General features: G+C 47.2%; 2 protein-coding genes across 7 annotated transcripts; both read right to left on the bottom strand.

Moving 5' to 3' along the window:
• Positions 1–6,943: 6,943 nt before the first annotated feature.
• CYP4F57 (cytochrome P450 family 4 subfamily F member 57) lies at positions 6,944–24,378 on the bottom strand. Its single transcript, XM_071087519.1, is given in 14 exon segments — positions 6,944–7,163; positions 7,554–7,636; positions 7,855–7,919; positions 8,011–8,144; positions 14,906–15,035; positions 15,233–15,299; positions 16,382–16,574; positions 16,576–16,644; positions 17,615–17,736; positions 19,605–19,732; positions 19,825–19,878; positions 21,787–21,931; positions 23,629–23,827; positions 24,224–24,378. Coding segments are annotated over 13 exon segments (1,566 nt in total). The 5' UTR covers position 23,827; positions 24,224–24,378; the 3' UTR covers positions 6,944–6,985.
• Positions 24,379–31,553: 7,175 nt separating this feature from the next.
• Positions 31,554–51,371, bottom strand: CYP4F3 (cytochrome P450 family 4 subfamily F member 3). 6 transcript variants are annotated; one of them, XM_071087963.1, is made up of 13 exons: positions 51,304–51,371; positions 50,641–50,839; positions 48,167–48,311; positions 45,169–45,222; positions 44,950–45,077; positions 42,701–42,822; positions 41,807–42,077; positions 39,866–39,932; positions 39,549–39,678; positions 33,290–33,423; positions 33,131–33,195; positions 32,866–32,948; positions 31,554–32,461 (listed from the first exon to the last, which is right to left on the bottom strand). In XM_071087963.1, the coding sequence occupies exons 2-13, from the start codon at positions 50,836–50,838 to the stop codon at positions 32,296–32,298; spliced, it is 1,563 nt and encodes a 520-aa protein (XP_070944064.1). In that variant the 5' UTR covers position 50,839; positions 51,304–51,371; the 3' UTR covers positions 31,554–32,295. The 6 variants fall into 6 exon arrangements, with proteins under 6 accessions (XP_070944064.1, XP_070944065.1, XP_070944067.1 ...); XM_071087964.1 differs by lacking the exon at positions 48,167–48,311 and adding an exon at positions 46,379–46,523; XM_071087966.1 differs by lacking the exons at positions 50,641–50,839; positions 51,304–51,371 and adding exons at positions 46,379–46,523; positions 46,609–46,699 and having other exon boundaries at positions 48,167–48,254.
• Between the last annotated feature and the right edge of the window lie 5,514 nt (positions 51,372–56,885).

The following is a 56,885-nucleotide window of genomic DNA, read 5'->3' as shown; positions in this document are numbered from 1 at the left end:
AAAGAATCCAGCTGGAGGAGCAAACCTACAGGCCTACAGGCTGGGTCGGCTTAGGAGGACAGAGTGGAGGCATAGGGGATGAGGCTGAGCGTGACTGTGAGTGGACGGGGTCCAGGCAGGGGAGGGCAGAGCGAGAGGACCCTGAGTGGAGTCCTTGTTCTGCCCTGTCCTTTCTCTGACTGTGGGCAATGTGGCCCTCCTGGGCTCATGCTTCCCATCTGGGAAATGGGATATCAGATGAGGCCTTAGAGGGTGACAGGGGAAGGCTCCTAAGAAGAAAGAGCTCCAAAAAGAGGGACCGAAGGGAAGGGGATGGCAACTAGCACTTCAGCTGCTGTGTGCCTGTCTCTACTCTGTGCAAAAGACTGTATGGAAGGTACTACTGTGTGCACTTAGTGTGTGCCAGCCTCACTATATAAAGTGCACCTACTGTGTATCAGCTACTCTACATAAATTCTGTCTACTATGTGCCAGGTGTGCCACATAAAGCTCACCTACTGTGTGCAGCATGCTCTATATAATGTAAGCTTACTTTGTGCAGAGTACTTCATATAAAGCGTGCCTACTCTGTGCCACATGCCATATATAAAGCATACCTACTGTGTGTCAGGTGCTCCACTTTGAACATGTCTACTATGTACCTTGTGACCTACCTAAAGTGCACCTACTCTGTGTCAAGTATTCTACATAAATCTTGTCTATTATGTGCTGGCTACTCCACATATAGTGCACCTACTGTGTGCCAGGTGCTCCACATAAAGAGTGTCTACTGTATGCTGAGTGCCCTTCACAAAACCTGTATCTTGAGTCCCTAGCCCTTTATATAAACCACGCTTGCTGTGTGCCAGGTGCTTTAAATAAAGCACACCTACTGTGTGCTAGATGTTCCACATAAAATGCTTCTCCTGTGTGTTAGATCCCATACATAAAGTAAAAGTACTCTGTGCAACATATTTGACATAAAGCAGACATACTGTGTGCCAGGTGCACTATATAAAGTGTGCCTTACTGTGTGCCAGATATGCTACATAAAGAGCACCTGCTGTGTGCCAATTATGCCACATAAAGTGTACCTACTATGTGCTAGATGCACCACATAAAGTACACCCACTGTGTGCCAGGTGCTCTACATAACATGCACCCGACTGTATCAGATGCTCACCTGGCTCACAGTGCCCAAAGCTGTCCCACCACCCTCCCATCAGCTCTCTAGACCAGAGCCCTGGGCATTGTTGGAGAGACCTGAGTGATGGCACCCAGAGGAGGGAAGGTGTCCATTTAACATAAAAGCAAACTGAGGCTCGGAGAGGGCAGTCCTCTAGTCCAAGTTGCAGAGCTCACAGGAACTCAGGTCTCTGAGACCCTCAAGTCCAAATCCATCCTCTCTGCCATGCTGCACCACCCCCATTCATTAGCGTCAATACCATGTTAATATAGGGACATTTATAATGGAGGAATCTCAGGCAATGTGGAGGCCCCAAAGGAGAAATACCTTGAGGCCCTTGGATCAGTACCTGGCTCCTTCTCCCACACACAGGATCCTTCGCCCAACAGATCCAGGGCTCCCCTCCCGGCCCTCCCTAGATCTGTTCAGAATTTCCCTGTGGGGTGGACTTAGGTGAGGCGGGGCTTGAAGGAGGGGGCTCCTAGCAGAGCTGCTGAGCAGGAGGGTGGGAAAGTCAGTACTCCTGACACTGGCTGGGTGTTGGGGAGCCCCTAGACCACCCCCACCCCACTACCTCTGCCAACTCAAACAGCCAGGGCATTCAGGCACCTGGCCCTACGGCCTCAATTGGGTAGGGTGCATCCCCCAAAATTCCCACTCCCTCTGCAAGGACAGACCTCACCTGCTGGCGGTTCCATCCCTGTTAGGCTCAGGGAGCAAAGCCAGAGGTTGATGAACAGCCAGAGTCCTAGGGACAGAGAAGAAAGTGCCCCCAGTGGCTAGAGGGGCTCAGCTCACTGCAACCTCCTGTGTGCCTGGGATGGGCAGGCAGCCTAGAGCAGGAATGGTAGCCATCGACATTGCCAACATGAGTCATGGAGCCTGTTTTAAGTCTTTTAAGTATATTAACCATTTTGTTTTTCCATTTCACAAATGAGAAATCAAGTCTGGAAAATATTTAAGTGACTACTCACAGTCACACAGCTGATGGATCTGGGCTGTGCACCAGACCACCCACCCAGCCTCACATTGTACCCCCCTCACCACCAGGCTGTGCTCCTTCACGTTTGTAAATGGGTGTTTCAGTAGCACCATCTCACAAAGTTGTCATAATAACTAAAACAGACGATGCATGCAAAATAACGTTTTGGGATAAAAAGAAGGGAGTGAAGGGGAAGTTCATTTACTAAACATGTGTTAAGTGGCATCACCTCCCCTCATTCATTGTCACCAATTCTCTCAGTAGAGCAGATATTTTCTGTCCAAACAGCCTGCAACTTTTCCCCTAATAGCCAGACTGGGTATTGAGCCCTGCCTGTCATCCTCTGCTCCTATTCCCACAAAACGATAGTGGCAGAGTAGACAAAAACAACTGTTCCTCCCCTCCCTACCTGGGGAGCAGAGTCATCCACACTGCCAACATGAGTCATGGAGCTCAGGAAGAGCCACCAGCACCTGTACTCACCATTCAATCTCTTTAGGCTTGTGGTCCTTCACAAACTCTTGCACCTCCTGCCAGCAGCGCTCCTGGTATTCTGGGTGCCTTGCAATGTTGTACAGGACCCAGGAGAGACCACCCGCCATGATGTCATGGCCTGAGGGGCAGCCAGGCAGTCTTGGGTTTCTGGGCTGCTTCAGCACCAGAGGATGGACAGCACCCGTGCATTGAGAGCCTGGGGGAGGATGGGGGAAGGGGAATGGGAAGGGTGAAGCGATCCAGGGTCCACCCACAACATCCCTGGGGTGAGAGATCCTGACCCTCACTGTAATCCTACACTGGGACCCTCACCCTCAAACATGAAGTTGTCAGCTTCTGCTCTTATGTCCTCATCAGACAACTCCTTCCCATCTTCATCCTGGAGAGAAGGCAAGACACCCTTGAAAATCACACCAGCTCTGAGGACTCCTCAGTCTAACATGAAATAATCTCTGAAGATCCATCCTCCTTCCAGAAAACCAAGCCCAGCTTGCACTCCTAGATGTCTCTTGGTCACTATTTAGGATTGCTTTTCCTAGTTCTGTGAAAAATAATGGTATTTTGATAGACATTGCATTGAATCTGTAGATTGCTTTGGATAGTATGGTCATTTTCACAAATTGATTCTTCCAACTCATGAACATGGCATGTGTTTCCATTTGTTTGTGTCATCTATGATTTCTTACAGCAGTGTTTTGTAGTTCTCCTTGTAGAGATTTTTCACCTCTTTGGTCAGGTATATTTCTAGGCATTTTATTTTTTGCAGCTATTACAAAAGGGATTAAGTTCTTGATATGATTCTCAGCTTGGTCGTTGCTGATGTATAGCAGCGCTGCTGATTTGTGTACATTGATGGTGTAACCTGAGATTTTACTAAAATCATTTAACAAATCTAGGAGTCTTTTGGTGGAGTCTTTAGGGTTTTCTAGATATATGATCATATCATCAGTAAACAGTGATGCTTTGACCTCCTCTTTTCTAATTTGGATGACTTTTATTTCTTTCTCTTGCCTGATTGCTGTAGTTGGGACTTCCAGCCCTACATTGAATGGAAATGGTGAAAGTAGGCATCCTTGTCTTGTTTCAGTTCTCAGGGGGAATGCTTTCCAGTTTTTCCCATTCCATTTGATGTTGGCTGTGGTTTTGCCTTGTAAGACTTTTATTATTTTAAGGTATATTTATTCTATGCTTAGTTTGTTGAGACTTTTTTTATCATAAAAGGATGCTGGATTTTATAGAATGCTTTTTCTGTATCTATGGAGATAATCATATGATTTTTGCTTTTAATTCTGTTTATGTGATTAATCACAGTTATTGACTTGCATATGTTGAACCATCCCTGCATCCCTGGGATAAACCCCCACTTAACAATTGTGTATAATCCTTCTGATGTGCTGTTGGATTTGGTTAGCTAGCATTTTGTTGAGGATCTTTGCATCTATGTTCATCAAGCGTATTGGTCTGTAGTTTTCATATGTTGTTATGTCCTTTCCTGGTTTTGTTATCAGAGTGATACTGAATTCATAAACTGAGTCAGTTAGAGAATAGGCCCTCTTTCTCAATCTTTTGAACTACTTTCAGTAGGATTGGTGCCAATTATTTTCGGAATATCTGGTAGAATTTGACTGTGAATTGATCTGGCCCTGGACTCTTTGTTGTTGTTGTTGTTGTTGTTGCCAATTTATTTATTACTGATTCAATCTCACTGCTTGTTACTGGTCTGTTCAGGGTTTCTATTTCTTCCTGTTTCAAGCTAGGAGAGTTTATGTTTCCAAGAATATACCCATTTCCTCATTTCCTTAAGACCTTCTATGTGGCCTGGATTGCCAGATTCCCTGGTGGGACTGTATATCCTGGAGGCACTTTATCCCTCTCTCACGCTCTGGGGACTTACAGTTGTCCACCTGGCTCGTGATGTAGGCCGCAGCCTGATGCTTCTTTCAAAGCGTGATTTCTTTCAGTTTTCCTATGAAGTTCCTGTGTCACTTCTTGGAAAAAACTTCACAGTGTGAATCTTTACACACGAATTTGTTTTTCCAAGTGGGAGAAGCATGCTAACAATGCCTCTAATCCACCATCTCAGGAAAAATAAAATAAATAAACTGTCTTTTCTATAATCCCCATTTCAACAGGGGTGAGGTGTTATCTCACTATGCTTTTGATTTACATTTCCCAGATTGTTAGTAATGTTGAGCAACTCTTCATATACCTATTGGTATGTCTTCTTTTGAGGAATGCTATTCAAATCATTTGCCCATTTTTCTTTAAATTATTTATGGGCTTCCTTTACTATTAGTTGTTCGAGTTCCTCATATGGTCTGATTATTAATCCTCTCTCAGACTGAAAATGTGAAAATTTTTGTTCTCATTCCGTAGGTTGTCTCTTCACTTTGTTGATTGATTTATTTGCTCTGAAGAAGCTTTTTAGTTTGATTTAACTCCATCCATCTATTTTACCTTTGTTGCTTATGCTGTTGAGTTCTTATCAAAAAAACTTATTGCCTGTATCAGTTTCCTCAAGCATTTCCCCAATATTTTCTTCAAGTAATTCACAGTGTCAGGATTTTTCATTTAAGTCTTTAATCCATTTTGATTTGAGTTTTGAATATGGTAAGAGCTAAGACTCTAGTTTCATTTTCTGCATGTACACATCCAGTTCTCTCACCATCATTTATTGAAGTTGTGCAGATTCAATAAATTTATTGAAGTTGTGCATCATTTATTGAAGTTGTACAAATTCAAGACTTACTGTAAAGTTACAGTAATCAAGATATTGTGGTACTAGTAAAAGAAAAGACAAATAGGTCAACGGACCAGAATATAAATCCCAGAAAATAGACCCGATAATATAGGCAACTGATCTTTCACAAAAGTACAAAGGAAGTATAATGGCACTAAACAAGAAAACACAATGTATTTGTAGATAAGAATCAAGGACAAGGCGACTGAGTGTAACAAGGGAGGGATATGAGCTGGAGAGAAGATTTGACAAGTCAGCAGGGTGCAGTGGTGCAGGATTCCTTAGACTATGAACAGAGGTCAATGTTTGTAGCAGGACATCATTTTAAAACATTAACTGAAGCTTCTTTTCTTCTCCTACCACCTTGCACTTTCAGGTGCCCGCAACCAGTCTTGGAAAAAATTGCCTCCTAAGTGCACCGTCCTCTAAAAGGCAAGAGATTATTCAAGGAGCACAGATATCAGAATTTTTGCCTATGAGTTCCAAGACAGTCTTTAAAGTCATGGTAGAAAAAAACTATCTCAAAAGGCAACATGCTTTATTAGCCAGACTTTCTCAGAGAGGAGGTAATAATGGCCACATTTATTAAGCATCCAATGTACACCAGGCACAGTTCTGGGTTCCTCAGACTTTGTCTTCAGAACAACCCTGAGGTAGGTAGTGTTGTTGCCCGCATTATATGTTGGAGGAAACTGAAGTGCATAGAGGGGAATTAACTGGCTCAAGACACACAGCAAAGATGAGACTTCAAAACCACAGTCTGGCTCCAGATCCCATATGTTTGGGATGGTGTTTTGCTTCCAATCATCTGTTTTGAATCTCAAGGGTCAAACGGGAAGGTCCTGACTGCATTCCACCCCAAGACGGGTCAGTGATGGGAATGAAGGAGGAATCTAGAGGTGAAAGGGTGAGGACGTGCCCAACCTCCGACACTTGTGAGAGTGCCTGGCACATAACAGAAGACAGTACGGGGAGGATTCAGGTAGTACCTGATGGACGGGCTGCCTGGACAGAGTCAGAGGGTTCAAAAGAGGGAAAAAATGGCGCTACCTGAAGTTAGGAAAAGGGGATCAGAAAAGTGATCAACTGGAAAGGGGAGACATAGGGTGGGACGTTGGCAAGAAAGGAAACTGAGAATTCCTGAGAGTCTGCCAGGGTAAAAGCTGCACCCTTCTATCCCTATGTTCTGACCTGGCCAGGGATCTCGGTCTTGGGACACTCCCAGACCAGAAGAAAGGATCTGCCTCTACGGTTGCTTCTCACTAACCCAGCCTGGGTCTCACTTCTTAAATCCGTTCTTAATCCTGGTCCCTCTCCTGCTCAAAAACCTCCCATGACTCCATATTGTCCACAGGATAAAGTCCATACTTGGGCTCTGAGAGACCCTGCTATAGGCATGGAGGCCTTATGCTCAGCCAAAAAGGCAGTCAGGTTCCTGGGGTCAGGGACAACACCCCGCCCAACCCACCGAGGTTAGACCTCTTCCCTGAAGCCTCCCAATCCCCAAGAGCCCCTTGTTGGCAGTCAGTGAGGCCCAGGCAGAGGTGACAGCACCGTTTTATTCATTAGAATCTGCAAAAAAAGAGGTGGATGGGTCACAGAGTCACTGCAAGCCTGTGTTCAAGGGCTCCACCCACAGCCAAAGCCCGCCCTCGACGCGCATGGTCAGCTCTGGCTTCCGGCGGGGCTCAGTGTGATCCGGCAGGAACCGGAAGTGCAGCAGCAACAGCGCCAGGACAGTCTTCATCTCCGCCATGGGGAACGTCTGCCCGATGCAGTTCCTGCAGGCAGGAGAGTGGACTGTGACTGTGCCCAAGACCCGCATTTGGATCCCATCACTCTAGGAACCTGGTCCGGGACCCCAACCACACCCAGCTCAGCCTGAGAGATATAGAGAGGGGCTAAGCATGCCTGGGACCCCCATGTGGGCTTGCATGTCCTGGAGCCTGGGCCAGACTCCAGCTCCCAGCTCAGACCAGCAGATGGAGAAGGGGATTTTGAGCACTCTGGGGACCCCTCTAGGACCTACCCATCCCCATTCCATGGAAGTTTTCCCATAAACTGTGAAGGAATGGAGGCAAGAGCTGGAACTGGGACCATCTGCAACATCCTCCTTTTTCGACTCCCACACACATCACCCCATCCCTGCCTCAGACACAGGGTGCTCTTACCTGGGCCCTGCGGAGAAGGGAATAAAAGCCAGAGGTGACCTCTTCTGGCTGTTCTCTGGGTCGAAGCGGAAGGGGTTATAGACCTGTAGGTGAGACAAAGAAGGTTTGCTGGGTGGGGTCTCCTAGGTCCAGCACCCTTGGAGAGACAGTTGTGTGTGTGTTGCCGGGAGGTGATGTTGGATTTTCCTCATCAAAACCCTGACCCCTCCACTAGGAACCTTGAAATTCACCAAAGGAAAAAAAAAAAAAATAGGTAGAGGATGGGGGGGGGGGTGGTGGTGGTGAATGAGGAAGGCAGAACCTCAGGATCTGGCCACACGGTTGGGTTGTGATGGACCCCTATAATATTGATCATGCAGATAATGCCTGTGGGAGAGAAGGGGGCAGTCAGGACGAGGACTCCCTGAAGGGCCCATCTTCCTACCTGGGAGGCTCCTCCCCCTGAGGCTGTGGGCACCTTTTGGGATGACTCGGCCATCTGGGAGAACAGTGTCCTGTGTGCAGCGTCGGGAGATGAAGGGAGCTGGGGGATGTAACCGCAGGCTCTCCTTCAGGCACATGGTCAGGAAGGGCAGCTGGGCCAGGTCCTCCCTAAGGAAACACCCCAGCCCCAATCATTATCAAGGGAGCAAAGACACAACGTTCCAGCTTCTCTATTTGCAAGTGAGACCTTTTCTCCTTATTACGAAAATAAACTCTACGGGGATCAAACATTTGAGAATTTTAAAAAGCGGAAACTAATTAGAGAAGCAGAGAATTAGAAAAGCACCAGAGAAAATTTAGCCAAGTAGTTAAAAATATATACTCTGGCCCGGTGCGGTGGCTCACACCTATAATCCCAGCACTTTGGGAGGCCAAGATGGGCGGATCACAAGGTCAGGAGATCGAGACCATCCTGGCTAACAAGGTGAAACCCCGTCTCTACTAAAAAATACAAAAAAAATTAGCCGAGCGTGGTGGCGGGCGCCTGTAGTCCCAGCCACCTGGGAGGCTGAGGCAGGAGAATGGCGTGAACCCGGGAGGCAGAGCTTGCAGTGAGCCGAGATCGCACCACTGCACTTCAGCCTAGGCAACTGAGCGAGACTCCGTCTCAAAAAAAAAAAAAAAAAAAAAAAAAAAAATATATATATATATATATATATATATATATATATATATATATACACACACACACACACACACACACATACACACACTCTGAGGAAAACACCCAGAAGCCAGTGGTAAAAAGTTAACAGATTTGCATAAAAATAAATATTGTCTATGGCAAGAAAGCAAACTCAAATGCAAATGAATAACAAACAAAATACCCAGATCCAAAGTTTTGCTCTTATTTAGCATGGTACTAGAGATACAGCAAGTGCAATTAGGCAAGGGAAAAAAAGATTCATGCCATTTGAATGTGGGAGTAAATGTATCATTTTGGCAGAGAGTGATTTTATACTTAGGAAACACTAGAGGCCCCACTGGAAAACGTTGATAAACATTTAAGATCCAGCAAAGGAGCTGAATTCTCTGCTTAATCTTTCTTCTTTTGCAGTGGCTATTTAAAATTTTAATACCGTCTACAATTATCTGGTTCAGAATTTGAAAACTATAAAACATAATCCACTCCTATGGCCCAATGCCGCTTACTTCTCCCCACACGTTGCCAGGTTATTTTTTTAATGCGTGCTTTCTGGGCTGATTGTTAGCATCTTAAAAAATTAAGAGGAGATTGAGACCATCCTGGCTAACATGGTGAAACCCCATCTCTACTAAAACTACAAAAAAAATAAATAAATAAGCCAGGCATGGTGGCAGGTGCCTGTAGTCCCAGCTACTGGGGAGGCTGAGGCAGGAGAATGGCGTGAACCCAGGAGGTGGAGCTTGCAGTCAGCGGAGATCATGCCACTGCACTCCAGCCTGGGCAACAGAGCGAGACTCCCTCTCAAAAAAAAAAAAAAGAAAAAAAAGAAAAAAAAAAAAGAAGAAACATGAAATATCTGTATTTCCCTCATCTCAAGATGGAATACTATACAGCTACACAAAAGGAGAAAATAAGGATCACTAGTCCTGTCACACAATGCAGGCCGGAAGGTAAATCAGTATAGAGACTCTGGAAGGTAAATTGACCATATCTACAATGATTGGAAATGTTTACACAAGTGTCTTCAAGAAAGGGATGGGACAAATAAAACATGGAATGCTATTCAGCACTCAGAAAAAATAACTATTAGACACACTATTGAGTGGAAAAAAAGCATGTTTGCAAATGTCCATATATGTAAATACCATAGGACAAAAAATATATGGAATATAAAAGGAGATATATGATAGAAAGATATGTGGATAGATTGATAAACAGACAGGCAGATAGATGACAGATCAGTATCTCTGCAGGCCCCCTTGGAGAAAGGGAGATTAGGTGGGGTAGCAGGAATGTCAAGGATAACCCTTGTCTTATCTGTAATGTCTCATTGAGTGCAAGAAGAACCTGTTCTCATCATTGCTTTTGTTATTCAAAACTCATTTTCCATGTGGTATATATACAGAACGGAGTGCTATTCAGCCTTAAAAACAGAAGAAAATTCTTTCATTTGTGACAACATGGAAGAACCTGGAGGACATTACGCTAAGTGAAGTAAGCCAGGCACAAGAAGAAAAATAACACGCGATCTTTATTACCTGTGAGATCTAAAATGGTTAACATAGAAATCATAGAAACCGAGAAGAGAATGGTGGTTACCAGAGAAGAGAGGAAGAAAGAACGGAAAGACTTTGGTCAAAGGGTACAAGTTTCCATTAGACAGGAGGAATACGTTTGAGGTCTATTACATGCGTGATGACTACAGTTAATAATAATATATATCTCAAAATTGCTAAGAGAACAAATTTCAAATGTTCTCACCACAAAAATGATGAGTATATGAGATGATGGGAATGTTTATTAAATTGATTTAGTCATTACGCATTGTATACATATAACATCACATTGCACCCCATAAATATATAATTAAAATTTGTCAATTAAAAATAACAAATTTTCCGAAACTCATATTTTGAGAAAAAGAAAAGAAAAGCTCCCAAAGATAGATTTTAATGTGCAGATCTGTGTCTACTTTATTTCTTTTTATTTCAATAGCATTTGGGGTACAAGTGCTTTGGTTACATGGATGATTTCTATAGTGGTGAATTCTGAGGTTTTAGTGCACCCATCACCCATGCAGTGTGTACTGTCCCCAGTTGGTAGTCTTTTCTCCCTTACCCACCTCCCAACCTTGTCCTCCGAGTCTCCATAGCTCATTATATCACTCTGTATGTATTATGTCCTCATGGCTTAGCTTCCACTTGCAGGTGAAAACATATAGTATTTGGTCTTCTATTTTTGAGTTACTTCACTTAGAATAATGGCCTCCAGCTCCATCCAAGTTGCAACAAAAGACATTATTTCATTCCTTTTTATGGACAAGTAGTATTCCATGGTATATATATATGCCACATTACCCACTCGTTGGATGATGGGCACTTAGGTTGGTTCCATATCTTTACAATTGTGAATTGTACTACTATAAGCATGCATGTGCCTGTATCTTTTTCATATAATGACTTATTTTCCTTTGGGTGAATAGTAGTCGGATTGCTGGATGGATTTTATGCAGAAGCGTTTTCATTTAATTAAGTTCCACTGATTTATTTTTGGTTTTGTTGCATTTGCTTTTGTGGTCTTGGCCATGAATTCAAAGCCTAGGCCAATGTCCAGAAGAGTTTTTCCAAGGTTATCTTATAGAATTATTATGCTTTTAGGTCTTAGATTTAAGCCTTTGATTTTTGTACAAGGTGAGAGATGAGAATCCAGTTTTATTTTTCTACATATTGCTATCCAGTTCTCCTAGCACCATTTATTGAATAGGGGGTCCTTTCCCCTATTTATGTTTTTGCATGCTTTGTCAAAGATCAGTTGGCTGTAAGTATTTGGCTTTATTTCTGAGTCCTCCTTTCTGTTCCATCAGTCTAAATGCCTACTTTTATACCAGTACCATGCTGTTTTGGTAACTGTAGCCTTGTAATGTAATTTGAAGTCTGGTAATGTGATGCCTCCAAATTTTTTCCTTTTGCTTGGTATTGCTTTGACTACACAGGCTCTTTTTTGGTTCCATATGAATTTTAGAATTGCTTTTCCCAGTTGTGTGAAAAATGATGAAGATATTTTAATAGGCAGTGCATTAAATCTGTAGATTGCTTTGCACAGTATGATCATTTTCACAATATTGATTCTTCCAGTCCATGAACGTGGGATATGTTTTCATTGGTTTGTGTCATCTCTGGTTTTGTCCAGCACTGCTTTGTAGTTCTCCTTGTAGAGAGCTTTAACCTCCTTGGTTAAGTATATTCCTAGGTTTTTTGTTTTGTTTTGTTTTTTGTAACTTTTGTTTGTTTGTTTGTTTTGCCCTGTGAAAGTCAGAGGGCAGTTCTCAGGTCACTGAGGTAATGTTCCGGAGGTGAGTATACCTGCCTCTGCCACACAGAAGAGTTTGCCAAGGGAGTGGAGAGTAGCAGGTGGCAGTAAGCCTCATCCAGCTCCCATGCAGTTGGCACAAGGTGGGTGTCACACCTGCAGTGTTCCACTCATAGCACTGGATTTAGATCCAGGCAGTCTGTGAACAGAACTAAGACCTGCCACAGGCCATAAGCTTTTCCCACAGAAATAGCAATGCTTTCAGGGCACGCCCTTTTTTGTCCCTGTCCAAGGCCAGTCACCCAGCTCCTGAACTCCTGTCTGTAGCACACTTCCTGCTTGCCTTCCAGGTTCTGGTCAAGGGCGTTCATCCCCACTCGAGGTTATATCAAGAAATTCAGTTGGGCATTTCAACCTGTGACCTCACCTGAGCTAGTTCTATGACTTCCCCAAGGCCCCCTGTGAGATACAATAAGGAATGGCTTCCCTCAGTCAATGCTGGAGATTGGGAATGCCTGCAAGGCACTTCCTGCTGCTACTTCTACTTTTATATTTCTCACCACTCCTTAAATCAGTTCAAGCCCTGGGTAGAGTTAAGGCCTTCTCCTGGGTCTGGATTTTCAGATTCCTCAGTGAAGATGTGTACCCTGGAGGCAGTCTCTCCCCCTCTCACAGTCTGGGGATTTACAGTTTTTCACCTGTCTTACAGAGTAGGATGCAACCTGCAGCTCCTGTTGAAGGGTCTGTGGATTCTTTTGGTTTTCCTGTTAAGTTCCCGTGTTGTTTCTTGGGAAAAGAAAGTTCACAGTGTGAATCTCTACATACTATTCTGTCCTTCCACATGGGAGAGCACACTGACATTGCCTCCAATCCACTGTCTTGGGAAAAAATACTGTGTCTTTTTTATACACTCTTATTTGTATAGAAAAAGTGTGTGTTCATATAAAGTAGGCATCAGGATAGCCATTTTCTGGAGGGACACACACAAAACCATTCATGGTAGAAACCACTAGGGTGAGACTTAAGAAAGAAGCTCATTTTTATGAATGTTTTGGACACTTTTTGTTTACAAAGTGCACAATGTTACTTGATATTTTGATTTTTAAAAGCATAAAAATATGTTGCCACCTTTTAGGACTGCTGTGCTGAGCAAAGGCGTGGATGGGAGGACACTGCCTCCAAAACACCTGTCCAGTCCCTTGCCTCCTCTCCATCCCCAGCCCCTGGCCTGGCTCAGGTTCCAGAATATCTTCACTGGGACTTCATTCTACAGCTTGTCCTCTCTCCACAGTTGCCCTGAAAAGATCTTTCTGGTGCCCAGATCTGACCCAACCCTCCCCTGCTCAACCACTTGTTATGGCTCCCCATTGCCTTTGGGTTAAAATGGAAGCCATTACCACTTTCCCATGCCTTCCACAACCGGACTCTGCCTTCACCACCTTGGTTATTATCTCATCATAACTCAGTTCCTTCCTCTCTCATTCTCTCTGTCTCCTTCTTTCTTCCCTCCTCTATTTATCTTGCTCTCCCTCACTTTCCCTCCGTCTTACTTCTTTCTCCCTGTATAACCATCTCCTTCCCCCGATGCATAAACCACTCCTTCTCTCTTTCCCTCTTCTCCCTCTCTGCCCACCACCCCAGGCTGTCTACATCTTTGCCCAGGCTGTCTTTCTGACCTAGGGCACTACTGCCTCCAAACATCTACTGATCATCATTCAGGTTTTCAGTTGAGGCACTTTATTATTTTGTTTTTTTACTTTTTTAGTGATAGGTTCTTTACAGATTTAGATGGATTTTTTTTACGGATTTAGATATTGTCCAGGTTCATTTTAAACCTGACCTCAAGTGATCCTCCCACTTCAGCCTCCTTAGTATTTGGTATCACGGGCGCCAGCCACCTCGTTTAGCTTGAAGCACTTTCTGCACTCCCAGCCATGCTTCTCTTGCTCTCAACTCCATTCTTGCCCGTGTGGACTGGGAATGCCTTGCACTGGGACTGTTCCCACTAGGCTGGGAGTACCTGGAAAACACATTCATTGGCAGCATTCTTTCCAGGTCTCCAGAGCACAGAAAGGTGCTGGGAACAGAACTCATTGGAAAGGCATGTGGAAGACTTTGCTGAATGAAGACTGAATGGATGAATGATGCAGGTGTTCTAGACAAGAGATATATGACTTTTACCCCCAGATCTCTCTTACAACTCCCTGGACTGAACTGGAGGGTAGGAATTAGGGAACAGAAGGGCAAACATTCAGGAAGTAAAGATGTTTGAAAAAAATGATAATTCAGAGAAAACAAGAAAGGAGTGAAGGAGAAATTCATTCACTGAATATGTCTAGGTGTCATCATCTGCCTTCACATATTGTCACTGGTTCTCTCAGCAGGCTAAGACTCTCTGTCCCAAAAGCCTGGAAACTTTCCCCTGCTAGCCAGGCTGGATACCAAGTTCTGCCTCTGGGCTCTGCTCCTAGTACTACTAAGCAATAATGGAAGAATTGACAAAAACAACTTCCCCCTCGCCACCTGAGCAAACATTCAAGAAGTGAGAATGTTCAAAATATATATATACACACACATACACACACACACACACACACACACACACGTATATATATTTCCAGGAGAAAAGAAAGAGAGTGGAGGGGAAGTTCACTTGCTGAATATGTGCAATGTGGCATAATCTGTCCTCACATACTGTCACTAATTTTTTCAGCAGCCTGGGTCTTTCAATCCTAAAGGCCGGTAACCTTTACCCTGACAGCCAGGCTGAGTATCACGCCCCGCCTGTGGTGCTCTGCATTTATACCCACTAAGCAATAGTGGCAGAATCAACAAAACAGCTCCTCCTCCCCTCACCACCTGGGGATCAAAGAAATGACAGGCTTAGGAACAGTCCACAAGAACCTGCACTTACCATTCAATCTCTTTTGCTTCGCAATCCTTCAGAAGCTCTTTCTCCTCCTGTCGGCAGTGCTCCTGGTATTCTGGGTGTCTTGCGAGGTTGTACAGGACCCAGGAGAGACCGCTGGCCATAGTATCATGGCCTGAGGAGCAGCCAGGTATGGTTGGGTCTCCAGGCTGCTTCAACACCACCAGGTGGACAGTGCCCATATATTGAGGCCCTCACGAGGATGGAGGGAGGGGGACGATGGGCAGAATGAAGTGATCCAGTGTCCACCCACCAGGTTCCTGAGATGGAAGAACCCCTATTCCCACTGTAGTCCCACACTGGGACCCTCACCTGCAAACATGAAGGTGTCAGCCTCTGCTCTTACATCCTCATCTGACAATGCCTTCCCATCTTCATCCTGAAGAGAAAGCAAAACACACACAGACACATACACACACACACACACACACACACACACACACACACACACACACATTATACTATCTCTGAGACTCCCGAGTCTAACCTGAGACAACGTCTGAAGATCCAATCTTCTTCCAGAAACTCAAACCCACTCTGCCCTTCTAGATCTTTATCGGTCACCGTCACCAGAGCCCCTACTCCAAGGGCTTCCCCCAGCTCTCTTGCCTCCTCTTTGGTCCCTGGTGGGAGGAATCAATGGCTCTGGAATATTTTCATATTTCTGCATCATGCAGACTTTCAGAGAAAAAGATAGTGGCAACCTGGGGTACAGGATATTTGAGTGGCAATTTGCCTTGGAGGTTAGAAATTATGTATTGCTCCAAAAATATTTGCTCACAGTCTAGAGCAGTAAACTGAAGAGAATCTTATCTGTCCAGAAGATATTTGGGTTATAAACTATAGAAATTGCCATCTCACTGGAGAGGAGTAGTTTATACTCCAGAACACAGTGTTCTCTCTCTCTCTCTCTCTCTCTCTCTCTCTCTCTCTCTCTCTCTCCATCTAACTTTCACCCTGTAAGAAAGAAGGAGCATATGAGCTAGCTGTCCTATGTAAGCTATAAGACTCATCGTGTGGGGGCCCCTCTCCTATGGTGCGAATTTTACAGGTAAAAACATTGTGATGCTCTGGGAGTGAGGAGCCAGCACTACAATCTTACTCTGCCTGCTGTTATTGCTGTAAATAGCTAATGGGCTGCTGTGATCCAAGGGTTTTAGTGCATCTTTTATCATAGATTTAGACAAGGACGTAGACATATAGATATACATAAAAATGTGAAAGACTAACAAACTGACTTGTAAGTTGAGTAAAATCTCAGGCTCCTCACAGTTTCAAAATTAGCAGTGCCCTGATGGCTGCATTCAACAGAGTCATCTCTAAAACCTACCTGTGACCTTCTCTTTCTCAAGCATCTTCCATGGCTCCCAGTGCCCTCTGGATGAAGCCCAATTTATTTCATCTGACCTTTGACATCAAGCTCTATTCTCTCACTTAAATTCAGATCATAGAGAAACCCACCTTGCTCAGCAGAAGCACATCAATGAAATCCAGAGTCTTGGACTTGGCTTTGTCCTTGAGGAAATCATCAATACCTTGAGTGGGGAGGGTGCGGCGCCGCTCCTGGATGACGGCATCTGTGAAGTTGTGCACCAGGCGGCAGGCCCTGCGGAAGCGCCGCCCGTCTTGGGTGAGGTAATACACAAAGTCCATGGATATCCAGGCTTCTTTTTTCTATAAGGGCACTGAGCTCCAAGATGGTGGCAATATATTCACTGGGCCTCCTGCAGGCCAAGGGCAGAAAGGGAGGCAACAATGTAACATATGCAAAGCCCTAGGAACACCTCCCACCAGCAGCCAGGAGCTACCTCCCATCAGGAAACTGGGTATCTAGAAACAGATGGTCCTAGAGATGCATGGTGGGTATCAGTCATGAGAGTGACTCTCCAGACCGTCTTCTCTCCCTGCTTCCTATCTCTGAGAGAGCAGTCTCCATGCACCAAGGCACCTAGAGTATAGGTTGGACACCATGTTTCTCTCCTCTGTCTCCTACCCAGTATCCAGTACCTTACCAAAAATGTCCGCACAACTCAGACTTCATCCTCTTCCAGTTGATCCCTGCTCCAACCCCCACCATACCCAACTCTATTTCTCTTTCTCTCTCTCTCTCTCTCTCTCTCTCTCTCTCTCTCTGTTTCAACTTTCACACTGTAAGACAGAAGGAGCAGCCGGGCACAGTGACTTACGCCTGTAATCCCAGCACTTTGGGAGGCCAAAGCGGGCAGATCAACTGAGGTCAGGAGTTCGAGACCAGCCTGGCCGTGATGGCGAACCCCCGCTCTACCAAAAATACAGAAATTAGCTGGGTGTGATGGCGAGCCGTCAGTTTCCCACACAGCTCAGCTCTTACCACATCCATCATCAGCTGAAACTACAAAAGCTCTCTGAAAATCTCTTGATAAACTTCATACCACTTTTCCTAATTTTCAGTGTCCCTAATATCTAGCCCCTACTTCCACAACCTCATTTCTACTGTCTCTTGCACATGCTTGGCTCATCCTAACCTTGCTTTTACCCAGATATTTCTACCTACCTGGAAAGACAGCCCTTTCTCCTCTTCCTCGACCTTCAAAGCCCAACTATGATACAAATCCTCCTGAAAGGTACTTCGGGTTACTTTGCTCATTCCTCCCTCCCCAACTTAACTCCCTTTGGTCCGTGGATTCACATCCCAGGCCCTGGCAAGGAACTCACTCCTGACAGTGGCTGTCAAAGCTGAAGATGCATCTCTGCAGACTGTCCAAGGTCATCAGGCTGATGTGCTCAGACATGTTCAGACGACTGCTGCCTTCTGAGGCCAAGTGCTGCCACTTGTCCTGGCCAGAGAAGTGAAGAGAGCTAGAGCTGGGCCCTGCCTCCTTTGTGCCCCTCCCCAGCCCCAAGTATCAGGAGAGACTCCCCCTCAATCAGCCCCCTGGTCCTCTGCCCCAGGAACCAATTGCCAGCGAGAACCAGACTTGGATGGAAGCAGAAGGTGTTAGTATTAGGAGATGAAGACCCATGGCTTGGAGCCAAGAGACAAGCATTCAAGTCTCAGCTCTGTCTCCTATGCTCTGTGTGCCCTTGGTACAACCTATTGCCCTCCTCTAGGTCCCACCTGTCAAATATTCAATAATGGTCAAGGTGATCTGCTTTGGGGACAGATAAACCAGGATACAATCTCTGTTCCACCACTCCTAGCTCACTTACTAACTGGTTGAACTGTGTTCAGCTTCCTAATCTCTCTGGCCCTCAGTTCATCATCTGCAACAGGTCAAAAATAACCACAACCTCACAGGGTTATTAAATTAAACAACATATATCCTGGCATTGGGACATGACATTTTCTCAGGCATATGGTGAGTGACCAGTAAGTGTTCACTTTATTCATCTGCATTATAATAAGTTCATTTCAAAAATATCCCTGTGTTGGAAGAGGCACTTCTTCATCAGCCCTGAGCATCCTTGCTGGGTATGCCACCAATGCAAGACTGTGATGTTCTTACCTGAGCCATATCTCAGAGTTGTGTTTGCAGACAACAACCTGGAGAGATAAGGCAATGACTCCCCCTGGACCAATATCAGGCTTGTAATTGCCACTATTAAAGCAGATTCCCTAAGCCTAATGCCCATTGTCTGTCATGCAATGTACTGCATGAGCAGACTACTATAGAGGTCCACCAGTGTCACCCCCATGGAATATAGGCTGGCTCAGAAAAAGGATACAAACCAACAAGAAGTACACGTTGCTTATTGTGCCATGAGTAATCAACTACCCTTTGTCTCTGACCCAGGAGTCTCATGTCTTGTGTTAGAATCCATCAAACAGTAACAAGCTAACTTACCAGCTTGTTTATTTTTTTAAAAAAATCCTAGACACTTCACGAAATCCTGACCCCCAATTCTTCACTTCTCACTGTATTCACACCCTTTGTACAGTAATTTTTCAGCAACTCCCATTAATTCCATTTTATACCCCTTTGAGTCTGTACTGGACTTTTGACTTTCTTTGGCCAATACAATGTGGTGAAATGATGATGTAATAACTCTGACAGACCCAAACCTGGCTGAACTTTGAAGCATTGCAGAGACAATGTCCAGAAGCATTGCAGCTTCTCTGCCATGTGAACAACAAGATGCCTTCTGGAGGCAGAGAATCACATGGGGGAAAGTCCAGGTGTCACAGCTGAGGCCATCCCAAATCAGCCTGAAACCAGTGAAGCCCCAAACATGTGAATGAACTGAGCCAGGATCAGCAAAGCCCCTACCTGATCCCCAGCTGCTCATGTGCCAAGAGTGATTCCTTCCACATCCAGAAGAACCAGCCAACTGTCTCACAGACTTGTTAGCAATCATAAACCCTTATTGCTCTAAGCCAATGAGTTTTGAAGTGGTTTGTAATCAGCAATGACTACTATGCAATCTTCATCTTTGTTCTCTTGAGTTTACAGGGTTTCTGCGAAAAAAAACAGGAACTAACACCTTCTGAGAACCTACTGTGTGCCAAGCAAATGACTTCATTCGATCGTCTTGCCACCTTTTAATTAGGGATTATTATCCCCGTTTTAAAGATGCAGAAACCAAGTCTCAGACAGGAAGAACAATGGCTCAGTGCCACCCAGCAGAGCCAAAATCCCAGACCAGATCTGTCCCTGGTCCCTCCACCCGAAGACTCCAGCTGGGAACCAGAGTTCAAAGGACTCACGAGCATGATGTTCACACTTTCATTGAAGATCTTTATGTAGGGCTTCAGGATGTTGAAATGGAAGGCAGGCGTCAGCATCCGACGGTGGCGGCTCCACTTGTCACCATTACTCAGAATTATCCCTTCTCCTAGTAGGGCAACCAAGGGCAGTGGGCAAGAGCAGCATCATCCCCACCCCCCACAAAGTTATCCCCAACCCCTTTCGTCTGCAGGTACTCACCCAGCCAGGGCTTCAGGAACCTGGTGAAGAGGTCATCCTTGGGTGCAGTGGCAGCTGGCATGAATGACGACCATCAGGGGCCATGCAGAGGGCAAGAGAGGAACTTCAGGTGTAGAGGGAGGCTCCCTACCAAGAATTTCCCCACTTCATGCTTAGAAGAGCAGGCAGGAGGCCAAGGGCAAAGGAAGAATGGAGGATACAGGAAGAAGGACCAGACCAGGCTGCAACAGCACAGTAGAGCAATGACACAACCTAACGGGGCACAGCACACCCCACAACACCTTGACATGGCTCCTACATGACCCAGCATGTTCTGCAACACCCAAGCGTAGCTCCACACTCTACAAAATACCTTTAAAGAGGCCTAGGGCGGACCACTCTTTATCATCTCCTGACATGGACCTGGGACTTGGGACATGTCCCCACCATATGTTAACATGCCTTGGCATAGCCACAACACACATGAGGAGCCCTAAATGACACATCGTCTGACATGGACCTGAGATAGTCAGACATGACCTCTGTGTACCCCAAAGACAGGCCCCAGATAGGATTTAAATATGAGTTCTTAAATGTCTTGGACATGTCACAGGTGTAACCAAGACTCTTCAAGTATGATTCCAATGGATTCTGAAACCTGGCTCAGGAAGACTAAAATAATAACTCTGACAGTTCTCAAAGGGACCCTGGGTCCCAGATCTTGGACAAGCTACAAACATTGCCAAGAGATGACAAGGAGGAGAAAAGACAATTTCAAATTACATGTCAGAGAAGAACCAGAAAGTCTGGCATATGCCCCAAGTGTCCTTGGCCACAGCTGAGCCACACACATGATGACTTCTCCATATGATCCCAGGAAAACAATACCAGATGTAATGAGGTGTAACATAGAAATCATAGAATATTTATGGGGCCCCTGGGGGAAAGGTGAGCTTTCTGACAAAAACTGAGCTTCTGGGACCCATGGTTGACACCGTAAGAAAAGGACTGCCTTAAAAGAAAAAGTGATGCAGAGAATGGTGAACTTAAGAAAAGGAGACAGATTCCTGATGATGTTCATTGACACCTGGATCCAGCCATGCTTGAAGACACCCTCCCTGGACTTTACACTCTTTTGATTCTCTTTATTTGCTAAGAGCACACAAAGTTGAGTTTCCAGCACTCACAACTGAAAGAGACCTTAGCAACCAGAGAGAGCAGGTGACCTGCACAGAGTCACTAAGCATTTTGGGGTCAGAGCCATAGTTTCTGTGGGATGCTGCCCCTTCCCTTGCTCAGCCTGGTCTGTCCAAGGACGAGAAGGGCAGAGAGCAGGGAAGATCAAGCAGCTGGTGTGGGATCTCCTATTGGAGAATCCTGAAGCCTGCAGGAGGAAGGCAGTGATCGCAGGGTGGATGAGTGACAGGATGAGGTAGAAGGAACTGACCCATCATAGATGGAGGTCACATGAATAGCAGCCCAGATTCTCCACCAGCCACAAGTCCTCCTACCACTCTGGGCTGAGGGATGGACAAGGCTGACGCCGGGACTGGCTGGGCCCACAAATACAAATGATCCCCACTGCATCATCCTGCCACACACTTTTAAAAAATCCTACTCATTGGTCCAGACTCAGCTCCAACAACTCTTCCTCCAGGAAGCCTTTCAGCCTGCCCCAGCAGACACCCAGTTCTCCTCTAGGTTGTCACACCCATCTCTCTCTTGCCCATTCCTGATCCCATGAAGCTGGAAATGTCTCTGTCTGGACCCTTCTCCTCAAGCATGGGGGTTCCTTCAAGAAAGGGCCCTGAATTGAGGCATCTTGGGGCCCCAGTGGTGCCCAGAACACCAAAGCAGGAAGCAGATGGCAATGGAGGGAGAAGACATTGAGATGGAAGTCTCAGTGATGGGCATGAATACTCAAGGAGGGGCCTGGGTACTGCAGGGGCCATGCAGAGGCTACCACAAACTCCGCATGGGTACCTGAGGCATTGGTGATAGACCGGATGGTGTCAGGGTGGCATAAAACGATGAAGGGGATGATGGGACCCATCCATATTGTAAACCCCTGGGAATAGGTGGCCGACAGCTGGGTCAAGTTCTTCAAGCCCTCCTCTGTAGGAGCGATCTGAAAGCAAGTCAGGGGGCCGTCAACTCCTGTGATGGTTAATTCTAGGTGTCCACTTGACTGGGCTACGGGATACCCAGTCAAACATTATTGCTATGTGGGTCTCTGAGAGTGTTTCAGGAGATACTAGTGTTTGAAGCTGAACTGAGGATGGAAATAGTAGGTGCAGAGGAATGAGTTACTGAAGAGGGGAATGAGTGAATGAGGAGAGGAATGAGCGAGGAGAGGAATGAGTGAGTGGGTAGAGGAATGAGTGAGTGAGGAGAGGAATGAGTGAGTTAGGAGAGGAATGAGAGTTAGGAGAGGAATGAGTAAGTGAGTGGAGGAATGAGTGAGCGAGGAGAGGAATGAGGGAGGGAGGAGAGGAACAAACGAGTGGATAGAGGAAACGCAAGCAAGGAGAGGAACTAGTGAGTGAGGAGAGGAATATGCGAGCGGGGAGAGGAATGAGTGAGTGAGGAGAGGAATGAGGGAGGGAGGAGAGGAACAAACGAGTGGATAGAGGAAACGCAAGCAAGGAGAGGAACTAGTGAGTGAGGAGAGGAATGAGTGAGCAGGGAGAGGAATGAGTGAGTGAGGAGAGAAATGAGTGGGTGGGTAGAGGAATGAGTAAGTGAACGGAGGAATCAGTGAGTGAGGGGAGGAATCTGTGAGTGAGGGGAAGAATGAGTGAGTGGATAGAGGAATGAGTGAGCGAGGAGAGGAATGAGTGAGAGAGCAGAGGAGTGAGTGAGGAGAGGAATGAATTAATGAGGAGTGGAATGAGTGAGTGGGTAGAGGAATGAGTGAGTGAGGAGAGGAATGAGCGAGTGAGGAGAGGAATGAGCAAGCGGGGAGAGGAATGAGGGAGTGGGGAAAGGAATGAGCAAGTGAGGAGAGGAATGAGTGAGCGAGGAAAGGAATGAGTGAGTGAGGAGAGGAATGAGTGAGTGAGGGAAGAAATGAGTCAGTGAGGAGAAGAATGAGTGAGTGAGGACAGGAATGAGTGAGTGGATAGAGGAATGAGTGAGTGAGGAGAGGAATCAGTGAGGAGAGAAATGAGTGAGTGAGGAGAGGAATCAGTGAGGAGAAGAATGAGTGAGGAGAGGAATGAGTGAGTGAGGAGAGGAATGAGTGAGTGAGGAAAGGAATGAATGAGTGAGGAGAGGAAAGAGTGAGTGAGGAAAGGAATGAGTGAGAGTGAGGGAAGAAATGAGTCAGTGAGGAGAAGAATGAGTGAGTGAGGACAGGAATGAGTGAGTGGATAGAGGAATCAGTGAGGAGAGGAATGAGTGAGTGAGGAGAAGAATGAGTGAGTGAGGAATGAGTGAGTGAGGAGAAGAATGAGTGAGTGAGGAGAGGAATGAGTGAGTGAAGAGAGGAATGAGTGAGTGAGGAGAGGAAGGAGTGAGTGAGGAGAGGAAGGAGTGAGTGAGGAGAGGAATGAGTGATCGAGGAGAGGAAGGAGTGAGTGAGGAGAGGAAGGAGTGAGTGAGGAGAGGAATGAGTGAGTGAGGAAAGGAATAAGTGATCGAGGAGAGGAATGAGTGAGTGAGCCGACAAATGAGTGAGGAGAGGAATGAGTGAGCCATCGCCCTTGCTTCTCTGGGGTCCCAGATCACAGCCACCATCAATACCCAGCTCCCTGAACCCCATTCCTGCTCCTCTGGAAATCCATCTACCCTGAGACCCCAGACACATTTTGCTGTCGCACTCACCACGCCCAGGTGACCCCAAAACCAGTTTCTTTTCGGGGGTTGCGGGAAACACTGGAGCCAGCGGTAGTTGTCATATAAGGCGTAGGTCCAGGCCAGGACACGGGCAAGGAGCCAGGAGCCCCCAGCCAGCAAGAGGAGCAGCCAAGGGGATGCTGCCACATGCCCCAAGCCCAACCAGGGCAGACTTAGCAGCGACATCCTGCAGGGCACACAGGATGGAGGGTGAGGTCCTGAGGCCCAGGGAAGAGCTCTGGGGACAGCGGAGAGGGGCAGGGTCAGGAACTGCTGGGGGCAGGACAGGGAGGGCTCAGGGATGGGTAACCAAGGGCTGAGATCTAAAGTCCAGAAAAGCCCAACCAAAACCAACAACCAAGTCGCCTCCAGTGACTTGGTAACCACAGAGAAAGGGAAAGAGAGAGGAGCTGATTGGAGTCCAGAAGGGCCCAGCCTGAATCCTTGGGAGTTTGCTAGGGGTCCAGGTACCAGGAAACCACCACTGTCCCAGGCCAGCAGCTTGAAGCCACCGCAGCCTTGGGCAGTGCCTCTCCCCATCCCAGGCCAGGACCCTCCAGCCCTGCCACCCCCAGCCTGGCACCTTCTGTCGGGAGCAGCTTGTCCCACACAACCTTCTCTCCTCCTCTGCTGGGAGGTCTGTGGCCCGGCCCCTGATCTAGGGAAGAAGACCCTAGGAGGCTGGGCTGGGCTGGGCTGGGATGGGCTGGGGCAGCCAATCCCCACAGTCTGGGTGTGTCTTCCGTGCCTGGGCAGCCAGCCAAAACCTGGGGTTGGGCCAGCTGGTGCAGCTCAGGGTGACCCAGCACGAGCACTGAATTCTCAGGTCTCTGCACCTTCTTGGCAGTCTGCCAAGAAGAGGACTCTGAGCCCCAAGTTTGCCTCCACCCTGCCCTTCCAAGACAAGGGCATTCAGGTAAAAGTGTATACTTACCGTGAGAGTTCTCAGTCAGCTGAGCTGGGCCAGGCCAACCCTTGTCCCAGATCATCTAGGCTCCTCTCCAAACACGGGTGGGGATTATGCCAGGCACCCTACCTGGTGCAGACTTAGGAGATTCAGAGACAGAAGCCTCTCATCTCTGGCTTCATAACCTGGCAAGAGTTCAAGTTCTGCCTCCAAGCAGCCCAGAGCCTGAGTTGAGACCTGACTGCTGGAAGCAGGAAGAAACAATCCAATCCCAACCCCACTGAGGATTACCGGCGTCAGATTCTGGGGATAAAGAGTCCAGCTGGAGGAGCAAACCTACAGGCTGGGCTCAGCCTAGGAGGACAGAGTGGAGGCAGAGGGGATGAGGCTGAGAGGGGCCATATGATCCCAGGTGTAAACATATAGCAGGTGTAGACAGGTATGACATATTCCAGGTGTAACCAGGACCCAGGTGTAAATATACGTGTGATAAGATGTGATCATAGAGCCGATCTGCCCATACAGCAGCCGCCACCCCACAGACACGCCTCAGTCATAAGCAGACAGTGGTCAAACAGGTGGAAGTCCACGGGAAACAGAGGCAGTGATAGCTCTACCACAGCCCCCTCTCTCTGCACATGGGGCACCCGACCAGCTTCAGACAACACAGAGAGTTCAGCAACGGGCAAAGGACAGCCAGTGCAGTGTCCACCTGGAGCCAAGAGCATGGGCTTGATGCAGATGGAGAGAAAGATGTGCATGACTATGTGCCAGGGCCCCACCCACCAGCAGCACATGGTCCCAAGGGCGCTCAACAGGCCTTGTGTGCATAGGAGTCCTTCCTCCGAGCTCTGAATCAGGAGAAAAACACACAAAATCCAATTCATACCCTTTTAGGCTGTCAGAGAGAAGGAACTGCAGGAAAAAGATCTAGACCCAAGCCCTTGGAATTCCATGCAGCATCTCAACATCCTCTCTTATGGCTGAGCCCTCTCCTAAGCTTCCCCCAACATCCTCTATACATGACTCTCCAGTCCTTACGGTACAGAGACAAAGAAGGTCTTTCCCCATGTGGATTCCAAACACCACATTCCCTGGGTTCTCCTCCATCCCATTTTCCAGATGGGTTCTGAACAATGAAGTCACTTGCCCACAGTCCCGAGATAGCAAGTGGCAAGCCTGAGACCTGAGACTGAGTCTGTCTGAATCCATGGCCTGAGTTCTTAACCATCAAACTTCTTTGTGCCTGTATTAGTCCGTTTTCACACAGCTATAAAGAAATACTCAAGACTGGGTAACTTATGAAGGAAAGAGATTTAATTGACTCACTGTTCTGCATGGCTGGGGAGGCCTCGAGAAACTTACAGTCATGGCAGAGAGTGAAGGAAAAGCAAGCTTGGACCTTCACACTTGGCAGCAGGAGAGAGAAGAGAGAATGAGGAAGTGCCACAGTTCTCGTGAGAACTCACTCACTATCATGAGAATAGCATGGGGGAGACAGTCTCCATCATCCAGTCACCTCCACCTGGCCTCTCCCTAGACACATGTGGATTATGGGAATTACAATTCAAGCTGAGACTTGGGTGGAGACACAGCCAAACCATATCAGAGCCCCCAAAACAATAGCTCCACCTAGGACTTCCTTGTTCCTGGTCTATTCTTATCCCCTGGGGAAGGCTAGGAGAGGCTGGGCTGGGCCATCAAATCCCTGCCTGCCTCCTCCCTGCCTAGTAGGCAGCCAAAAATAAAGGGCGTGGGGCAGCAGCATCCCTCAGCCAGATCCTGCTCCAGGTGACAGGAGGCAAAAAGGGAGGCAGTGTGGAGATCAGGAAGTCTCAGGTGGGAACTGTCAGAGCCCCAAGAGGCTGGAGCCCCTTCAGTGGTTTTCCTTCCAACCAGGAACGTCTCAGCTGCCAAGTCACACAACCTCAAGGGATGTCTCCTAGCGAGTATGGAGGGAAGGAAGCCACCATCCAGAAGACAGAAGTTCGTGTTTCTCTCAGGGGCTCTTCCACCCCCTGCCCCCCTGCCTAGAGTAGGACAGTGGGCAGGCGTGTCGGACCAGCCATGGAGACCACTCTATGAGGGACCAGGCTCAGGCATCACCCATTCACCTGTGAGCCTCAGTCTTCCCATCTGAGAAACAGTCCTCATAAACCTTCACACAGCATTGTACATGTTCCATCAGACACCAGCACAGAGAGCAGGGACAAGTACGTCTCAAATCTTAGGTGAGGGCTGATCCCATCTATATAGAAAATGCCTGAGTGGCCCGGGCTCGGTGGCTCACACCTGTAATCCCAGCACTTTGGGAGGCCAAGGCGGGCGGATCACCTGAGGTCAGGAGCTCGAGACCAGCCAAAATGGTGAAACCCCGTCTCTACTAAAAATACAAAAATTAGCCGGGCATTGTGGTATGTACCTTCAGTCCCAGCTACTCAGGAGGCTGAGGCAGGAGAATCACTTGAACCTGGGAGGCAGAAGGAGGTTGCAATGAGGCAAGATCGTGCCATTGCCTCCAGCCTGGGCAACAAAGCAAGACTCCATCTCAAAAAAAAAAAAATACAGTGTATGTGTGTTTATTTGTTTACTCATTTATATATGCACTTGACAAATTTTCAGAAAAATCCACACATCACCATGGAATTAGAAGAAGTAGAATTAAGGTAAAGACCATTTTATCTTTCTACACATCTCTGTTGCTTTGTTTTTCAAACTAAGCTGCTATATATTTAACTGCTAAGCAAATATTTAGGAAGGAATAAGGATTTGGCAGAGCAAAGGCACATAGTTGACACACAACACAGGTGAGCAGTTGTTATTCTGTGTCCATGAAGACACAGTTCCTAGGAATCTGCATGGGGTCTCTAGAACAAGCATTCATGCCGCCTGTTGGCTGGAGTTTCACCTTGCCTGTCTTCAACTTTCAAGAAGGAAGAAGTTCTGAATTTAGTAGAACTCAGTTGATGTCCAGACTCTCGCCGGCTCAGTGACCCTTAGTAAGTCCCTTGCTCTCTCTGAGCCTCGTAGCCTCCTTGGTAAGAGGAAGAAGTGGAGTTCTACCTCACAGGTAGTTGAACTCAATAACACACTTTACTTGAGCAGCTACACTGTGCCAGGCACAGTGAGAAGGCCCTGGATACAGGATGAACAAGACAGACCGGGTCCCTGCCATCCTGTTGCTCACGTCTGACGGGAAGCCAACAGGTCATAAGACCAAGTCCAACGGTGGTGGTAATGAAAATCATTGCCACACTGAGGTGAGCTAGAAGGGGAGGGAGGGGGCTCTTCTGAACGCGGTGATCACGCAGGGACTCCCCCAGAGGTCACCTTGGAGCAGAAAGCTGAGTGACATTGAAGACGGGGCCCTGGGTAGGGACCAGCCCCTGAGGCTGTGCCAGGAGTATAAAAACCCAGCTCCCAGAGGAACAACCAAATAGCTAAAAGATGTGTCCATTTCTGCCTCCTTCCTCTTATGACCTGTTGGCTTCCCCTGTCAGACATTGGATATCCACATCCAAAAAAACAGTCAAACCACAATTCACGCCCCATACAAAATTTAACTAAATAGAGATTATGGAATTTCATGTAAAATCTAAAACTATAAAACTTTTAAAGAGAGTGTAGGGGAAAATCTCCGTGACCTCCAGTTAAGCAAAGAGTTCCTACATATGGCAGTGTAAACATAATTGATAAGTCTTACCTCATTCAAATTTAAAACGTTTGCTCTATGAAAGAAACTTCAAAGTCTAGGAAAAAGACTTGTAAATCACACAACTGACAAAGGACTTGTACATAAAATTTATAAAGAACTCTCAAAATCCAACAATAAGAAGGCGAACCACCCAAGGAAAAATTAACGAGCAGATGATTGAATAGACACTTCACCAAAGAAAATACAGGAGTGTCAAATGGGCACAGGAAGGCACGAGTGGTTCAACGCCGTTAGTCACTGGGAGACACGAATTAAAATCTCAGGGGTATGCCACAACATGCCCATAAGGAAGGCTGAAACAAAAGTTCACACTACCCATGGCTATTAATTATTTGGAGGACCCAGAATTCTCATACATGACTTACGGAAATTAAACATGATGCAGATGCTTTGGAAACAGTTTGGTAGATTCTTTTTATTTTATTTATTTATTTTTTTTTTGAGACTGAGTCTCGCTATGTCCCCCTCCCCCAGGCTAGAGTGCAGTGGCACCACCTCAGCTCACTGCAACCTCCGCCTCCCAGTTTCAAGTGATTCTCATGCATCAGCCTCCCGAGTAGCTGGGATTACAGGCCCGCACCTCCACAACCAGCTAACTTCTGTATTTTTGTAGAGATGGGGTTTCACCCTGTTGCCCAGCCTGGTCTCAAACTCTTGGCTTCAAGTGATTTGCCTGCGTAGCCCTTCCCAAGTGCTGGGATTACAGGCCCGGCCCGGTTTGATAGTTTCTTATCATGTTATACGTACACTTAGAATATGATCCAGCCATCTCATTCTAACAGCAATGAGAACTTAGGCTCCCCCAAGAACCTCTATACAAATATTCGTAGCAGTTTCATTCATAATAGCTGAAAACTGGAAACAATCCACACATCCTTCAGCTGATGAGCAAAGAGTGTCCCATCTATGCCAGGGACTCTTACTCAGCAATAAAAAGAATCAAAGTCTTGACATGTGCAATATGGGAGAATCTCAAATGCATTATACTAAGCGAAAGCAGCCAGACTCCAAGGCTACATATGATATGACTCCATTTACAACAATATGAAGAAAGAAAATCTATAGGAATACAAAACCCATTGTGGCTGCCAGGGGTTAGGGATGGAAGAAAGCTTTTTACTACAAAGGGTGGCTATGGTAGTGATGGGTACACGACTCTAGCCATTTGTCGAAACTCAGAACTGTGCGCCCAGTAGAAGAAAGTTTACTTCTGAAATGTTGACGTAATTCAAGGTGAAGCAGAGGGTGACTAGTTACATATGTTGTTTGCCTAAATAATGAAAGGATACCCAAAGAATAAGTGTTTACCTTTATAAAGAGGGAGAAACTGGGCCAGGTGCGGTGGCTCACACCTGTAATCCAGCAGTTTGGGAGGCCGAGGCGGGCAGATCACCTGAGGTCAGGAGTTGGAGACCAGCCTGGCCAACGTGGTGAAACTCCATCTCTACTAAAAATACAAACTACTTGGGAGGCCGAGGCATGAGAATCGCTTGAACCCAGGAGGCGGAGGTTGCAGTGAGCTGAGATCACTTTACTGCACTCCAGACTGGGCAACACAGTGAGAAAAGACAGAAAGACAGAAGGAAGGGGAGGGGAAGAGGAGGGGAAGAGGAGGGGAAGGAGAAGGGAAGGGGAAGGGGAGGGGTGGGGAGTGGAAGGGGAGAGGAAAGGGAGGGGAAGGGGAGGGGAAGGGAGGGGAAAGGGAGAGGAAGGAAAGGGAAGGGAGGGGAAGGGGAGGGGAAGGGAGGGGAAGGGGAAGAGAGGGGAGGGGAAGGGAGGGGAAGGGGAAGAGAGGGGAGGGGAAGGGAGGGGAAGGGGAAGAGAGGGGAGGGGAAGGGAGGTGAAAGGGAAGGGGTGGGGAAGGGGAAGGGGAGGGGAAAGGGAGGGGAATGGGAGGGGAAAGGGAGGGAAATGGGAGGTGAAGGGAAAGGGGAGGAGAAGGGGAAGGGGAGGGGAAGGGAAGGGAAATGGGAGGGGAAAGGGAGGGGGAGGGGAGGGGAAGGGGAGGGGAAGGTAGGGGAGGGGAAGGGAAAGGAACGGAACCCCTGTGGCTGCCAGGGGTTAGGGATGGAAGAAAGCTTTCTACTGCAAAGGGTGGCTATGGTAGTGATGGGTACACGACTCTAGCCATTTGTGAAAACTCAGAACTGTGCGCCCAATAGAACAAAGTTTTACTTCTGAAAATTTAACGTAATTTGAGGGTGAGGCAGAGGGTTACTAACTACATGTATTGTTTGCCTAAATAGATGAAAGGATACTCAGAGAGTAAAAGTGTTTACCTTTATAAAGAGGGAGAAAATGGGCAGAGGAAGGACATATGTAGCACCAGTACTTCTCACTGTGCATTTAACTTTTTACATGAGTGAATGTATTTCATGTCCACAATATTACATTTAAAAATTTAAGGCCAGGCATGGTGGCTCACACCTGTGATCTCAGAACTTTGGGAGGCTGATGTGGGCAGATCACCTGAGGTCAGGAGTTCAACATCAGTGTGGCCAACATGGCGAAACCCTGTCTCTATTAAAAATACAACAATTAGCTGGGTGTGGTGGCAGGTGCCTGTAATCCCAGCTACTTGGGAGGCTGAGGCAGGACAATTACTTGAACCTGGGAGGTAGAGGTTGCAATGAGCCGAGATCGTGCCACTGCACTCCAGCCTGGGCAACAGAGTGAGACTCTGTCTCAAAAAAAAAAAAAAAAAAAAATAGGCACCCCCTATCAAAGTCTCGTCTACTCACCCAGGTGATCTGATGCACCTAGGGCAGAGGGTCACTTTGAAAATCACTTCTGTGGTAGGATAAGGCATGACCTCTGATGCCAAATGAACCAGATTTATTCCCACTCTGCCACTCACTGAGTGACCCTGAGCAAGAGAGTTAGCGTCCACTCCATAAAATTGGTGTGAGGATGAAAAGCACTTTTACCTGGGAAAGCTAAAATGTCACCTTCTCCCTTCTCAGTGGTCTATTTGTTAATAGGACAAAAACAATCAGTGTCTGTGGAGTTTGCAGGGCATACCTGTTCTAGAAAAGTGTCTAACCACACCTGTATCTTACAGGAATATTTGTGCATCTATTGCTATAAAAATAAGATCTCTACTCCAAAAGTCATTTGATGAAGAATGACTCGATTTCTAACTGATAATGATACTTCAAGCCATTAATGTGCATGAAAAGAAATCTTACAAACTGAGACAAAACCCTTTTACATTATTTTCTAAAATTACATATTTTAAAACATTTAAGAGTGATTTGAATACTTAACATACACATTTTGAAGAACACCAAATAATGTTTCCTAAGATGATTTAATGTCATGGAAAGATGCTCACAACATATTCCTGTGTGAATAATCCAGATGGAAAAAAGAATATATGAGCTATAATAGCATTTTTAGGTAGAATTCACATAAAAATCACCATTCCAACCATTCTAAAGTGTCCAATTCAACAGCATTTAGTGCACTCACAATGTCGTGCTACCTTCGTCACTATCTAGGTCCGGAACATTTTCACCATCCCAGGAGGAAACCCCATCCTGATTAGCAGTCGCTCCTCAGTCCCACCTCCCCACAGCTGCTGAAAGCCACCAATCTGTTATCCATCTCTTCAGATTGGCCTGTTCTGGAAATTTCATATAAAAGGACTGTACACTGTGTGACCTTTTGCATCTGATGTCTTTCATTCAGTATCATGTATTCAAGGTTCATCTACAGTGTAGTAGGGATCACTGCTTCATTCCTTTTTATGGCTGTATAATATTCCATTGTATGGATGGACCACATTTTGTTTATCCTTTCATCTGGTAATATACACCTTGGGGTTGTTTTCATTGTTTGGCCACTGTGAATAGGGCTGCCATGAACATTCATGCACAAGCGTCTTTTTGTTTGAACACCTGCCTCAATTATTTTGAGTAGGTATCTAGGATGCAATACAGGAGTGTGGAATAGGGTCATAGGGTAATTCTGTGCTTCACTTTTGATGAATCAGGGGTCATTTTAATGGGGTCAGAGTGGGTCTCTGCAGAACTCAGCTCAGGGGCTCCACCCGCAGCCAAAGTCCGCCCTCTGCGCGCAGGACCAGCTCCGGCTTCCTGCGGGGCTCGGTGTGGTCCGGCAGGACGCGGAAGCGCAGCAGCGTGAGCGCCAGGACCACCTTCATCTCAGCCATCGCGAACGCCTGCCCGATGCAATTCCTTGGGGAGAGGGATGGAAACTCTGATTGCACCCAGGAGCCCCATCCTGGCCCCCTCAAGCTGAAAACCTGGCCTGGGACACCCAACCCCGCCCAGGTCAGTTTGAGGAATAGAGAAGTGGGTATCCGTGCCTGGATCCCCATGTGGGCTTGCATATCCTGCAAGTCTAGCCCAGCTCCAGCCCCCAGCCTAGACCAAGGTGGGGTTGGAGAGGGCTCTGAGCATACCACAGACCCTTCTAGGACCAACCCAACCCTACTCTATGGACCTTTTCCCATAAACTCCAGAGGAGGTGAGGGAGAGCTGGAACTCGGACCATCTACAATGTCCCCCTTCTCCCCACTGTCATGCCCAGACCCCTGCACCCATCAACCCGCCCCACCTCAGACACAGGCCACCCTTACCTGGGTCCTGCCGAGAAGGGAATAAAAGCCAGAGGTGGCCTCTCCTTGATGTTCTCTGGGTCAAAGCGAAAGGGGTCGTAGACCTGGAAGTGAGACCAAGAAGGGTTGCTGGATGGGGTCTCCCAGTCCACGACCCTTGAAGAGAGAGAGAGTTGTGTGTGTCTTGGAGGGAGGCGATGTTGGATTCTCCTGATGAAAATCCTGCCCCCTCCTCTAGGAGCCTTGGAATGTACAAAAAACAGAGGGATGGAGGGGGGCCCCACACCTCAGGGTCCGGCCACACAGCTGGGTTGTGATGGGTTCCGAGAACACTGATGTGGCAGATAACACCTGTGGGAGAGAAGGGGGCCATCAGGACAAGTACCCCTGCCTGAGGGGCTCCTCTTCCTACCCAGAAGCCTCCTCCCCCTGAGGCTGTGGGCACCTTTGGGGATGACCCGGCCGTCTGGGAGCACAATGTCTTGGGTGCAGCAGCGGGAGATGGCAGGAACTGGGGGGTGCAACCGCAGGCTCTCCTTAATGCACATGGTCAGGAAGGGCAGCTGGGCCAAGTCGTCCCTAAGGAAACACCCAGCCCCAATCCTTATCAAGGGAGCAAAGACACAACTATCAGCTTCTCTGTTTGCAAGTGAGACGTTTTCTCCCTGTAACGAAATAAACTTTTAAAAAGAATTGTTACGGCCGGGCGCGGTGGCTCAAGCCTGTAATCCCAGCACTTTGGGAGGCCGAGACGGGCGGATCACGAGGTCAGGAGATCGAGACCATCCTGGCTAACACGGTGAAACCCCGTCTCTACTAAAAAATACAAAAAACTAGCCGGGCGCGGTGGCAGGCGCCTGTAGTCCCAGCTACTCGGGAGGCTGAGGCAGGAGAATGGCGTGAACCCGGGAGGCGGAGCTTGCAGTGAGCTGAGATCCGGCCACTGCACTCCAGCCTGGGCGGCAGAGCGAGACTCCGTCTCAAAAAAAATAAAATAAAATAAAATAATAATAATAATAATAATAATAATTGTTACAAAGTTGCAGGAATAAAAACAGTGTGGCACTGTTGCAGAAACAAGAAAACAGACCCATGGAACAGTACAAAGAGCTCAGAAAAAGACATGAGAATAAGTGAAAACTTCACATTTGGTAAAGGGACCCCCACCCACCCCAAACAAAATCCTGGGAAATGGATAGATTTTACAGTTCTGAAAGAAACATGTGAACCAACTTAACGTCATAGAAATTAATCAAAAGTACCCTCCAAAAGTTAAAAGGCAATATTTTGCAACACAAGGCAGAAAAAAATCAATCTTAATACACATTCTTAAAAGTAAATACTTTTAAACAGTCCAAAGAAAAAGAAGAAAAATAATAAGAAAATCAGTTCCATAAAAAGAAAGCAAATAACATCAGCACATGCAAGAGATGTTCAGTTTCACTCTTATTTTTTTAAATGTCCATCAAAAGAAGAAATATGAAGATTGGTCCAGATTTAAAATTCAATAATACAATAGTACTATTGGTAAAGTTATGGGAAAGTTTGTGCCATAAAACTCAGCTAATAGTAAAGGATTTGCAATCATATTGTACGGTGGCTCACGCCTGTAATCCCAGTACTTTGGGAGACCGAGGCAGGCAGATCATCTGAGATCAGGAGTTCGAGACCAGCTTGGCCAACATGGTGAAACCTCATCTCTACAAAAAAATTACCCAGGGTTGGTGGCAGGCATCTGTAATCCCAGCTACTCAGGAGGCTGAGGCAGGAGAATTGCTTAAACCTGGGAAGTGGAGATTGCAGTGAGCTGAGATCACACTATTGCACTCCAGCCTGGGCAACAAGAGTGAAACTGTCTCAAAAAATATAATAATTGTACAGTGCAAATGGTCTTTGATTCAGCAATTGCACTTTAGAGAATTTGTCCTGCAGAGATGTTTATATATGTAAGGAATGGTCACTGTGCACACATGCTGACTGCATCACACCCAGTTTGGCAAAAGTTTGGAGACAAGCCAAATATACATCGATGGGAAAATGTTTAGATAAACAGCCACACAATGGAATACTATACAGCTACACAAAAGGAGGAAATAGGGATCACTAGTCTCATCACATACTGCAGGTGAGAAGGTAAATCAGTACAGACACTCTGGAAGGCAAATTGGAAATATCTACTATAATTGAAAATGTTTAATGTCCTCTTTAACATAGAAAAGAGCTGAATAAACTATACAGCACTCAGAAAAAAATAGCATTAAGGCACACTGTTGAGTGGAAAAAAGTTACAAATATATACGTAAGTACCTGTAAAACAGTAAGAAGTATATGGATATATATTTACAAAAATGAATGATTCATAGATGATGGAGAGATAGATGATTGACGGATAGATAGATAGATGATAAATAGATGATATAGATAGATACATAGATAATATGTAGATAGATAAGTAGAGATAGATAACAGAAGATAGAGACATAGTTACATAGATAGATACAGAGATAGATAGATAGATAGATAGATAGATAGATAGATAGATAGATAGATAGATAGATAACAAATCTATGGCTCTAGAGACACCTTTGGAGAATGAGAAAGGCTTAGGTGGGGTGGCAGGATTGTTAAGGAAAACCCTAGTCTTATCTGTAATGTCTCATTTGGTGCAAGAAGAACTCTTTTGTATCATTTGTTTTGTAACTTAATGCTCTTTTCCCATGTGGTGTATATGTATACACAATGGAATCCTATTTCGCCTTTAAAAAAGAAAACTTATCTCATTTGCCACAACATGGAAGAACCTGGAGGAACTCATGCTAAGTGAAGTAAGCCAGGTGCAGAAACACAAACACACATGATCTTACTTATCTTGGCTAAATAATCTTATCTTACTTATCTTGACTAAAATAGTCAAGCTCATAGAAATAGGAATAGAATGGTGGTTACCAGACGCCAGGGCTGGGGGAGGGACAGAGAGGGTGAAAAGGTAGTCAAAGGGTGGAAGCTTCAGTTAGACAACAGGAATAAGTTTTTGAGATCTGCTGCACAGCCTCGTGCCTTTAGTAAACAAAGTATTGTATTAGTTGAAATTGCTAAGAAAGTAAACTTCAAATGTTCTCAACACAAAAATGATAAATACATAAAGTGATGGATTTGTTCATTACCTCGATTTAATAATTTCAGGTTGTGTACATACATCATATATATCATATATCATAAATATATCATATACATATATCAACGTATCTATCTATCCATCAATCATCTATCTCTCCATCATCTACCTATAAATCATTCATTTTTATAAATATATATCTATATACTTCTTGCTGTTTTACATGTACTTATGTATATACTTGTAAGTTTTTTTCACTCAACAGGGTGCCTTAATGCTATTTTTTTCTGAGTGCTGTATAGTTTATTCAGCTCATTTCTATGTTGATATATGTATACATATATCATATATATTATAACATCATATTGTGCCTCTAAACATATATAATTAAAACTTGTCGAAGACAAAGAACAAATTAAAAAAAAACTCATTTTCCAAAATTTATATATATATATATATATATATATATTTTTTTTTTTTTTTTTTTTTGAGACGGAGTCTCACTCTGTCGCCGGGCTGGAGTGCAGTGGCCGGATCTCAGCTCACTGCAAGCTCCGCCTCCCTGGTTTATGCCATTCTCCTGCCTCAGCCTCCGGGAGTAGCTGGTACTACAGGCGCCCACCACCACGCCCGGCTAGTTTTTTGTATTTTTTTAGTAGAGGCGGGGTTTCACCGTGTTAGTCAGGATGGTCTCGAACTCCTGACCTCATGATCCGCCCGTCTCGGCCTCCCAAAGTGCTGGGATTACAGGCGTGAGCCACCGCGCCCGGCCTAAAATTTATATTTTGAGAAAAGTAAAAGATCTCAGAGATAATATGCAGACCTGTGTCTATTTTGTGGACTTTCATTTACAAAGAAAAGCACAGTACGTGTTCATATAAATAAAAGTCACAGTGTGAGTTCATATAAATATTGGCATTGGGATAGCCATTTTCTAGAAGAATACACAGAAAACTGTTGACTGTAGTCACTGCTAAGGTGGAGTTTAAAAAGGAACTTCATTTTTATCATAAAGTCTTTTGACCATTTTTTTAAACTACACATATAATTTTGCTTGAAATCTTGGTTTTATACTAAAGGACTTGGGTCTGGGCAAAGATTTTCTATGTAAGACCTCAAAAGCACAGGCAATAGAGAAATGAGATTATATCAAAAGAAAAACCTTCTGCACAGCAAAGGAAACAATCCACAAAGTGAAGAATCAACCCACAGAATGGCAGAAAATACAAATTACCCATCTGGCAAGCGATTAATAACCAGAATATATAAGCAGCTCAAACAACTCAATTGGAAAAGTAACCAAATCATCTGATTTTAAAACGGACAAAAGATCTGAATAGACATTTCTTAAAAGAAGACATACAAATGGCCAATAGGTAGATGGAAAAATGCTCAATGTCACTAATCTTCAGAGAAATGCAAATCAAAACCACAATGAGATATCGTCTCATCCCAGTTAAAATGGCTTTTATCAAAAACACAGGCAACGATAGATGCTGGTGAGGACATGGAGAAAGGGGAGCTCTCACACACTGTGGGTGGGAATATAAATTAGTGCAACCACTGCAGAGAACAGCACAGAGGTTCCTTAAGAAACTAAAACTAGAACTACCGTATAACCTAGAAAATCCACTACTGAAAAGAAAGACAAGAAATTTCTATCCCAAAGAAAGAAAATGAATCTGTTGAAGAGATATCTGTACTTCCGTGTTTATTGCAGCACTATTCACAACAGCCAAAATATGGATTCAACCTAAGTGTCTATCAATAGATGAATGGATAAAGAAAATGTAGTGTGTATACACAATGGAATACTATTCAGTCATTTAAAAAACTGAAATGTTGTCATCTGTGGCAACATGGATGGAACTGGAGGTCACTGTGGTAAGTAAATAAGCCAAAAACAGAAAGACAAATATCGCATGTTCTCACTCATATGTGGGAGCTGAAAAAGTGGATCTCATGAAAAAAGAAAATAGGTTGGCAGAGGGGAGGGAAGGATGAGAAAAAGTTGATTAATGGGTACAAATATGAGGTTTGATAGGAGAAATGAAACCTAGCACTCGAGAGATCACTGGGCTCACTATAGTTTACAATATGTTCTCCACATTCTGAAATAGTTTGCTTGTGTTAGTTACGTTTCTAGCATAAAGAAAAGATAAACATTTCAAGCGATGGATATCCCAAGAACACTGACTTGATCTTTATCAATTATATGCATATGTTAGATTATCACATGTATTTCAAAACTATGTACATCTATTATGCATCAATAAAAATGTGTTTAAAAAAATTGCAAAAATATTCTTTATTTTAAAAGCATAAAAATGTTTATTTCCCTCCCAGGACTGCTGTGCTGGGCAAAGGCGTGGACAGGAGGACACTGAATCCAAGACACCCATTCATTCCAAAACTTCCTCTCCTTCCTCCAGCCCCTGGCCTGGCTCAGGCCTTAGAATGTCCCCACTGTGCCCTCATTCTATAGCTGGTCCTCTCCAGTCCACCCTCCACACTAGCCCTAGAAAGATCTTCCTGGTACCTAGATGTGACCTGTCCCTCCCCTGCTCAAACACTTCTCATGGCTCCCTATTGCCCTTGGCTAAAACTGAAGCCATTAACATTTTCCCGGAGGCTTCCACAACCAGCCCCTGCTACCATCTCCAGTTTTATCATCTCACCACAACCCACAACTCAGTCTTTTCCTCTCTCTCCCCTTCTCCTCCTTTCTGTCCTGACCCTGCTCTGCTCTCTCTCTCTCTCTCTCTCTCTCTCTCTCTCCCCCCTCCCTCTCTCTCTCCTCTCTCTCTCTTCCTCCCTCAAAGACCCCAGGTGGTCTTCTTGACCTAGGGCACTGCTCCCCAACTGTACCCAATTATCGACTGATCATTATTCAGGCTCTCAACTGAGACACTTTCTATATCCCCCTAGTCCTGCTTCTCTTACTCTAAACCCCATCCCTGCCCACGTGGGCTGGGAGAGTCCTGCCCAGGGACAGTTCCCCCACCAGGCTGGGAGCACCTGGAAAACAGATCCCTGGGCTGGGTCCTTCCCAGGTCTCCAGAGCACAGAAAGATGCTGTGTACAGATGTGGGGGTGGGAATGCAGTGTGGGAGCGTTTGCTGAATGAGGACGGGATGGATGAACGATGCAGGTGTTCTGAACTAGAATGGATGACTTTTACCCCCAGGTCTCCCTTTATAAATCCCTGGACTGGACAGAAGGGTAGGAATTAGGGAACAGAAGAGCAAACATTCAACAAGTGAAGATGTTTGAAAAAAATGATATTTCTGGGAGAAAAGGAAGAGAGTGGAGGGGAAGTTCATTTGCTGAACATGTGCTAAGTGGCGTTATCTGTCCTCACATATCATCACCAATTCTCTCAGAAGCCCAGGTCTTTCTGTAACCTAACGGCCTGTAACCTTTCCCCAGACAGTCAGGCTGGGTATTAAGTCCTGCCTGTGGTCCTCTGCTCCTATTCCCACCAAGCAACAGTGGAAGAATCAACAAAAACAACCCCTCCTCCCCTTCCCACCTGGGGAACAGAGTCAATGAGAGAGGCTCAGGAACAGCCACCAGCGCCTGCACTCACCATTCAATCTCTTTAGGCTCACGGTCCTTCAGAAGCTCTTGCACCTCCTGCCGGCAGCGCTCCTGGTATTCCGGGTGCTTTGCAAGGTGGTAGAGGACCCAGGAGAGACCACTGGCCGTGGTGTCATGGCCTGGGAGGCAGCAAGGCAGGCTTGGGTCTCTGGGCTGCTTCAGCACCCAAGGGTGGACAGCAACCATGCATTTTGGGCCTCATGGAAGATGGGGAAAGGGGGATGGGAAGTGCGAGGGATCCACCCACCCTGTTCCTGGAATGAAGAGATCCAAGTCCCCACTCTAGCCCCACACTGGGGCCCTCACCCTCAAACATAAAGGTGTCAGCTTCTGCTCTTATGTCCTCATCAGACAACTTCTTCCCATCTTCATCCTGGAGAGAAGGCAATAATTTCCCAACCCCCACTCCCATAAAAAGCCACACTACCTCTGAGGGCTCTTGAGTCTAATCTGAGACAAGCTCTGAAGATTCATCCTCCTTCCAGAAACCCAAGCCCATCTTGCACTCCTAGACCCCTACTGGTCACCATGGCCAGAGCCCCAACCCCATGGACTTCCTCCCGGCTTCCTTGCCTTTCCTTTGGTCCCTAGTGGGAAGACTCAATGACCCCATGGATGCTTTCATGTTTCTGCATGATGAAAACTTTCCGAGAAAAAGTTGCTGGCAACCTGGGTTACAGGATAATTAAATGGCAATTTGCTTTGGAAATTAGAGATTAAGTATTGCTTCAAAGATATTTGCCCACATTCTACAGTGGTAAATGAATCTTATCTCCCTGGAGATATTTGAGTTGTAAGTCTATGGAATATGGCATCCAGAACAAAGCACATAATCTCTCACAAAGCTGGTGCCCTCTCTCTTTCTTCCTCTCTCTCTCTCTCTCTCTCTCTTTCTCTCTCTCTCGCACGCTCTCTCCCTCTCTCTCTCTGTAGAAAATGTGCTGGAACTCATAATGTAGGGTGCCTCTCCTAGGGTACAAACTGTGCTGCACGTACAGGTGAAAACATTGCATTGCCCTTGGAGGACTTTGACTTGGGGGTGGAAAGTCAGTGCCACAATCCTACTCTGGCTGATAGTATTGCCGTGAGCAAGACATGGGCTGCTCTGACTTAGAGGTTTAATGCATCTGTCGTAATAGAAATACACATAGACAAAGACATAGACACACAGACATAGACACAGACACACATAGATAAAGTCATAGACTTAGACACAAACACAGACACACAAATCCACATAAACATAGACATAAACAAAGACATAGATACAGAAACACCCACAGACACAAACACTCGTAGACATAAACATGGACAGATAAAAACAGACACAGGCACACAGGCACAGTCAAAGACAAAAATATGGCCAGGCGCGGTGGCTCACACCTGTAATCCCAGCACTTAGGGAGGCCAAGACGGGCAGATCACAACGTCAAGAGTCCAAGACTAAAAATAGTGAAACTCCCTCTCAACTAAAAATACAAAAAAATTAGCCTGGCGTGGTGGTGGGTGCCTCTAATCCCAGCTACTCGGGGGAGGCTGAGGCAGGAGAATCGTTTGAACCCAGGAGGCAGAGGTTGCAGTGAGCCGAAATTGCGCCATTGAGCTGCAGCCTGGGTGATAGAGTGAGACTCTGTCAAAAACAGGAAAAGAGAAAAGAAGGAAGGAAGGAAGGAAGGGAGGGAGGGAGGGAAGGAGGAAGGAAGGAAGGAAGGAAGGAAGGAAGGAAGGAAGGAAGGAAGGAAGGAAGGAAGGAAGGAAGGAAGGAAGGAGAAGGAAGGAAGGAAAGAAAGGAAGGAAAGAAAGAAAGGTAAAAACATAGACAAAGACAAAGACACAGATACAGACAAAGACATACAGATATGGCCAATGACAAAGACAAACACATACAATCACAATCATAGACAAAGACACAAACTCAAACAGAGACAAAGATATAGAAAGATATAGGCAAAAACATAAACATAGACCCAGACATAGACATAGATGTATAGATTGAAATGTGGCCAATTAACTCATTAGCTTGTAAATAGAGCAAACTCCCAGACTTGTCAGTTTCAAACCTAGCAGCTCCCTGCTACGTGCACTCCACAGAGTCATCTCCAAAACCTATCTCTGACCTGTCCCTCCCTTCCTCAATCACCTTCCATGGCTCCCCAGTGCCCTCTGGATCCAGTTCAAATTCTTTCATCTGACATTTCACATGAAACTCCCTTCTGCTTCTTGAATTCAGATCCCAGAGAAGCCCACCTTGCTCAGCAGGAGCACATCAATGAAGTCCAAAGTCTTGGATTTGGCCTTGGCTTGGAGGAAGTCCTCAACACCCTGGCTAGGGAGGGTGCGGCGCCGCTCCTGGATGACGGCATCTGTGAAGTCGTGCACCAGGCGGCAGGCCCTGCGGAAACGCTGCCCATCATGGGTGAGATAATACAGGAAGTCTATGTACAGGAAGAACTGCTGGTGTCTTTTTGCCACAAGGGCACTGAGCTCCAAGATGGCGGCAATATATTCACTGGGCTTCCTGCAGGATAAGGACAGAAAGGGGGGAAACAATTTAATACACCTGAAGCCCCAGGAGCACCTGCCACCAGTAGCCAGGAGCTACCTCCTATCAGTAAACGGAGTATCCAGGAACAGATGACCCCACAGATACAGGGTGGGGATCAGCACGAAATCAACTCTCCAGGCTCTCTTATCTCTCCCTGCATCCTATCTCTGTGAGATGCCTCCATGCCGCTAGGCACCCGGAGGATAGTTTGCACATTATGCTCCTATTCTCTCCCTCCCAGTATGCAGTCTTGCCCCTTCTCCTTCCTGAAGCTGTTCACAAAGCTAGGACTTTATGCTCCTCCAACTAGTGCATGGTCCAGCTTCCACCCTAGCTTCTTTGCATCAGTGTTAACTCCATTTAGTGCTACATTACAGTCAGTCCCTGACAGAGACCCGCTCTGACCACACCCACCAGTTCGAACCCTTTTAATGAGTCCCTAGAAACCTCAAGATAAAATTCACACCAGTCCTTCAATGATCAGGTATAACAAAACTCCAGGAAGGTTTGTCTGATTTCCCCGCTCAGTCCTCCCTCCCCCACCTACCCACCTTGGGTCCACGGCCCAAGATCCCAGACCCTGGGCAAGAACTTACTCCTGACAATGGCTGTCAAAGCTGAAGACACATTTCTGCAGACTGTCCAAGGTCATGAGGCTGATGTGCTCAAACATGTCCAGACGGGCACTGCCCTCTGAGGCCAGGAGCTGCCACTTGGCCTAGCCAGAGAAGGGGATGGAGCTGGGGCAGGCTCCTTGCTCCCTTGAGCACCTCTCCAACCCCAACCGTCAAGATGCACTCCCCAGAATAAGCCTCTTCATCTTCTCCCCTGGGACCCCTCCCCAGAGAGGACCAGGTTATGGTGCAAGCAAAAGCTGTTACTATTAAGAGATGAAGACCCAAGATTGGGAGTTAGGAGACCTAGGTTCAAGTTCCAGCTCTGGCTCCTGTGCTCTGTGTGCCATTAGTCAATTCACTACCCTCCCCTATATCACACCTGTCAAATCTTCAGGAACAGTTAAGATGATGTGCTTTGGAGCCATATAATCCACGTTAGAAACTGCTCCACCACGCCAAGCTCACTCATTAGCTGGGTGAACTTGGGTTAGCTCCCTAATCTCTCAGACCTTCAGTTTCATCATCTGCCATGGGGCAGAAATACATCATCTCTCCTTCACAGAGTTCTTAAAATTAAATTAGACAATATGTACTCGTGTCATGGAATGGGCACATGGCATTGTTTCTGGCATATGGTGAGTGCTTAAATGTTGGGTTTCCTCATCTGCATTGTTATAAATTGATTACCAAAACATACCTATGTTTGCAGAGGTAGTCCTCCATGAGTCCTGAGCACCCTTTCTGGGCATGTCACAAATGCAAGACACTGATATTCTTAACTTGAAAATTTTCTCAGAGTTGTGTTTGCAGAAAATAACTTTGAGGATAAGGGACACCCCCTGGATATGCTGCTTCTGCTTGCTATAAAAACAGATTCCTAAGCCTAATGCCCCTTCCCTGTAATGCAATATATGATGTCAGCCGGCATTCATAGAAGCCCACCTGTGGCCGGGCGCGGTGGCTCAAGCCTGTAATCCCAGCACTTTGGGAGGCCGAGACGGGCGGATCACGAGGTCAGGAGATCGAGACCATCCTGGCTAACACAGTGAAACCCCGTTTCTACTAAAAAATACAAAAAAATAGCCGGGCGAGGTGGCGGGCGCCTGTAGTCCCAGCTACTCGGGAGGCTGAGGCAGGAGAATGGTGCAAACCCGGGAGGCGGAGCTTGCAGTGAGCTGAGATCCAGCCACTGCACTCCAGAGCCAGACTCCGTCTCAAAAAAAAAAAAAAAAAAAAAAGAAGCCCACCTGTGTCAGCCCATGGGATTTGAGAGGCTTGGAGAAGAAATGCAATCTAACAAGAAACACATACTCCTCTCTGTTTCATGAATAGTAAAACTATCCTTTGTCTCTGACCCAGGAGCTTCTTGTTCTTCCAGAAGAATTTATGAAACAGCAACTAGCTTAACGTCAATTTTAAAGTTAAAAAAAATCTAAACACTTCACAAAATTTTTGCTCCAATCCTTCCCTTCTCCTCATATCCACACCCTTCGCAATGTGGTTTTTCAGCAACTCCCAATAATAGAGCCTATTTTACCCCCCGCCATTGATTCTGTGTTGGACTAATGGCTTTTGATGTCAAAATACAATGTGGTAAAAATGATGAGGTGATAACGAATGAAGTTAAGCCTCATCTTACTCCCTGGAACCCTGTCTGCATTGTAAACCATGGGGTGCCTTCTGGAGGGAGAGAATCAGATGGAAGGAACATCCAGGGGTCCCAGCTGAAGCCAGCCAAAACCCAAACATGTGAGAGAACTCGGCCAACACCTGCAAGGCTGCCTACATGACGCCAGGCTGCTCTCGTATCATGAGTGATCCCTTCCATCCACATCCAGAAGAACCCACCAGCTGTCCCACAGACTTATCAGCGTTCATAAACCTTTACTGCTTTAAACCAATGAGCTTTCAGGTTGTTTCTTCTCAGCAATAGCTACTATGTAATTGTCGTCATGACCCTCTTGAGTTTACAGGGCTTGGGTGACGGAAACATAGAAACAGACACCTTCTGGGCACCTACTATGCACCAGGGACATGACTCCATTACATCACCTTGACTATCTTTTAAGTAGGGATGATTAGCCCCATTTTACAGATGAGGAAACCAAAGCTCAGAGAGGAAGAACAATGACCCAATGGCACAAGCAGAGCCAAAATTCCATACCAGATCTGTCTGTGATCCCCCCAGCCAAAGGCTGCAGCTGGGACCTTGGCTTCAAATAACTCACATGCATGATGTTCACACTGTCATTGAAAATCTTCATATAGGGCTTCAGGATGTTGAAATGGAAGGCGGGTGTCAGCATCCGACGGTGGCGGCTCCACTTGTCACCAGCACTCAGCAGGAGCCCATCCCCTAACGGGGCAGCCAAGGGCCATGGGCAAGGGCGTCTCCCTCCCCTGGCCCTCCAGGTTGTTCCCAACCCGGTTCACCTGCAGGTACTCACCCAGCCAGGGCTTCAGGAAGCTGTAGAAGACCTTATCCTTTGGTACAATGGTGGCTGACATAAATGAGGACAATCAGGGGCCATGGAGGCAGGTGAAGGAGGAACTTTGGGGGTGGGGGGAGGCTCCCAGCAAGAGGTTTGCATTTCTCCCCTCCAAGCCCCACATAGCAGGAAGGGGACCAAGGGCAGAGGAAGAAGGGAGGATGGGCGAGGAGAGGGAAGACCAGACCAGGCTACGGCAGCACAGTACAGCAATGGCACTGCCTAACCTGGCACGGAGAAGCTATGTCGGGCCTCCAGCATGCCTTGACACGCCTCCTACGTGACCCAACATTTTCCTCAACCCCTGAGCACAGCTCGGCACTCTACAGAGCGCCTTCATGAGGACCTAGGACACCCTGTCTGCCCCAGCACTCTCTGACATCTCCTGGCATGGCATCTTCTGACGTGGACCTGGACATGAGACATGACCCTGGCATGTGTTCACATGTCCTGACATGGCCACCAAATACATGACAATTTCTAACACGAGACAGTATGCTCTAACATGCACATGAGATGGTCTAACATGATCTTAAAAGTGCGTTCCACATACAGGCACCAGGTTGAATATAAATATGGTATCTTTAACGTCCCAGACATAGCCCACATGTGATCCAGACTGTTCCTTAGGCATGACCCAAGCATACTATAACACAGCCTCAGACAAGACTCAAATAATGTATCAGACAGCTCACCTAGGGACTCTGGGTCCCAGACCTCACACAAGCCCCAAACACAGCCCAGACATGACCAGCAGGAGGAAACGACAATGTCAAACAGCACCTGAGACAAGAACCAAACGGGCCCTCACATGCCCCACATGTCCTTGGCCACAGAGGAGCCCCACACATGACCAGCTCTACATGACCGCAGTTGGAATGACATACCAGATGTAACCAGGTATAACATATTTCAGGTGTAACCAGGACCCACGTGTAAATATACACATGACTAGACATAGCCGTACAGCAGACCCGTACAGCCATCATAGAGACACGTCCCAGACATGAGCAAACAGGAACAGAGGTCAGACAGGTGGAAGTCCAGGGGAGAGGGAGGCAGTGGCATCTCCACCACAGCTCCTCCCGTCTGCACGTGGGCACGCGATCCACTGGAGGCAGCACAGAGACCCCAGCTGTGGGCAAGGCGTGGCCAGTGCAGTGTCTACCTGGAGCAAAGAGCACAGGCTTGATGTAGGTGGGGTGGAAGATGCGGACGATTGCATGCCAGGGCCCCACCCACCAGCAGCACACATCACCAAAGGTGCACACCAGGCTTTGTATGTATAGGAGACCTTCCTCCGAGCTGTGAATCTGGAGAGAAAGACACAGAACCCAATTCAAGCTCTCCTAGGCTGTGAGAGAGAAGGATCTGAAGGGAGGATTTTGAGGCCCTCACCCTGAGAATTTCAAGTAGCATCTCATCCTCCTCTCAGTGCTGAGCTCCCCCGGGCTTCCTCCTCACATCCTCCACACAGGACTCTCCAGTCCTTCAGTTACACAGACAGAAAAGGTCTTTCCCCATGTGGATCCACACACCATGTTCCCTGGGCTGGGCTTTCATTCATCCCATTTTCCAGATGAAGAGACTGAGGCTCTAAATGATAAGGTCACTTGCCCGTAGTCCCAGACCATGGCAAGCCTGAGGCCTGAGACTGGGTCTATCTGCACCCATGGTCTGAGTCCTTAACCATCAAACTTCTTTGTGCCCCCAAAACAGTAGCTCTGGAAGACCCAGGCCTGCCAAGACTGGGCAATCAGAGACACAGGGTTTGGGTGAAAAATAGATCCTGTAATCCAGGCCAGGACAAGTAAATCATGGGCCTTTTCTGGGAACTCTGGGGGAAATGTGGGCTTTCCTGTGAGAATTGAGCTTCTGGGACTCATTGTTGGTGTCATGAGGGAAAGGCTGTCTTGAAAGGAAAAGTGGCGTGGAGAAAGCTAAAGCCAAGAGAGGAAGGCAGATTTCCAGTGACATTGTTTGAGACCTGGATCCAGCCATTCCTAAAGGCCATCCTCCCTGGACTTTAAAATCAATAGATTCTCTTTCTTTGCTTAGACCACACCAGGTTGGGTTTCCACCACTCACAACTGAAAGAGACCTCAATAACCAGAGACAGCAGCTGAGAAACAGCCCAGAGTCACTCAGCATTTTGAGGCCAGAGCCATCGTCTGTAGGATGCTGCCTGTTCCCCTGCTCAGCCTGGCCTGTCCAAGATGGGAAGCACAGGGGTCAAGGAGATGGCCCCAAGTTGGGGTGGAGTCTCCTTTTGGAGATTCCCAGGGCCTGCAGCAGGAGAGCAATGAATTTAGGGCAGACAAACTACAGGATGGGGTAGAAGGACTTGACCCACACCAGAGGTGGACTTCATGGAAATAACAGTCCAGATCCTCCACCAATCACAAGTCCTCCTCATTGTTCTAGGCTTTGCGACAGGCAAGGTGATGCTAGACCTGGCAAGGGGCCTTGAATACTAACGATGCCCAATTGCATCACCCTGCGCTCTCCTTTCAAACATTCCTACTCATTGTTCCAGACATGGCTCCAGTAACTCTTCCCCCAGGAAGGCTTCCAGCCTGCCCCAGCAGACAACTTGCTCTTCTCTGGGCTATCATCCATCTCCCTCTGGCCCTTTCTTGACCCCATGAAGTTGGGGATGTCTCCATCCACATCCACCTCCTTAAACTTGGGGGTTCCTCCAGGACAGGGCCTTGGGTTGAAGTCTCTTGGGGCCTCAGGGCAGCCCAGAACACCAGGACAGGGTGTCAGAGGGCAATGGAGAGAGGAGATGCTGAGATGGGAATTGGTGAATACATGAAAGAAAGATGAAGATGGTTGAGAGAGAAGGAAAGGAGAGGCCAGAGTACTGCAGGGGTCAAACGGGAGCTTGGGGACAGAGGGACTTGCAGGCCTGAAATGCACCGCAGCACCCACCACCAAGTGTTCCAGGTGGTACCTGAGGCGTTGATGACAGACCGGATGAGGTTGGGGTGGCAAAAACGGATGACGGGGATGATGGGGCCCATCCAGACCTTAAAGCCCTGGGGGTAGGTGGCCACCAGCTGAGTCAGGACCCTCATGCCCTGCTCCGTGGGGGTGACCTGCAAACAAGGCAGGGGCCATCACCTCCTGTAATGGTTAATTCTAGGTGTCCTCTTGACTGGGCTAAAGGATGCCCAGATAGCTGATCATCTGTCTGTAAGGATGTTTCCAGAAGAGACTGGCATTCGATTTGGTTAAACTGAAGAAGGAAGAACCACCCTCCCCAGTATGGGCAGAACTCATTCAATCTTTTGAGAGCCCAGGTAGCACAAATAAGCAGAGGAAAGGCTAATTGGCTCTGTTCTGGGACTGGCACATCCATCTTCTCCTGCCCTTGGACATCAGAACTCCACCTTCTCAGGCCTTTGGACTCTGAGTTACACCGCTAGTGTCTATTTCTCCAGCCTGCGGACAGCAGATCATGAAGCATCTCAGCCTCCATAATCCTGTGAGCCAATTCCCGTAATAAACTTCCTCTTATATATATCTATCTACCTATCTATCATCTATATACCTATCTACCTATCTGTCTACCTATCCATCTATTTACCTACATATCTATCTATCTATCTATCTATCTATCTATCTATCTATCTATCTATCTATCTATCTATCTATCTATCTATTCTATATACCTATGTTTCTATGTATCTATCCATCTATCTAATCCATCCATTTATCTTATCTATCTATCTATCTATCTATCCATTCATCCATCCTATCTGTGCATCCATTTATCCATCTAGCCTATTATCTACCTACCTACCTACCTATCTATTCATCTATCTATGTATCTAATCTATTCATCCTATCTAATCTTTCTATCTATATATCTATCTGCCCATCAATCCATCCATCCATCCATCTTATCTGTACATTCATCCACTTATCCATTTATACTATTATCTATCAATCATCTGGCTATCTATCCATTTATCTAATCTATCCACCCTACATATCTAATCTAGATATCTATCCACCTAATCTATCCATCCGATCTACTATTCTATGTATGTATTATCCATCCATCCATCCATCCATCCATCCAATCCATACATCCATCTGTCCATCCATCCATCTATCCTGTTATGTATGTATGTATGTATGTATGTATGTATGTATGTATGTATCTATCTATCTATCTATCTATCTATCTATCTATCTACCCACCCACCTACTTATCCAGCCAGCCAGCCAGCCATCTATTCACCCTATCTGTACATCCATCCATCCATCTATCCTATTACCTATCTATCTGTCTACATTCCTCCTGCTCTCTCTCTCGGGGCCACCTCCAAGTCCCAAGAGCGCATCCCAAGGCAGAAGGAAAAGACACACCGTCCACTCACAGAGGTCGGCTTAGCTTGAGAGGAAAGATTTTCTTGTTCTGGGAGTCATTTCAGCCCAGAGGCGGCCACATGGGGAGGTCCTCACAGGAGAGATTTGTGGGGAGCAGTATGGCCTCAACACATGTCCCTAAGACTGGTCCTCACATCCCTTCATGCCCTGACTGGTTCCTCTGCCAGCCACACAGGTTCCAGTTCCTCCCATGGAGAATGTTCTGCACACAGGGGACCCTCCCTTCTCAGCAGCCACTAGGGGAGCAGAGGTGACTCTGACCGTCCATCAGGACAGTGTCTCCCACCTGGGAGCAGCTTCTGCACCAGGCTCTGTGCTAGTGCGTCCTGTGCACCCTCCCACTTCACCTGTGGACACACCCATCAGTCCTGCCATTTGCCATGAGCAGATTGAGACCACGTTCCCCAAAGGGCAGAGCAGGTCTAAGTCAGAGGGCAAGGTCTGGGGGAAGAGAAAGGTCAGGGAAGGCTTCTGAAAGGGGAAGTGAGTGACCAACTTTTATGTGGGTTTGGCAACAGGACCTCATTGGGACATCTTACTGGGGAGGAACAAGATAAGAGGAAGGTGCCTCCGGATGTGGTGGAGGTGAGAGACAGCCCACACCTCTCCTCGGGCCCACCTGTACCCTCATAACAGGAAATAGGCGAGGCAGGGAGAGGACCCTGGACAGTGGGTGCAGGAGGCCTCGAGTCCAGCCATGGAGAATGTGGGAATGCCAGGGACTCGCCTCTCTGTGCAGCCAACCCTCTGCCCAGAAGCCCGGCAGTGGCCTCTCTCTGCTAATGTGGGAAGACAGGCAGGAAAAGGACTCGATGCAGGCCAGGAGTGGGAGGACAAGGAGGTGAGAAGGGCTTGGGTTGGCACAGCACAGAAATGAGTGAATAAGCAGAGGAATGAGTAAGACGCCTCCCCTGCTTCTCTGCTACCCCAGACCCCAGCCCACCCCTTTACCCGCACTCCCTAAACCTCAGACCCCTCAGGAAGTCCATTCACTCTGAGACTCCAGACCCATCCTGCTGCCACACTCACCAGGCCCAGGTGACCCCAGAACCAGTTCCGTTTCGGGGGTTGTGGAAAACACCGGAGGCGGCGGCAGTTGTCATAGAAGGTGTAGGTCCAGGCCAGGACACGGGCCAGGAGCCAGGAGACCCCGATCAGCAGCAGGAGCAGCCACGGGGATACTGCCACCAGCCCGAGGCCCAGCCAGGACAGGCTCAGCTGTGGCATTCTGCAGGGCAGACGGGATGGTAGGTGAGGCCCTGAGGCCCAGGGAAGGGCCCAGGGAGCTCCAGGGACAGTGGAGAGAGGCAGGGATGGGCAGTGCTGGAGGTAGAACAGGGAGGGTAAACACGGATGGATAAACAGGGGCTGAGAGGTAAAGTCCAGAAAGGCCCAGCCAAAACCAGCAGCCAAGTGACCTCCAGTTACCTGGTAAGCACTTAGATTGGGAAAGAGAGAGAGAGACTGATTAAAGTCCAGAGAGACCCAGCCTGAATCACTGGGAGGTTGCCAGGGGCTTGGTTTCAGTTAGGAACCCACCCATCCTCCAGCCCAGCACCCAGGAGCTGCCTGGGCCTTGGGCAGCCATGGAGAATGTGGGAAGGCCAGGGGCTCGCACACCCAACCCCTTGCCCAGTGCCCCTCTCCATCACAGGCTAGGATGCCCCAGGCCCGCCACCCCCACCCTGGCACCTTCTGTCAGGAGCAGCTTGTCCCACACAACTTCCTCTCCCCTTCTTCTGAGAGGTTTTTGCCCCTGGCCCCTGATGTAGGGAGGGCTGTGGGAGGCTGGGTTGGGCTGAGCTGGGCCAGCCAATCCCCACAGCCTGGGTGCTTCTCCTGTGTCTGGGCAGCCGGCCAAAACCTGGGTGTGGGGGACCAGCTGGATGCAGAAGAACCAGCTCGGGTGACACAGCAAGGGCACTGGATCCTCAGGTCTCAGCACCTCCCACATAAGGTGAAGAGTAAGCTGAGAGGGGTCAGATAGAGTTTCTACTGTGTGACACCTGCTCTTGAAGAGTGGCTACTGAGTGTGTGGCAGATAAAAGCATGAACTTGAGAGTTCAGGTGTCAAGTGAGCCAGGCCAAGCCAAGCCTTGTTCCAGATCATCTCCTGCGCTCCTCTCTAAGACTGGGCCAGCAGGACACCATGCACCACTTCTGGATGCTGAATCAGGCAACTTGGAAGAGATAAGCCTCTATCCCCCCTGCTGCTGGATAGAGTTCAAGTCCTGCCTCCAGGCAGCCCAGGGCCCTGTTGGAGACCTGACTGCTAGGAGCAGGAACAAACAATCCAGCCCCGCCGAGGATTACCCGGGTCAGATTCTGGAGATTAAGAGCCCAGCTGGAAGAGCAAATCTGGAGGCTGGACTCAGTGTAAGAGGACAGAGCAGGGACGTGGAGGGTAAGGATGAGAGGGAACAGATGGGGTCCAGGCAGGGGAAGGGCAGAGCTGGGGAACCCTGAATGGAGTCCTCATTCTGCCTCATCCTTGCTGTGACTGGTCAGTACTGCCCCTCCTGGGCTCAGTCTTCCCACCTGGGAAATAGGATGTTGGACGAGGGCCTTAGAGGGGGACGATGAGGGCTCCTAAGAGGAGGGAGCCCCAAAAAGGAGTGACAACTAGCAACCGTTTCCCACAACCCCCGAAACAGAGCTGGTTCTTGGGTCTCCTGGGCCTTGCTGAGTGTGGCAGCAGGACAGGTCTAGGTCTCAGAGTGAATGGACTTCCTGAGGGGTCTGAGGTTTAGGGAGTGGGGGTAAAGGGGTGGGCTGGGGTCTGGGGTAGCAGAGAAGCAGGGGAGGTGTCTTACTCATTCCTCTGCTTATTCATTCATTTCTGTGCTGTGCCAACCCAAGCCCTTCTCACCTCCTTGTCCTCCCACTCCTGGTTAGTTGCTAGTTGTCACTAGCAGGGTGACAACCAGCACTAAAGGGTGGCAACTAGCACTTGAGCTGTTGTGTGCCAGTCTCTACTCTGCACAAAGGCTGCATGGAAAGTACTTCTACTGTGCGCCAGGTGCGAAATCCCGTCTACTCTGCGCCAAGTGCTCTCCATAAAGTGTGCCTACTGTGCGCCAGGTGCTAAATCCCGTCTACTCTGTGCCAGGTGCTCTCCATAAAGTGTGCCTACTGTGCACCAGGTGCGAAATCCCGTCTACTCTGCGCCAAGTGCTCTCCATAAAGTGTGCCTACTGTGCGCCAGGTGCTAAATCCCATCTACTCTGTGCCAGGTGCTCTCCAAAAAGTGTGCCTACTGTGCGCAAGGTGCCAAATCCCATCTACTCTGTGCCAAGTGCTCTCCATAAAGTGTGCCTACTGTGCGCCAGGTGCTAAATCCCGTCTACTCTGTGCCAGGTGCTCTCCATAAAGTGTGCCTACTGTGCGCCAGGTGCTAAATCCCGTCTACTCTGTGCCAAGTGCTCTCCATAAAGTGTGCCTACTGTGCGCCAGGTGCTAAATCCCGTCTACTCTGTGCCAGGTGCTCTCCATAAAGTGTGCCTACTGTGCGCCAGGTGCTAAATCCCGTCTACTCTGTGCCAGGTGCTCTCCATAAAGTGTGCCTACTGTGCGCCAGGTGCCAAATCCCGTCTACTCTGTGCCAGGTGCTCTCCATAAAGTGTGCCTACTGTGCACCAGGTGCTAAATCCCGTCTACTCTGTGCCACGTGCTCTCCATAAAGTGTGCCTACTGTGCACCAGGTGCCAAATCCCATCTACTCTGTGTCAAGTGCACTCCATAAAGTGTGCCTACTGTGCGCCAGGTGCCAAATCCCGTCTACTCTGTGCCAAGTGCTCTCCATAAAGTGTGCCTACTGTGCGCCAGGTGCCAAATCCTGTCTACTCTGTGTCAAGTGCACTCCATAAAGTGTGCCTACTGTGCGCCAGGTGCTAAATCCCGTCTACTCTGCGCCAAGTGCTCTCCATAAAGTGTGCCTACTGTGCACCAGGTGCTCTACATTAACCCTGTACACTCAGTGCCTGGTGTTCCTCATAGAGTGTCTACTGTGTGCCACTTGCTCCACATAATGAGTGCCTACTGAGTGCCACCTCCTGTATATGAAGAGTGTCCGCTGAGCACCAGGTGCTGTCCACATAACACATGCCTACTGAGTGCCAAGTGCTCTACATGTAGAGTGCCTACTGATACCTCCTGCTCTATATGGAGACTCCCTACTGAGTGTTCCCTGATCTACATAAAGAGGGTCTATTGAGTGCTGCCTGCTCTGTTAGGAGTGCCTACTGAGTGTTGCCTGTGCTCCATAAAGTGTACCCACTGTGGGCTGCCTTCTGTACCTAAAGGGTGCCTACTGAGTGCTGCTTGCTCTACATGAAGAGTCCCTACTGTTGCCTGTGCTACATAAAAAGTGCCTACTCAGTACCATGTGCAATACATAAACAGTGCCTACTGGCCTGTAATCTCAGCACTTTGTGAGGCCGAGGCGGGTGGATCACGAGGTCAGGAGATCGAGACCATCCTGGCCAACATGGTGAAATCCCATCTCTACTAAAAAAAAAAAAAAAAAAAAATACAAAAAATTAGCAGGGCGTGGTGGCGGGCGCCTATAGTCCCAGCTACTAGGGAGGCTGAGGCAGGAGAATGGCACGAGCCCGGGAGGCAGAGCTTGCAGTGAGCCAAGATCGCACCACTGCACTCCAGCCTGGACGACAGAGCAAGACTCTGTCAAAAAAAAAAAAAAAAAAAAAAAAAGAGTGCCTACTTGCCAGGCGCAGTAGCTCACGCCTGTAATCTCAGCACTTTGGGAGGCCGAGACAGGCAGATCATCTGAGGTCGAGAGTTCAAGACCAACCTGGCCAACATGGTGAAACCCCATCTCTACTAATAATACAAAAATTAGCCGGGCGTGGTGGTGGGCACCTGGAATTCTAGCTACTCAGGAGGCTGAGGCAGGAGAATCGGTTGAATCCAGGAGGCGGAGGTTGCAGTGAGCCAAGATCGTACCACTGCACTCCAGCCTGGGCAACAGAGTGAGACTCCATCTCAAAAAAAAAAAAAAAAAAAAGGGAGAGAGCCCATTGAATGCCACTTGCTCTAGATAAAGGTGCCTGCAGATGCCACCTGCTCTATATAAAGAGTGCTTACTGAGTCTCATCTGCTCTTGATAAAGAGTGCCTACTCACTGCTGCCCGCTCTACATCAAGAGTACCTACTGATGCCACCCACTCTTCATCGTGTGCCCACTCTGTGACACGTGGTCTACGCAGAGTTTCTACTGTGTGACACCTGCTCTTAAAGACTGCCTACTGGGTAAATGTATTTTTTTTTTTTGAGATGGAGTCTCACTCTAGTTGCCCAGGCGGGAGTGCAATGGCACTATCTTGGCTCACAGCAACCTTCGCCTCCCGGGTTCAAGTGATTCTCCTGCCTCAGCCTCCTGAGTAACTGGGATTATAAGCATGCAGCACCATGCCCAGATAATTTTGTATTTTTAGTAGAGATGGGGTTTCTCCATGTTGGTCAGGCTGGTCTCCAACTCCTGACCTCAGGTGATCCTCCTGCCTTGGATTCCCAAAGTGCTGGGATTACAGGCGTGAGCCACCGTGCCGGACCATAAATGTAATTTTAAGGTGAGTGGGGCTGTCCACAGGCAAAGACAAGGAGAAGGAGTTTGAGACCATGCAGGAGGTGTGCGGTCCTGTGGATGTTCACCAGGCCTAGGTTTGGATACAGCTCTGCTATTTCCTGGCTGTGTGACCTTGGGCAAATCTCTCAACCTCTCTGCACCGTATGCATCTCCTCTGTAGGAGTCACATGGTGGGTGAAATGGCTGGTGGAGTTGACGCTGAATACAGCAAGAGCTGTGAGGGTTTTACAGTGGTGCTCCAGGGAGGTGAACTGACCATTTGGGGGCAATTCATCATCCTGACAAAAGGAGACTCATTTACATGTATTATTTGCCTAAATATACTCTGAAATGATACAGAAAACGTAAAAGTGTTTACCTTTGTAAAGATGGGGAGACTGGGTAAATGAAGGGCATAGGTACAAGAAACATTTTTCACTGCGCCTTTTATTTTTTACATGTGTGAATATAGTTTATGCCAAAAATATTGCATTTAAAAATTTAGCCACTAGCTGTCAATGAGTCTCATCTGAATCACAAAAAGGAGGAGGTAGAGCAAGACGGCAGAATAAAATGCTCCATTGATCATCTCCTCCACAGGAACGCCAAATACACCAACTATCCACACAGGAAAATACCTTCATAAGAACCAAAAATTAGGCGAATGATTATGGTGTCTGGTTTTAACACTGTATCAAAAAAAAGAGGCACTTTGAACTCACGGAGATAGAGAGTAGAAGGATGGTTACCAGAGGCTGAGAAGGGGAGTGGGAGAGTGAGGGGAAGTTAGGGATGGTTAATGGGTACAAAAAAAGATAGAAAGAATTAATTAGACCTATAATAAGATCTATTATTTGATAGTGCAACAGGGTGACTATAGTCAATAATAACTTAATCATACATTTTAAAATAATGAAAAGAGTGTAACTGGATTGTTTGTAACACAAAGGATAAATGCTTGAGGGCATGAATATTCTCCATGATGTGATTACTATGCATTTCATGCCTGTATCAAAACATCTCGTGTACCTCATAAATACATATACCTACTATGTACCCACAAAAATTAAAAAGTTAAAGAAGCACTAAAGAATGTGCAACAGACAGTCTTTTTTTTTTTTTTTTTTTTTTTTGAAACAGAATCTTGCTCTGTCACCCAGGCTGGAGCGCAATGGCACGAGAGCTCACTGCAACGTCTGCCTCCCAGGTTCAAGCGATTCTCATGCCTCAGCCTCCCAAGTAGCTGGGACTACAGGCTCATGCCACCACGCCCAGCTAGTTTTTGTATTTTTAGTAGAGACAGCATTTCGCCATGTTGGCCAGCCTGATCTCGAACTCTTGACCTCAGGTGATCTGTCTGCCTTGGCCTCCCAAAGTTCTGGGATTAAAGGAGTGACCCACCGTGCCTGGCCAAAAGACAGTCTTAAATTGCCTACACTAACACTTCCCCATCTCCCAGAAGTGGCCTCATGGCTGGAGAGAGACTCCGTGTGCTTGAGTGGAGGGGAGAAAGCACAGCGATTATGGGACTTTGCATTGAAACTCAGTGCTGCCCTGTCACAGCAGAAAGCAACATGGGGTAGAATTTAGCCAGTGCCCCCAGAGGAAGCATTTAGGCCAACCCTAGTCAGCGTGGAACTGTCCCTCCCAGTGGTCAGAACCTGAGTTCCAGCTAGTACCACCATTGCAG

This window comes from Macaca nemestrina, chromosome 20 (genome assembly GCF_043159975.1).
Source record: "Macaca nemestrina isolate mMacNem1 chromosome 20, mMacNem.hap1, whole genome shotgun sequence".
Lineage (NCBI taxonomy): Eukaryota > Metazoa > Chordata > Mammalia > Primates > Cercopithecidae > Macaca > Macaca nemestrina.
This window is presented reverse-complemented; position numbering and strand designations above follow the sequence as displayed.

Excerpts from the sequence above, each read along its gene's own strand:
- CYP4F3 (XM_071087963.1), bottom strand. The coding sequence starts at position 50,838 with ATGCCACAGCTGAGCCTGTCCTGGCTGGGCCTCGGGCTGGTGGCAGTA. Across the intron at positions 48,312-50,640 it reads TCTGGGGTCACCTGGGCCTG|GTCACCCCCACGGAGCAGGG; the intron begins GTGAGTGTGGCA and ends CCTTGTTTGCAG. Across the intron at positions 45,223-48,166 it reads GTCTGTCATCAACGCCTCAG|CCACCATTGTACCAAAGGAT; the intron begins GTACCACCTGGA and ends CATTTATGTCAG.